The 72089-nt window shown below is 37.3% G+C and overlaps 1 pseudogene; it reads right to left on the reverse strand.

Annotated features, from left to right (window-relative positions):
* Nucleotides 1-12931: 12931 nt before the first annotated feature.
* Nucleotides 12932-56723, reverse strand: LOC130033639 (enhancer of rudimentary homolog; annotated as a pseudogene).
* Between the last annotated feature and the right edge of the window lie 15366 nt (nt 56724-72089).

Genomic DNA, 72089 nt, shown 5'->3' on the forward strand with positions numbered 1-72089 from the left:
AGTGATATAGTGATATTTGGTTCCTTTAGTGATATGGTTGACCCAGAGTCATCAACCCTAGAGATGTTCTGGGGCTTCCAGGGTGAATGTTCAGTTCTAAAATATCCTAGCAACATATTCGGTATTCCAAAGTTTAGTCATCTCTTCTACCTACCTGTACCCCACCTTTCTCAATAATTCCTAGTTTTTGAATAAATTTCTTTTAAAGTATACTTCCCCACTCTGATTTCAGTCCAGATTTTATATTCTTACTAATACAATCACTTGATCACTTAATATCCTGTTACACACCGATTTGCTCGAGCAGACACCAGTAATATCTCCATTTGTACCTGTCATGTGCTAGTGTATCCCAATGGCATCTGCTCGCTCCAGGAACATGAAGAGCCTCAAACCATTTGTTCAGGGCCTTGACGAAGAAGTCTGACCATCTTGTAGTGGGCTACCACGCGTTTGTTTGGCTTCACGTGGAATTCAGATGGTAATGGCTTTAGTCCAGCAGTTTTCTTCAAATCGCATTACATGTCCAGCCCATCTGATTTTCGATGCTTTGGCAAATGAGACAGCAACCCTGATTCTCGTCATTGACAGAGGTTGGAACTCTGGATTCCTTCTCTCACTTGAGTGAAGCATGATACTCCAAGCATAGCTCTTTCGAGTCCTTTTTGGGAGACCTGAATAGTGTTCTCATCCTGTTTTTGTAGGGCCCAAGACTCTGAGGCATATGTTAGTGCAGGGAGAAAAGAGGAGTCGAAGAGATGTACCTGGAGCCAGAGGTTCTTTGTCCTCTTAACTATTTCTTCAATGTTTTTGAGGCATTCCACGCTGCTCTCTGCCTCCTGCACAGTTCCAGGTACCAGGTCATACATCATGTTGAGCTCTCAACCTAGATACACATAATTGTTGCATTCGGAAATGGTCATTCCATTGAGAGCAAATGTAACGTCAGGAACTAGTGTGTTTTTCATAAAAATTGTCTTCGTGAGATTGAGCTGAAGTCTGACCTTTCCACTGACCTTGGCCAACTCACTGTTGAAGTCGGCCAGCATTTGTGCTGCTTGGCTAATGTTTGGTGTTATTAGAATGATGTCATCTATGAAGCAGAGGTGGTGTAGTTGCAGACTGTCTATCTTCACTCCCATTCCTTCTCATTTCAGTGGTCACATGACTTTCTACAGAGTGGCACTGAAGAGATTCGGCAAAATGATATTGCCCTGTCTCACCCCTCTCTTTATGTCAGTGATCACTTCCTTGTAAAATGGTGAGAGTCTGGTGGTGAATCCGTAATACAGCTCATGGAAGATCCTGATGTCTTGAGTTTGAATACCCTGTTTGGCTAAGGCTTCAATGACTACTTCAGTCTCAACTGAATCAAAGGCCTTCCTTGAATCGATGAACATTAAACAGAGCGGCATCTTGAAATTCTGAGAAACCTCAATGAGCTTGGTCACTTTGTGGATACGGTCAATAATGCTGAATCATTTTCGGAACCCAGCTTGCTCGCATGGTTTTCTTTCATCTAGTGTTCTGCTAATCTTATTCAGGATGACTCGAATGAACAGCTTGTAGACGACAAACAACAGGCATATCGGGCGATACTTACAAATGTCGTGGATGTCTTCTTTCTTGTACAGTAGAACGGTCCTGCTGGTTTTCCACTGGATCAGAACCTTGCATTCAGACAGCGTGTGAAGAGCTGATCCAATGTATTGATGAGTACTGATGGCAGGTTCTTAAGGTGTTCGGGTCTGACCTTGTCTGTTTGCTTTTTTACCAATGAAATGTCGTGTTGAATTTCAGAAGGGAGATTGTTGGGAAAGACTTATCCATCCTGCATAATTTGGTATGTGGGCAGGTGGACGTGGCTATTGAAGAGATCCGAGTAAAAGTCATGGATAATCTTCTACATTGCCCTTCTGGAAGATGTGAGAGATCCATCAGGACATCAGAGGACAGTCATCTTGGTCTAGCAGTTGGGGAAGGACAGGCGGGCGTTACAAATGCTTTTCCCAGCTTCTGCCTCATCATCCAGCATTGCTGCTCTTTGAGATCTTCTTTAATCGCTTCTGTTCACTGCTTTGTGAGCTCAGACATTAGCTTGTGGTTGCCTGAGGCTCTTGCTCAGCCACGTTGGTGAATGAGCTCGAGAGTTTTCGAAGACAGCCATCTTTTTGTGGCTTTCTCTCTCTCGGCGGTCCTTGCACAATCATGGAGGTGCTGAACCAGGAGCCTGTATTCCTCATCAATGTTGCCAATGATGGCTTCTTCTCATGTTGCTACAATATTGCCAAAGAGCTCCTAGTTGGTTGTCATTCTAGAAGTTCTCTTCTTAAACTTTGCAACGTTTTTCCCCCACTCCGTGAAGTAGAATTTTGCACAAAGGAGATGGTGGCCCGATCCCATTTGGAATTTTGGGATAACAATATCAGTCAGGCAAAACCATCGATTAAATATGATGTGGTCAGTTTCATTGTGGAACTATCCACCATGAGACTCCCATGTCTAATGTTTAGATTCAGCCTTTGGAACGCAAGTTACCATGGATTGTTTTGGTCGACATGATGAACTCAGACAGTCTCTCACCCTGTTCGTTCCAGTCTAGACCATGGGTCCTGATGTGGAGTTCTTTGGGCTGTCTTCTTGGTACTATCTTGACATTGAAATCATCAAAATGATCTTGCAGGAGGTGTGTTCTTCTTTATAGAACTTCTCCAGCTCCATGTATAACTTCTCAATTTCTTCTTCATTGTAGTTGGATGTTGGAGTATAGATGATGAAGAAAGAAACTGCCAGCAGCGAGCCACATCTATTCAAGCATAAGCATCTGATTTAGAATGTTAGGCATTCGAATGAATCAATACTCAGTGTCAAGTTCGAGTTGACAAGGACACCGACACCACAAACACATCTCTTGTTGTATGTTCCGAGGAACAGTTCTTCTCCAGCGTCAAAAGTGGTGTGATGTGGTTGATGCTTTCTCGTCTTGGTCAGACCAGTGATGTCATACTTGATCTGTGCTTGCACCATCAGATCCTCAGTGATGCTTCCAATGCCAGCATACGTGCATTGAAAGTACAGACAGCCATTTTAGTCCTTCTTCATTTTGGCAGCCTAGTTCGGCCCTGAGATTTTTATCAGCCGCTCCTTGCTCATCGTTCTTAATGCTGCCATGTTGGGGTCTCTTTCAGGGTCAGCCTAATAAGGCCCATTGTTTTAACTGTTTTTAGCATATCGAGTACACCATGGGTAGCTTGCCAGGCTCTACCATGTGGGCGAGATATTCTCAGTAGCTTGCCCAGCTCTCCGAGAGGGACGTAGACTTTTAGAGCGGTCTCTAATCACCCTTATAGGTGTTTCCATGGTTCACACCATATTTGAATTTCATCAAATATGGTGTGGTAATCTTGGAAAATGGGTATTAAGTGTCTTATGATGTGTCCATAAAGCAGCCTGGAGCATGGCGGTGGCTGGGTACTGGAAGTAGTGTACTCATATAATATATAGAATAAATGAGACAGTCCAGAATATGGTATATCTGGTTAAAAACATATGAAAATGCACGTATTACCATTAATATTTAAGTAAAACATGTATTAGTGACTATGTACATAATACTAAAATAATTTTACCTCTATAATGTTACAAGGTTTGGGCTTAGTTGAGGTACAGGAGATTCACAGACTTTCTATATAAAAATACTTAGGCATACTACATGGAAAGTATCATGTTAAGCGAAATGACTCAGAAAGAAAGGGATAGACATAGAAAGATTGCATTCATCTGGGGAACATAAAGTAACAAAATAGGAGACTAATACCCAAGAATTGCCGAGATTAGTACCAGGAATTTTACTCCATGGCGTGGAGGTCAGCCACACATGCTAGGTGGAAAGGGAGCTCAGATAGAGAAGGGAGCACCAAATAAAGGATGTTGGGAGGATACTCCCAGGATGGGAGAAGCATGCTAAAAGTAGACTATAGACCAAACATGATTGCCATTCAATGCCTCCTTTGCAAACCACAACACCCAGAAGGAGAGAGAGAACAAAAGGGAATGCCCTGCCACAGAGGCAGGGTGGGATGAGGGGGCGCAGGGTGGGATAGATACTGGGATCCGTGGTTGTGGAAAATAGGCACTTGTGGAGGGATGGGTATTTGATCATTGTATAATTGAAACCCAAGCACAAAAATTTGTAAGTCTACAGCTATACCTCATGGTGTCTCACTAATAAAAATTAAAAAAAAATACTTAGCATATGTAAATGGCTTTTTTTATGGGAAGGGCACACCCAGAAATATTCAAGGTATGCTCCCAGCTCTGTGCATTGTTCTCTGTCCCTGCTTTCCTCAAACATGTGGTTCTCGGATTGAAGCCAGGTCTCCTTCATGCAAATCTTTTGCTCAGCACATTGACCTATTTCTCTTGAACCAGTAAATATTTTTGTGGAGATACTTTATGGATTTTCTTAGATTCTCAGAGTATTTTTCTACAAAGAAATATTTAAGAAACACTAATGCCCTTTCTACTACTAAATAGGTAAAGAAAGAAAGTGATAGATGATTTCTGAGAACTCTTTGAGAAATAAGGTCATTGCAAAAGCAGAATCTATTTCATGAGAAAATATCCAACAATGATGGATGATATGGTTTTTGAACTCCCTGATATTTGAACTAAAAGTTTCAACTAAATAAACTAAGTGCTTTTCTTGGGGAAACTTTTTTCTTAAAATATAAAGAGTTTTATCTATTGCCTGCCTTTACTGTGAACAAACGATGAATAATATGAAACATTTGGGTAATTTACATAGCCAAGATATTTAAGAGCAAACAATCTCGGTTCCATAAAATAATTTAGGACTTCTGTAACCATTAATGTCTGAGTAGGTCATTCAGGCCAAATATCCCATTGGGGACAAGTAATAAATCTGGGGAAAATAGTTAATTAGATAGTGATTTTCCACCTGGGTAATGGAAGAGGGAAGAAACCCAATAGTCTGAGTCAGCTAGTGGAGCCATCGCACCAGAGGGAAAAGATATAAGGCACAAAATGAATCAGGTTGCACTTCCAGAACTACTGATGGTCTATGGCTTTAGAACATGGTACTATTACCTAATCTCTAACAATGAAATTAAAGCTCGGTTGCCAAGGAGTTCCAGAATGCAGTGCCCAAATTCGCTGACATTAAAAAAGTCTCAGGTAGAAAAAGTTTCTTCTTATAATTGTGCTTGGCATTCACTTAAGGTATAAAATGTAGGGATGAGTGAAAAATAAAAATTATGCTAAATATTTCTATATACTTTTTTAAATCAACGCAAAAATATCTTACTCATCAAAATATCAAAAGAAAATTTAAAAACAGGATCTAGGGTCGTCAAGACTACAAGTAGACAGGTATGAAACCTGAGTCACCACACTGAATTATCTTCTCAGAAAATTTTCCATAAATATCTCAAAATTTTGCTCTGTGATTCCCCCCCACCCCCTTTTGACCTGTTTTCTGTGGCCCTCTGTACTACCTAGTCTTCTTCCTGTGGATCCTCTGTACTACCAGTTGGTTCACTAGTCATTGCCCCAGGCCAATTTGCATTAATTACACCTGTGACCCCCCTTGTACAATTCTGCACTAAAGGATCACTCCTGCTGTGGATTTGGGGGACTATAATGTGTACTGAGGATTAAGTCCAGGTTAGCCATGATTAAGGCAAACATACTACCTATTCTCCTATTGCTCCAGATCTGAGTTCACTTTTGTATATGGTGTGAAACAAATTTTTTCATTTGTTTGTTTTGTTTTTACATGTGGCTCTCCGGTTTTCTCAAACCTTTAGTCCAGGTGAGTTCCCTGGCTTTTCTTTCTGCACCCAACTCCTTTGTCACAGTAATTGTCTATAGAACTCAGGCTTCATCTCTGAGTTCTCAAGTTTATTCAATTGTTCTGAGAGTCTATCTTTATTATAGTACTTTTACAGTGCTTATAATTACAGTTCTATAGTACAATTTAAAGTCAGGAAATGGAATAGCTCCCATGTTTTCACTCATAATAGCTTTGGCTATTCAGAAGAAAGAAGACAAACTTCAAATCAATCATCTCAGGGTCCAACTAAGAATTTTTTTCAAAGTGGAAGAAAGTGAACTCCCCCTAAAAGAAATAGTAAGAATAAAAGAAGAAATTGATTTAAAAATAGGTTCTTTGAAAAAAATCCATATAATTAACATCTAGCCTGACTAATGGAGGAAACAAATATCCAAAACCTAAAATATTGTAATTACATTGAAATTACTATAAGATTCTAGATAAATATTAAACAAATCTATTTTTCTATGTACTAGAAAATAATGTGGAATTTTAAAATAAGGTGAAAATATAAAATGATTATTGGGGCTGGAGTGATAGTATGTACACCAGGTAGGGTGTTTGCCTTGCACACGGTTGACCTGGGTTCGATTCTTCTGCTCCTCTCAGAGAGCCGGGCAAGCTACCTAGAGTATCTTGCTTGCACGGCAATGCCTGGCATGCTACTCATGACGTATTCGATATGCCAAGCACAGTAACAGCAAGTCTCACAATTTGTTGTGAGACGTTACTGGTGCTCACTTGAGCAAAATCGATGAACAACAGGACAGTACTACAGTGCTATTAAGTGAATTGAATTAATTAGAAATAACCAATAAAATCATTGTAATTTTTATGTGAAGTAAACTATAAACATCTGATAACATTAAAAAGTACTAAATAAATGTTGGGATATTTCTTTTCAGGAGTAGAAATAGTACACAATGTCGTTTCTTATTGATTTCATGCAATTTTCCATCAAAATCACAGATGGTATTTGGTAAATATTGACAATAGGATTTTCAAATTCACATAGAGAGACAAAAAACCTAAACTAGCTTACATAATACTGACAAGAAAGTTGGAGGTTTATCACTAAGCAATTTTAGGATTTGCTACATTGGGTCTGTGAAATGCTCAAATGGCTGGATTGCATGCTTGCGTGTGGGAAAGCCATGTATAATCCTGGTACCATTTAGTCCCTCAAAACTTGTCAGGGAGGAATTCATAAGTATTATACCCTAAATTCTTCTTGGCATGGAATGGAAACAAAGTAAACAAAAGACTTACAATAAAGCTATAGTACTCAAAGCAGTTTGATACTTTTCTTCCATTGTTCATCAATTTGCTCTAGCGGGCCCAGTAACATCTGCATTATGAGACCTCTTGTTACTGTGTTTGGATACTGATAAATAATAAATAAATAGATAAATAATAATAAATGCTGATAAATAATAAAGTAAATAAATAGATCAGGGAAAATAAATCAGAAATTGACCAAATATAATCAAGTTATCTTAGAAATTGCATAACAACTGAATAGCTGAAAAAGTAAGCGTACGTATTTATTTTTTACCCTTTAGAAAATTAAACTTAAAATAGATCACAGACAAAAATGTAAAAAGAGAAATTATAAAACTTTTAGGAAATATTACAAGAGAAAACTACATGATTTGGGCTTGGTTGAGAGGACATTTAATATGTAACATCAAAGGTAAATTTCAGGAAAGAAATAATTGATTATCAGAAATGTATTGAAATTAGTTGTATCTGAAAAAGCACCTTCAATGCTTTTGATTTGTTGCTAATGAAACAACAAGATAATGTTGAAAAAAATTTCAAAATATTTATCTGGCGAAGAACTATTATTCAATCTACAGAATGAACACATAAATCAATACTTAGCAATTCGGTAAAATACCTTAAGAGCATCTCACGAAAGAAGATACGTAGGTGACAGACCTATGTGAAATAAGAATATGAAATGATGCCTAATACTCTATTATTAAAACAAAAAATTAAAATGAAAGCAATTCTACATAGATTTATTTTACAGCCAAAATCCAAGCAATGACTATAGCAAATGAAGGGAGGACATAGAGGATAAGGAATTCTCACTTGCTGCTGATGGAAATGGAATGTGGTAGACAAGTTTAAAGTTAGTTTGGCTGTTATTTCTTACAAAATAAAACAAATTCTTATTATATAACCCAGCAAGATACCAACCAAAATAAGATAAAACTTAAATTTGCATACTCATAGACTTTTGAAACAGCTATATTCATAGTTGCCAAAACTTGGAAGAAACCAGATGTTCTAAATTGATAAATAAGTGAGATGAACCTATAATTTAATACTAAAATTAAATTTGTATTACTACAGCAAAGAAGTAATTCTAAAAGTGCTCTATTATTTCACCTATATACCATTCCAGAAAATATAAGGCTATGAAGATAGTAAAATGTATGTGCTTAACAGGGGGCTTGAGGTATAGATAAAATCCAGAGGATTATTCTGGGCAGTTAGACTACATTTGCTATAATAATGGTGAATATAAATCATTATCAATTTGTTCAAACCTATAGGATGTGCAATATCAAAATCTATGGACTTTGGATGTTAATGATGTGTGCATTGCTAGAGTCATTAATTGTAATAAATGTACTGGCATGGTAGAGGATGGAGGTTTATGTGGAGTAATAATATAAAAAGAGATTTTCAACACTGTAAGTTAAATTTTGCCAAGATCTTAAAAACCATATAATTTATTAAAATAAAGTTTTATTAAAATAAAATAGAAACTTTATTAAGTAAAATAAAACTTCGAATTTTGTGAAAGTCAGAATCATACAAAGCTGGAATTTTGGTGGAGTGTGATGAATGATGAAAGCTCAAGGTAAGATCTTTCTTTTTTTCCTTTTGTTTTAAATTTAATCAGCATGAGATACACAGTTACAAAACTGTTCACGATCAGGTTTCAGTTATACAATGTTACAACATCCATCCCTTCATCAGTGTCCCAAGTATCTGTCTGCTATCCACCCCATAGCCTACCTCCATGGTAGGTACTTTTCAGCTTTCTCTTTCTCTGTTTTTGCACATTTTGGTTTGCCCTACAGATACTGAGAGGCCACCATGTTTTGGTCCTTTACCCACTTTCAGCACACATCTCCCATCCAAAGTGATCCCTTCCAACCATTATTGTCATAGTGTTTTTTTCTCTATTCCATCTGCTCTCTCTCCCACCACTTGAAGCAGTTTTCCAACCATGGACCAATTCCCCTGATCCTTGTTTCTACTGTACTTGGAAATTAGTCTTACACTATGTTTTATTACATCTAACAAATGGGTGCAATCATTCTATGTCTGTCCCTCTCCTTTTGACTCAGCATAATACTCTCCATGCCCATCCATATATAAACAAATTTCATGACTTCAGTCTTCCTAACAGTTATACAGTATCACATTGTGTGGTTTTACCATAGTTTCTTTAACCTTCTCAGCCACTCAAGTTGTTTCTTTCTTGTATAAGTTGAATTTACAAGCATTTAGTGATAAATGTCTACTGAGAAGAAATGCATAGTTTCTGTTCTAGATCAGAATATGCAAGGAACAGACATGGCTGTGGAATGTGAAAATATGGATGTAGTTGAGGAGACAGAGACTGGTGATAGGGAAGATGTTTTATATCATTTGTGAACAAACACATAGTATTGAAGTACACCAGGTATTGGTTATATTAAAAAAAAACAATACCACAAAAGAGAAAAGTGTTTTCTTCAATAAATATGGAGTATCTGCTGTATGTCAGGCATTATTTTTCATGTTTGTGATACCTAGATAAACAAAAACAAGTTTAAAACACAGATCGACTGGAAATAAAAAATGGGTAATGGGTCCCGTACTGTTAGTAAGGTAAAATGGATAATATTCATACATTAACCACTCATAAGATAGCTAAATTAATAAAGGGACACATGTTTAGGGAAGGAGTAGAAGTGAGAAAAAAGGCATAGGTGCTTCATGCCATGGCCAAGAACATTCCAGTAGCATTTCAAAGATATGTCCAGAGGGACAGTTTGTTTTAATTGTGTGCTTGCAGGTATAAAGGGCTACCAACACTTCTAGGGAACTGATGATGCAGAGGACTAGGGAGAAGAAAGAATAAAATCATTCTGGCAGTCATTTTAATGAACCTTTGGCTTCATTTTTACTATTAGACTCAATACTTGGTACTAATGAGGCATGCTAAGATGCCTGTATGTGATGACCCTTCCTTATCTCCCAATGCTATGAAAGTAGCGTTACCAAACCCTCCCAGGGAGATGTACTATTTTACAAGCACTAGCTCAGCCTTTCATTTCTTCAGTCATTGAAAACGCACTTTTTCTGCTCTAAATTTCTTCCAGCCTTGAATAATTTTGTGTGCTCAGGGAAAGAAGCAAATTCCAAGGGAGAATCCAGTAACAAAAGCAATAATGTAGCTAGACTAAAGGTCTCTGTGGTGTTGGTTAATCAATAAATGCATGTTGATCCTCCCCTTTTTGAATAATTCTGTGCTAGTCAGCAGAGATGATAGAAATGAAGTTTTACTTCCAAGAAATCAAATAATTATAGCATGCTACTTCAGAGAACAGTCTCTTTAGTCAGACTTCTTGACTTTCCTCTCAGTAATGCCACTTACCAGCTATGTGCAGCTATGTCTAATTTCTTATTAACTTATGAGAATAAGATGATCTGATCCATGGGATATGTTTAGACAAGGATAGCTCATAAATAAAAACTTCATAAATGTTAGCTTCTATCGTTGCTACCAGACAAATTTCAGCACCATATATTTTAGCAAGAAACACTGGTTTTCAGTGTACTGATAAATTTTCTCTTAAAACTAATAAACAAAAACACCCTCTGACTAGCAGCATTTAAGCTGCAGAATACATTTGCATGTATGCACATGCATTCTGATCATATGTTTGAATATAGAGGTAAGTTAAAAACACTGACAATTTAACTATGAGAAAACTAGAACTTCTAAGAATAAACAATTTTGTAAGTTAAGGTCTCCATAGAACCTAGCACAAAGCAGTACTAGGTGCATAAAATATGCATTAATGCATTTTTTTCAATTGTTTCTTTAAGTAAAACACATGCTTAACTTATTAGTGCTATATAATGTGACTAAGATGTCATTTGAGTTACCTGGATAATAGAGTTAGAAATAATTTAGCTTGAAAATAAAGTTTTAAAGCTAATAAGATATAAAAAGTTTTTATTAAAAGAATCCCCCCAAATAATAAACTTTCAGTATGTCTTTCACTTAGTGACATGAGTTATGACAATTTCTTGGTTTTTGTATTGTTTTAGTTTGTTTTTTGCCCTACCCCCCCAAGGGTTCTCCTCATCCTATGTTCAGAGAGCATTCCTGGCAGGACTTCAGGGACCATATGTGGTGCTGGGTTCAAATACTGAATGGCCAGATGCAAGATAGGTGTCCTACTCATTGTACTATCTCTCCAGTCCCATGTTATGATCATTTCTATAAATAACTACATTTGTGCATACCTAAAATCAATTTTTATAAACCAGTTGGGAAATGAACTATTGCATTATAAAGTAATGACATTATGAACCTTACTCAAAAATTGATGTATCCATTTGCATTAAAATGTGTAAGCAAACTTGATTTTATTAAACAGGAAATCGTCCAAATTGATTAAACTGAGATTTCCCGCATCAACAAATGTTTTCCTGTTTTAGCATACCCCTTAGTTTTAGATGCTAGATTTAATTTTTTTTCATTTTTAATTTTTTTCCACGGTAAGGCCATAGATGTGAAACAAAAAATTTGATAAAGCTGAGAGAAACCCCATTCATATAATAAAAGCACATTATTCACTAATATTCTGAATAATATTATGTAAAATATCTTAGGGTTAGTGCAGATCTAACCCCTTGTCTAAGAGTTAACAACATAGCAATAAATTCAGCTCCTCTTTCATTTAGGAATCTCCTTGAATTGTGCATTTTCTCTATCAAAATTATTTTCAATAAAAAATTTAAAAAATGATCTGACCATTGGAAGAAACAAACAGGAAAAAAATATTATTTTATCTGCTACTTAATGCCTTTCTACTTTTGAGTTAAATTTTCCTTGGATCTTTTGACTTGTAGTCTATCTGATTTTTACTATATTTTTGTCCTTGTCTATATTCTATTGTGTATTTTGTAATTTAATTTTCTTATCTGTAAATATGTTCCTTTTCTCAACTTCCTTTTCTGTTTGTAGGTTCCATTCCCTATGTGCCTAGAAATTATACAATGCATTCTAGTATTTGAAATTCCAGTTTCTTGGGTTCCAAATCTTCAATTACATTTTACTCTCATTAAAATAGAGCATGGGCTAGAGCGATAACACAGCGGGTAGAGCATTTGCCTTGCACGCGACCGACCCAGGTTCTATTCCTCTGTCCCTCTCAGAGAGTCCGAGAATGTCCCGCTGTCACAGCAGAGTCTGGCAAGTTACCCATGGCATATTTGACATGCCAAAAAAACAGTAGCAACAGGTCTCACAATGGAGACGTTACTGGTACCCGCTCAGGCAAATCAAGGAACAACAGGAGGACAGTGCTCGAGCAGGCCTAGTAACGTTTCCATTGTGAGACTTGTTACTGTGTTTGGCATATCAAATACGTCACGGGGAACTTGCCAGACTTTGCCGTGTGGGCGAGATACTCTCGGTAGCTTGCTGGGCTCTCTGAGAGGGGCAGAGAAACTGAACCTGGGTTGGCTGGGTCTACCACCTGCAAGGCAAACGCCTTACCACTGTGCTATCGCTCCAGCCCAGGAGGACAGTGCTATGGTGCTAAAATAGAGCATGAAAATTATTTCTAATTAATATTTTTAAAAGGTGTCTTGCAAAATTATAATTTAGACCTGTTTCTAAATTTTATCTTATAGCATTTTAGAACTCTGCTATCTTTGCAATCCTGCTTCACTATTCTTTTTTTTTTTTAACTAAAAAACATTTATTTGTCTTTCACTAAGATTTTATCTTGAGGACATAATTTTGTAATCACACACGCCCCACCCGATCCTGAAGAATGGTTAGTATAGTACGTACTATTAAAGTGGAAACAAATAGTTGGAAGGGTTGAAACCAACAATAACTGACAAAGAACATTTTCCATCTAAAACATCGTAAATATGTTTTAAGTAAAAAAAAAGGGGGGGGGGAGGAGGTAGGGAGAGGGAAGGAGGCAATGGAGGTTTTCAGATTCAACAAGATTGTCATATTTCATTCAGTACATTCAATCCTGGCTAGATTGTACCAAATAGAAACAGAATTATTAGAATACAAAACATCCACTAGAGTTTGCTGTACACACCTGTATTCCAAGCTTACCCCATCCCCCTAATTCTTCAAGCTCAATTATCTCCAGGCCTGCTGGGCCTGCTGCTGAAGAAGCACGTAGATCTCTTCAATCAGTCTTTGTTGTAAGGCTGGTATGTCTGGGTATCAGCTCGGTAAACAAGGCTGCTGAAGTCTTCCAGATCGTTAATAAAATCACCCAAAATTGACTGATATCATATGTGATCGAGAGGCTGTTGGGGTTCATGCTCTTCAGATGTTCTTAGTACATTTTACAAACAGCTTCCATGCATTCATTCACAGATTCATAGTCATCATAATTTCTGCCTTGTGGCCTCTTGGTGGGCTGGACTAGAAAATGGTATGAGACGTGGCTCCAAACACGTTCGATGCCTGCCCTGTCGACACCTCCACCACACGCGAGCTGAGAAGCAACCCCTGCTTCACCATTCTTGTCTCCACACAATTCCTGCACTAATTTGTTTGATATTGGGTCTACTGTAATGATGTTCTATGCTATACACATTTACATGCAACTTTTATTTTGTAGTCTTATCTCTAATAATGCTTTAAATGATTATACAAGTAATTTTAATTTTTTACTTTAGATGTACTTGCACCCTATCCACCACACCATGGCTCCGGTTCATGCTATGGCTCTGGTCGGAGCAATAGCACAGCCGGTAGGGCCTTTGCCTTGCATGCGGCTGACCTAGGTTTGATTCCTCAGCCCCTCTCGAAGATCCTGGCAAGCTACCAAGAGTATCCCGCCTGCATGGCAGGGCTGGCAAGCCACCCATGATGTATTCCATATGCCCAAAACAGTAACAACAAGTCTCACAATGGAGACATTACTGGTGCCCGCTGGAGCAATTCTATGAACAACAGGAGGACAGCGCTCCAGTGCTACAATGCAGGTTCATTTGCAATGAAAACTATATAAAATATTTATTTTTATACATTTGTTTTTATCCACTGTCATTAGGAAAGGAAAATAAGAATATTATAAATTATTTTTAGCCTTCCACCAAAATTTTTCTTAGACTTTAATGGTTTTATCTGCCTACTAATTCATTTGTTTATTTATTTATTTCGAATACCCATCCCTCCACCAGTGCCCATTTCCCACCACCACAGATCCCAGTATCCCTCTCACTCCCCATCCCCCCATCCCACCCTGCCTCTGTGGCAAGGCATTCCCCTCTGTTCTGTCTCTCTTTTTTGGGTGTTGTGGTTTGCAAAAGAGTTGAGTCTGATTTTCAGGGATAAACGTTGGATGATTTACTTTCCATTGATCACTTTGTATATAAGGAGATGTCAGGTTTGGAAAAAATGTCCTGGTACCCGCTTGCAGGCTCATGGTCACCAGGGTTCCATCTGGAGAAGGTGGGATGCAGCACCTACCCCATCTGGGACCTCCCAGTGATATCGGCTCTGTTTGGGACCTGGAGCATTCTCCTGGAGCTGTGGGGCTCTCCAGCCGGTTTTTTTCTTTGCTGCTGTGTGCTGTAAGATGTCGCTGGGGGGAGGGTTGTGGGTGTGACTTCCGAAATCAGAGGTTGCCTGGACCTGGGGCGGCCCCAGCAACAAAGAATACTAATACATTTTTTAATTAGTTAAACATGGCTAAATAACTTGTAATTATCATTTCATTTCTATTCTATTAATGCATTTTGAAGTGAAATTGTTTTAGCAAACCTGATATTATAAACTGCATAGGTAAGCAATAACCATAGGATTTAGTGAATTTTGTAAGCAATAGTATTTCTTTCTAATGTATTCCTCAGCTTCCATCACTTGTTACACTTTTTCTTACAGTGTGAAAAATTACAAATTATATATTTTATGTACATATGTCCATCTTTGTAGATATTTATGTTCATATATAATTTATTTTAACAGTATATATTTTCAAGGACGCTTGATTTCCCACTACCATCTGTGTGGGGACTTTTCTGCTCATAATCACAGTAAAAATTGGCATAGAAAATAGCAATTTTCCACAACTGTAATAGGAGATACAAAAAATGTTATTTGTGATGAGATAAAGATAGTTTATCTCCTCCAAATAAAAAGTTCACTTTAATTCCATAGAATGATATTTTATTGCTTTTGTCACTGTGAGATATTTTATTACTTTGAATAATTCACACACTATTAAATGTTTCCCAGTTTTGCAAATTTAAAGTAATTAATCACCCAGTGGTAAAACTGTAGTAAATGAGTCAAATTTTTAATCTATTTAGTACATTTTAACTATTATTCTCATGCAAGTCTTATAGTTAATATTAGGCTCAATATGCAATTAAATAAAAATACATTTTAAATTAAATATAATATTACTGTGTAAGAAATGCCTCTGTTACAGGATCACTGAATTTCAAATACAACAAGGTATACTTCTTTGTACAAGTAATTTACAGGAAACCAACTTACTACTACTGTAAGGTAAAGGTAAAGGTAAAGACCCTCCTGTTGTTCATCGATTTGCTCAAGCGGGCCCAGTAACGTCTCCATTGGAGATTTTGTTGTTACTGTGTTTGGCATATCTACTACTACTACTTGTACACCCTAGCAATATATTAATGCACACACAAAAAAACTGTACATTCAAGAGAAACTTATGATTTTTTTCACAAATTTGAAGACAATTAGAACTTTGTTGTAATAAATGAATCATTTTTATTAAAACTTTGACAAAATCAGGATAGAATATCTCTCAAGGACAAGGGTGTAAAATAAGAAATCTATGTATGCAGCCTTTTATAAAAGAAAAAATAATAAATGAAAAAATTATCAGTATGTTCTGTTTTAAATAATTATAGAATCAAGTTTATAATATGTCTTTTATGTGTCTACCACTGTTCTAGAATTAATAGGAGATGAAAAAATTATCATACAATATATATCACTGTGGGCTGGAGCAATTGCACCGTGGTAGGGCGTTTGCACAGCCAGCCCCGCTGAGTGAGGTTCGATTCTTCTACCCCTCTCGGAGAGCCGGGCAAGCTACTGAGAGTATCTCACCCACCTGGCAAGCTACCCGTGGCATATTCGATATGCCAAAGAAGTCTCACAATGGAGACGTTACTAGCCCTGCTCGAGCAAATCAATGAACAACAGGAGTTCAGTGCTACAGTGCTACAGTGCTATATTACTGTGGGTAGTACAAGCATCTGAAGAATTAAATCATACAGCTACAACAGTTATGTGTAAAACATAAATCATAGCAACTTTTTTATGTATAATGTACTCAAATGTTAACATACTACAAAGTAAAGGGGTAATTGAAAGTCTGACTTATTAGAGTTCAGGAAAAAATTAGAAGCAGAAAATTCAAAAAAGTCAGTTTCTAAAAGAGATTATAATTCATAGCAATTGGCTAGCTCTGGTTAGCCTAGGTTGGTGTCAGTTTTTAGCTAAAAGAAATTTCTTTCAATATATCACCAATGGGGTGAGGTTTTATTTAAGAAAATAAAATTAAACACACTGTTGTGTGGATAATACAGAAAAGCAAATTTGTTTTAATGGAACAAACATTTCTAACATTACTAGCAAAAAATACAATTGAAAGAGAAAATAAACAAAATAGAAAAATATATATATACCAAACACCAAGATTGTATAGAAAGTTTCAAAATGATGCAAGGTTTCCTACACTGCTGTAGTAGATAATGTCTGACATAAATTAATACTGGTTGCTACTGCCTTAGATAAAAAAACCTTGAGATAAAGTAAATAACACATATATTAAAATTAATATTTTAATAATTCATAAATAATCAAAATAACATGACTATATAAGAGAAAAAAGTAGCATTATTTCAAAACCATCTATTCTAGCATTGGTTTCCTAGATTTAAATGTGACATTGTGTTTCTGTTATGTAATTTGTAGATACAACCTGAGGTCATTAGATGACTTTTATTCCAAGTTAAGAGATCAGTTCCTAGCTATTTTCCATCATGCTTATCATTACTAATGTGTGGTATATCACTCACCTATTTTAATCGCAATAAGTAGCTTATCGCATTTGGAAAAAGAGAGTGGGAAAAAAATCCTAATTTTTCTTTTCTTTCCCCTTTCCTTGTTTTTGCATTGACCTGGGGTCACACACTTGGTTGTGGGACAGGGAGATTGACACTTTTTATTATGGCGCCAGGAAGGACAAATGGATGTCCTTCAGCAATGTGATGGTGCCAAAGAAACAAATTTCAAGTGAATTTTCTGGAAGCCTTGTTTCCACTGCCATTTATTGCAGAAGTAGCAGATATTTTATTTGTATTCTTTCCTTGTCCTTAATCTCTAAAATAATCACACAAAATAACCTTAAATTCATAATTGTCGTTAATCCTACTCATACTCAAAATTATTTGAAATCTTAGCATTTGCATTTGCTCTGTGACTATGATATACTTTAAGAAAATAGGAACATGTAGAAATATCTCTTAAGGAAAATTTTGCAATGAAATAAATAACGTCTTTATGCATAAACTACCCAAAGATGAATTTACTTCAGTTGTATATAACAAAATTTAAACTCCTTCACTTTTGTTTTCTATCCCATGAGAAATAGATACTAAATAATTTAAGGAACATACTTGCCAAAATAACAAATAGAACCTGAATTGATTATAAATAACTTATGACTTGTTTATCAGATCTTACTTACAGAGGCTTACTCTCTCAAAGTTATCATCTCTCAAAATTACTGTCTCCAAGCAACTTTGCTGCTAAGTATCTTAGATAGTGTGTAAAATGCAAGCCTGTACTTACTAAGATAAAAGTCACAAGAATACTTAGTAAAAACAATTAGTGTTTAATGCCATCCCCTCCCATTATGAGGAATATCAGTATTGGCAATCGTTTAATTTTTATTGTGGACACAGAAAAAAAGCTCTACAAACTAGATGACTTATACAACAAAATGTATTGTCATAGTTCTGGAAGTTACAAAATTTCATATCAAGATGTCAGTTAGATTGGTTCCTTCTGAAGGTTACAGTGAAGAATTTGTTTCTTTTCTAACAACTGGCAGATTTCTGACAATCTTTAGCATTTTGAAGAATAGCTCTGATAACTGAGTTCAGTTGTACATGGCATTCTCATTTATATGTCTGTCTCTGAAAGTAAGTTCCTCTTTTATTTGGCCTGCCTTACTAAAAATCTCAAATGTCTCCAATATCATAATTTTTAAAAGCAGTCACAATTCATATCACATGGGTTAGAACTTGAGTTTGGAGAAGCAGTCACCTCCTAAATAGGAAAAGTAGATGTAAATATAATTTTCACCAAACACTGTCAATCTTTGTCAACCAGCAATGTATGCATTTCTAACTTTTAAAAATCATTTCAAATTTCAAACACTTAATGTTTTCATATATTAAATTTAGTATCTAGTAGACTTGTATGGGTAAGTTCTTTTTATTTATTTTGTATTTATTTGATGACGGGTATATATGAATACCATGTGCTCAGGATAACTAGAAGATGTTTAACCTATCTAAATTTTGGTTTATTCTTGTTATTGAATTGTAAAGGTCATTTTTTTGTTTCTTTCTTGATAATTTAATTTCTGAAGAAATTCCCTGTGAATATTTTCTCCAAGTTGTTTTGATCTCTTATTTACTTAATGGTATATTTGAAAGAATAAAAGGGCTTTGTATTATTATTTTATTTTTATATTACCAAATTTCTTTTTTTAGAAAGTTTCTGTTCGTGTCTTATACAGAATCATTGGTCTATCTAAATTTCATAAATGTTTTATGTTTTATTCCTTTTTAGATTTTTTTTCTTTTTCTAGTTCAGCACTTTTTTTTTTTTTTTAATTGTAGCCACACTTGACTGTTCTCAGCACCTACTCTGGGTTCTCTCGGCTCAGAGATCCCTGCTGGCATTGTTCAGGGAATCATAAGTGGTACCAGGTATATAACCGGTTTTGACTGCGTACAAAACAAGTGCCTTAATCACTGTAGTGTATTACTGGTCCCTTTATTGTTTGTTTTGAGGTCACAACTGGTGATGCTCAGGGGTTTCCCCTGACTTTGCACTCAGAAATTACTCCTGAGGGTGCTCAGGGGACCATATGGAATGCCAAGAATCTAACCCGAGTTGGTTGCAGCATGCAAGGCAAATGCCCTGCCCACTATACTATTTCACTGGCCCTGAGGTTTTTTATGTTTAAGACTATGATCTATTTCAAGATATAGTGTCAGATAACAATCACATACATATTTATATTCCATTTTTAATACACATACATTTTATGTTTGTATTAATGTCTCAATAAAATTAATAATAATAAAATACGGTTATATATAATGCAATATGTACATATGTATCACACACTAAAATATACTCACATTATACTTACACTTCACATATTTGATCCTGGCCATTCTAGCCTCTTTTATGTAAACAACATTTTTCCTTGTTGATTTAATTACCCTTACACCTTTGTTGGAAGTAAATTCTCCAAATAATATGGTTCTATTTCTAAATTTCAATAAAGTTCATTTAATATATGTTTATATTTATGTTCACCTGAATATTGTATAAAAATTTTAAATCATGAAGTACAGGACCTTAATTATGTTGCTTTTGAAATTTTTTTTGAATGTTATGTTTTTTCACTTAAGCAGTTTAATTTACATTACTGTTAATGGTAGGGATTTATGCATACTGCATTCCGAAATTTTTAACAACTCCTCCAGCAGTGTTCAAGTCCTTCCACTATTGTCCCTGTTTTCTCTCTCCACTTCTCAATCCCGCTACTGTGACAATTTCAGTTCTGCATACCAATTCTCAGGTTCTTTTGTTTGTAGCCATTTTAATCTCCATACTATATTTATATTCCACATGTGAGAAAGATTATTCTCTATCTATCCCTCTCCTTTTTTCACAGATATTAATATCGTGCAATTAATTTTTTATTATGTATTTATACACAAAAGTCCTATGATTCTTAACCAATGAGTTATTTTTTTATGGAGGAATTAACATCTTAAAATTAGTGTATCTTCTAATCCATGAAAATTGAATATCTCTCCATTCTCCATTCAAAGTAGTTTTCACTTTTGCTCAGCTGTTTTATCATCAGTCTACATTTTGCACATACCTTGTGAATATATCCCTAATTGTTTTTATTTTGATGATACTCTTTTCAATATTAAAATTTCAAGTTATAACAGTAAAAATATATGCATTGTTATTAACAGGAATCTCGGAGAGCCCGGCAAGCTACCGAGAGTATTCGATATGCCAGACACAGTAACAACAAAGTCTCCAATGGAGATGTTACTGGGCCCGCTCGAGCAAATCGACGATCAACGGGAGGGCCTTTACCTTTATTAACAGGAACGTCAAAATTCCCAAAGCTTCACTCTGGTTGCAATCTATCAACCGGAGAAAAGAAAATATATTGTTTATTGTAGCAATAAAGGTAAAGGTAAAGGCCCTCCCGTTGATCGTCGATTTGCTCGAGCGGGCCCAGTAACATCTCCATTGGAGACTTTATTGTTACTGTGTCTGGCATATCAAATACTCTCGGTAGCTTGCCGGGCTCTCCAAGAGGGGCGGAGGAATCAAACTCGGGTCGGCCATGTTGGACGCTTGTAAGGCGAACGCCCTACCCGCTGTGCTATCGCTCCAGCCCATTGTAGCAATAGCAGTGATAAAAATAATATCATTATACTCATTCCCTGAGCACAGTTCTGACCTACCACGTTCATTTTCATAGGTAAATGTTTTTCTTCTTACTGTTGAATTAAAAATCTGCTTCTAGGAACGAGGCTTATTCTCATGTATTTTTAGCAATCTACTCTAATTTATAATACTGTTAATGACAGTTTCATGCTTATACATTTCCATCACCACACACCACTAGAGTGTCAGTTTCCTAGAACCACTGTCCCAAAGGCCTTGTCTCCTGCCCTAGTAAGGTTAGTTCAGGAATGACATTTTCATATCTAAGACTGCTTACTATTCTTCGAAAAATATTTTGGATAAAGTTTGATATAAATGTCTTTGACGATAAAAAGAAATGTGAAACATGGAAAATGGTCCTACATGTGCATGCAAATATCTCCCAAGGAACCAGGTATGTTTTGCATATATAATACAATAATTATATGGTTAATATAATTATATAATTAATATATAATACATTAAATATATAATTATATAATACATTAATTCAAATATTTGAAAAGCAATTTTTCAAACAGTGCAATTTTGTGTGCAAAGCATATGCCCTACCCACTGATTATCACTCTCTCCTTCAACTGCCAATAAGTTTTAGGAATACATTTTGCCATAGATTCTTTTTATCTTTTGTGGTTTTTATTTGTTTTGGTTGCAAGAGAAATGTATTCCTTGATATGTCTTTCAACAGAGAATGTTGAAATGATAGATAGATATCAACAAATGCAATTGTTTTTTATTATATATTGTAATTTAATATAAATTTAAATATAATTAATTATAATTTTATTTTGATACTATAATTAAATATATTTTTCTTTAATATTTATAGCCTTCTTTCAAAAGAAGGTTAAGCTGACCTAGTAGTGAGTCCGACCTTGAAGTTTTCTGTACAGTCAATTCCCTGACACAAAGCAAATCAATTTTATGTCGGTAGATGCTGGCACCACATTATTAGCATATTTGTTTAACTTGGAGATAACTGTGTCCCACTGAATAATGTGTTTAATAGCTTGTTCCATTTCTGGATCTGAGCAAGTTAATGTTTCAGGCAGCTATTGGAGAGACTCCCATATAACAGTTCATAAGGACTTCATTTAAGCTTTCCTTTGGGTCCTATTCTTAGTCTGGTCAGGGCTAGTGATACTAATTTCAACTGATTCTCTTGAGTCTCCTGATTCAATTTAGCTAAGATCTGTTTCAAAGTTTGTTTGCATGCTGTTTTTCCAGAGCATGTGTTTAAGTTCACATTGGTTTCCACTCTCAAATATATGAGGCTTCCATAACATAGAACTCTAGGCTTTGAGGTTATTGTGTGTTTTTGTTTTGAAGTCACACCCAATGGTGTGTCAGAGACTACACCAGCTTGGTGCTAGGTGGTCACCCTTGAAAGTGTTCTGGGGCTCTGTATTGTCAGAGATCAAACTTGAACCCCTGCAGTAAACATGTGCTCCAGCCTTTTGAACTATCGCCTCAGCTTTGTCCTTGATTTGTATGTGCTATTATCTCAGCCTCCTGATTCCCTATCACCAATATTGGGATGGCTAAAGAAACCATCAATTTCCTCTTGATTTTTTTAAAAGTTTCACTTAATATTTCGTTCTTACTACTAAACCTAAAAGCTTCTTCATTATCACTTTGGCGATTCTGGGAAGAGCAAACCTAGAGCTAATTTCTTAAACAAAACTTGTATTACCTCATATCTCTACATATGAAAGCCTCCTCAAAATTGGTGATGATATACATAAGCACAAAAAATATTTATATCTGCTTGGCACTTGTCCTAAGGATATTTGTGATCTCAGCTTCCCAGTCTTTCCTTGGCATGGTTCCTTCAGGCTAACTACTTTTTGAAAAGGGGGCACTAGAGGTCCAGTATGCACATTGCTTCTTGATATAATGTATTTTTCTACAAGTGGCATCATTTATTTTCTCATCTAAAATGTCATCACTGTTTTAATTAATCATTCACATAAAGCCTCTTATTTATAATAAGTGAAACCATGTTGTGCTGCCTTGGTAAGAGCCCATGCTCACTATTTGGATACTGTGCTTTTTAATTTTATATTTCTCTATGTACTAGTCAATGGGCTGGAGAGACAGCACAGTGGGTAGGGCTTTTGCCTTGCACGCAGCCAACATGACCGACCCAAGTTCGATTCCTCTGCCCCTTTCAGAGAGCCCAGCAGCTACCGAGAGTATCGCACCCGCACGGCAAAGCCTGGAAAGCTACCCGTGATGTATTCGATATGCCAAACACGGTAACAAGTGTCACAATGGAGACTTTACTGGGCCTGCTTGAGAAAATCGATGAACAATGTGAGTACAGTGACAGTGGCCAGTCAATGGTAAAGTACTTAGGGAAAAAGTACCCCGTTAATGAAAAATATGGATGCAGTTTACTATTCAAAATGACGAACAACAGGGTGACAGGGATACTGTAGCAGCACTGTAGCACAGTCCTCCCATTGTTCATCAATTTGCTCCAGCGGGCCCAGTAACATCTCCATTCTGAGACTTGTTGTTACTGTATTTGGCATATCGAATATGTCAGAGGTAGCTTTCAGGGTTTACCGTGCAGGCGGAATACTCTCAGTAGCTTGCCGGGGCTTGTCGAGAGGGGTGGAGGAATCCAACCCAGGTAGGCTGCGTGCAAGGCAAACACCTTACCCGCTATGCTATTGCTCAGGCCTGACAGTGTGTCTTCTTTAAGGAAGATTCTGTTCATTTTTTCTCCCATCTAAAAAGTGCTCATTCATATTTTATTATTTGAGCCACCATTATTTATAAGACTGTTAGTGACAGGGTGTCATGATTGTAACCCTATAACCTCCATCAGAATGTCCATTTTGGGGGGCCAGAGTGATATAGTACAGCGGGTAGAGTGTTTACCTTGCATGAAGCTGACCTGGGTCAACATCCCATGTGGTCCCCTAAGCACTGCCAAGAGTTAATTCCTGAGTGCCAAGCCAGGAGTACCACCTGACCATTGCTGGATGAGACCCAAGAGGCAAAAAAAAAAAAAAAAAAAAAAAAGAAAAGAAAAGAAAAGAAAAGAAAAGAAAGAAAAAAGACTGTCCACTTTTCTCCACCAAATTTATCAGTGTCCTCTCCCATACATATCCTGGTCTCTACCCAAGCTCATCTCCATAGACAGATTTTCAGGTTCTGATGTCTATGACTATTTGCTATTTTCATATTATGTTCCTTGCAACTTCTTATTGCTGTTAGTGCCACAGGCTTATCTACAGTCAGGCATATTTTATCTGACATTTGCTTTAAGTCTTCTAAATCCCAGTTTGTGTGTTGATTGTGCACTGTGTTCATAGGTCATCAGAAATTATTTATATGTGGCAAAGAAGTATGGACATATATGTGGTATGCATTTCCTCTGCTCATGTAATCGAATTAAAAGAAGACAGTTTCCCTATTTCCTTAATTATAATGGGTATTGAAAGTTATAGTCTTTTTATCTAGTTATTTCTGTTAATTAGTTAACACATGCCAAGCAGGAACCCCTTGACTTATATTATAAAACGTTGACCCATAAGAGAGTCATATAAAGGAGCTCATGCATGATGTTTGACCACAAGTTACCTGCCAATTTTCTATAACCAGTATTGCCAGATAAATGGAGAACTATTGAAATAGGAAAGGAAAATAATTTTCGCTAGAAAAAATGTTGTGCAATAGTCTTCTATATTTTTGAGAGAATTCCAAAACACTGATTCTTAAAGGATATAGTAACCTACTTCAAAATCCAACATAGCCCACTAGTTGTATATTTTGTCACTGGAAATTGGTGAGAAGACTTTTACCAAATAAGAGTTACTTTATGTATTTTTCAATGTAGCAAGAAATCAATATCAGGTGAGAAAATATAAGTAGGAAATGAGAATTCAAATAGTTTTACTTTCTGCAATTCTATCTTTCTGCAAATTGGGATAAATAGGAGTTAAAATTTTGAGAAGATTCCAACAAAACGTGTCTAATCTTCTACTATCTCTACTCTTGGTCCTGTTCTCCATTCTCCTTGTCCTTCTTCTCCAAATCTGCCTTCTTACATAGATACCCTATTTTATCCTCTGAGGACTTAGAAGTTTTCTATCTCTTTGACAACCCTCAGAGTGCTCTGAGTCCTCTTGACTTTCCCTTGTCAGTGTTCCGTTCTGGAAGACTATCTGCACTTTTTCTATTTGCTCTCTTTAGCAGGTTTCTAGAAGAGAGGGTGGCTTAAATGAAATGCTTTGGAGTATGTGTTTAGTCCACTGAACATTCTCCTTGGTCCTAGATACACATTTCCCCCCACAGAAATAAATATAAAAAATGTTCAGCTGATTCTGTGTAACATTTCTTCTACTTTGGAAAGAAGAGTGTACATACATATGTAAGCCATAAAGGGGGGATTTTGTCATTTAGAAAACTCTGCACATAAGTTCACTGCTCTTTTTATTTGCATTTAAAACGGGGATGGCATGACTCAAAAGCAAATGATAAAATTCATACAGACAGTATAAAATTTTAATCTTATATACTCAGAACAATATTAAACACCAAATTAAAAATACATGCTGGAGATTGAAAGAAACAATGAAAGGAAAAAGCATTATATTTTAGTCCTTTTAACAGTGCATTCTTTTTTTCTTTTTAAATCAGGACTTGCATTTTCATCCTGCTCTTTCTACATCTTGCAAATTCTGCATTTGGCTCTAGAAGAGCAAGCATCCCATCCATTGTGAATGAGGATATGAAAGGAGACTCTGTAAGTTTGAGAAAAGAGAAACTATAAAATAGTTCTCTGAGTGGAAGTGTAAATAAGTATAGCAAAATAAAATATGATTACTGGGCAGCATTAAGAAGCCACTTGAGGTTAACGATCACAATTAAAAATAGTGTCCAGTCAGCATGATTTTGTGTGTTTTTTCTCCAGACATCCATTTGCATATGGTTGAGTGCATATGAAAGGAAGCAGAATGATTATAATAATTGACTAGGAAATTTAATCTGAAGAAAGAGGAAAGAAAATTAAAGGGGCTGACAAACATTGAAAAGTCATAAAATCAGATATGTCCTTGCTTTGGGAAGAGAGTTGAAGTTGAAATACTAGAAGTAAGTCAGGAATAGAGGAAATGGAAGGTAGGGTATTGCTATTACAGAAATGAGAGAAAGAACGAGAAAGAGAGAAATGTTTCTGAAAACAGTGAATGCTAGAAGTATTTTCATAAACAGTTATATATCAAATATAGTAGAATTATTGAAAAGGACAGTGGGAAATTCAATTATATCATATAAAATACAAAATAGTGACTTTAGAATTGATAGTGTTCTGCAAAACAGAAGAAATCACTACAAGAGGTCACTACAAGAAAAAAAGAGATAAGAATCCTCTTCAGTAGAATGATGTGGGAAGCAGGCAGACACAAAGCATATTCCCATCTGAAATGACCGATAGAAAGAAGCCCAGAAAGAAATCAGGATTAAATTTAGATAAAAAGATGAGGAGACAATTTATGGTGGCTGGTCGGGATATACATATATAACTGTTATTGATATTGAGTTTCAGAAGCACCCTCTCCCCAAATTCAGAATGAATCTAGAAATTAGCTCAGTGGCTTAAAGCACTCACTGGGCAATTAAAAGTTTATGGGGTCATGTCCCAAGGCCTCCTGAAAGAACCCAGGGAATTCAGATGGTTCTTCTGTTAGGAAACCCCTGTAAGAAAAGACTTGAAGATTTCTCAGTGGATTAGAGAGCAAATAGGAAAATCTTGAAGTCTTGAGTTTGCTCCCACGTACGAAGTATAACCCCCTGCAATCCTGACAGCCCCACAGTCTAGAAGTAAAGAAACTTGATGTCAGAGAAAGTTATTATTTAAATATAAAAGAATCAAAGTTCTAAAGGATGATAGGAAAAAGTATAGAATAGGATTTCTACAGAAGTAACACTAAAAAGATTAAAGAACATGGTGTAATATTCTTGACATTACTTCTCTCCTGAAATAGTGGTGATAGAATTGTGCATACTTTGGTGGTTGCAGAGCTCTGTGGCTCACTCTTAAGCACTACCTATCATTCTTCACCCCTTTAATATCAAGAAGTGGAGCATGTGCAAATTTATTTAAATTGGTAAGGTAAAGGTAAAGGCCCTCCCGTTGATCGTCGATTTGCTCGAGCGGGCCCAGTAACGTCTCCATTGGAGACTTTGTTGTTACTGTGTCTGGCATATCGAATACTCTCGGTAGCTTGCCGGACTCTCCGAGAGGGGCGGAGGAATCGAACTCGGGTCGGCCATGTTGGCCGCTTGTAAGGCGAACGCCCTACCGCTGTGCTATCGCTCCAGCATTTAAATTTATAAAAAAACCACCTTTGAGGGCTATGACTTTTAATGACTCAAAGAGGATATATATGAAAAATAAAGATTATATTTATTACATATAATTGCATAGTAATTTGTGTAGTTTAGACGGGGAGATCTATCCAATGCAATTTTTTAGAGAATGGATGTATTCAGAAGGAAATGGCCTTTAGTGAGGATAGAATTTTGAGAATTGTCGGCTTTTAGATACTTGGAAATGAAAATGCTTTAAGTGTACTACATGATGGGTTGTTGAAGTGAAATTGATATTCAGCTCCTATAGAACTAAATGATGATAAACCAGGAAACCTAAGATTTTAATGCAAACACCAGTCTTGTGAAAATAGGGTTAGGATAGCTTAGCGGAAACTTGTCAATCAGCTGCAAAATTAAAAAAAAAGGTTTAGGGATCCAGAGTTTTATATTCTGTTATATCATTTGTCTTCATCACTCTCTGTGTCATTGGCCATTATACAAAAGGGAGTGATGTGGGAGAGGGAGAGAAGCTTTAAGAATGTGATACTCAGGTTCTCTGGTTTGCAAGTGAGGCTAAGACATAACCCAATGCCTCTCCTGCCTCTTAGTCAAGTCTAGAATGCTGTCCTAATTGCCTTTTGAGATTGTAATGTATAAGCAGTTTTTAAAATCTATATGGAAATTCTAACTCTACTGGGATAATGTGTATTCTCTTTTGTTCGGTTTGTAAGACAGGTGTAACGCAGTTGTGATTTATAGGTTTACTATATATACATAAAGTATCTAAACAGCTGTATGAACAACCATCTCCGAATGCAACAGTTATGTGTACCTAGGTTGAGAAGTCAACATGATGAATGACCTGGCACCTGCGTTGCACAGGAGGAAGAGAGTGGCTTGGAATGCCTTCAAGAGCATAGAAGAAATAGCTAGGAGAACAAAGAACCTCCAGCTCTGGCCACATCTCTTCAATTCCACTGTTCTTCCTGCATTAACATACACCTCAGAGACCTGGGTCCTCTGAAAATAGAATAAGAATGTTATTCGGGTCTCCCAAAGAGAAATTAAAAGAGCTATGCTTGGAGCATCATGGAGTTCCGACCACTGTCAAAGGTCAAGAATCAGGGATGCTGTCTCATTTGCCAAGGCAAATCAGATGGACTGGACACGTAATGAGATTTGGAAATGACCGCTGGACTAGAGCTGTCAAAAGACCGTGGGATGACTGCCCACCTACAAGATGGTCAAACTTCTTCGTAAAGACCCTCAATGATTGGTTTGAGGCTCTTCGTATTCCTAGAACGAACAGATGCCATTGGGCTACACTAGTACACGACAGGGACAAATGTAGATGTTACTGGCACCTGCTGAAGCAAATCGATGATTAACGGGAAGTCAAGTGATCAAGTGATCAAACAGCTGTGTGGATATATTCACAAGCAAATACACATAAGTCTGTTGATAAACTATCCTCACAGGACACATGCTATCACCCAAACAACATTGAGAATGTTCTTTCTTATAATAAATAGTAATTTTCAAACTACTAGTCTTAATTTTACACTTTAGTGTGATCAGAACAATGTTGCATTTCTTATCTAAGAAGAAATGAAAGTGACAGGAAGAGGGAGGCAAAAATTATGTTGACATTAAAAAGACTGAAACAAAAATGAATTGCGGGGCATTTAACACATGTGAAAGTATGCTATCCCATCTCAAATTAATTCAAGTGCATTTGAAAGCTTTCCCAACTGTGAAAGTTTCTATAAGTAGTTCTCTCAATAGGTTCACCTAAGGAAATTAACACACCCCAGGACCAATTGAAGTTCTCATCAATTAAGCTAATTGACACAGCAGGCTTAACCTATTTCCCATTGGTAGAATACAAAGCATTTGTTCAACAAACAAAGCCTCTTAAATCTTTTAAAAGCTTATCCTAATCAACTACTTGAGCACTATATATATATATGTACATATATATATATATATGATAAGTTTTAACTCTCCAATTTCAGCCCTAATGTTGGCATGAGGGAACCCAACTGAACGTACACATTTATGTTTAAAGTATTTAAACATTCAAGTTTCCATGCTTACTGTAAGGAAATAAATATTCTGTTGAAATTCTTTAGTCTTTAAAAATAGCCTTTATTAATTTCATTACAAGTAAAACTCAATGCAATCCATTACTCCAAGTCTTGTGAAGTAAACACGAAGAATTTTCAAAATAGAAAAGTAATTACCAAAGATTTTTAATAATGTCTTTTTTATTTCATTGCATTTTTTTTAAACCAATATCTTGCCTGCACCACAAATCCTGGCAAGCTACTCGTGACATATTCGATATGCCAAACACAGTAACAAGTCTCACAATGTTACTGGGCCTGCTCGAGCAAATCCATGAACAAAGGGAGGACAGTGACAGTGATGGTGATTCTGCTGATATAAAATTAAGAAAGCTAAAAGTAGAATCTGCAGAGAGACCGCAAAAGGCTAAACACATACTTTGCATGTTGAAGGCCCAGGTATGGTACCCTGGTCCTCTGAATGCTACAGGGAGTGACACCCAAGCACAGAATCAGGAGTAGCCTCTGAAAACCACCAATTGTGGCCAATATTTCAAACTTCCCTCTCCTCAAAAAAGAAAACCAAAGGGAAAATGACAGACAGAGGATAGGAACATTTTTGTAATATTTATGTAATTTATAAGATGATTATTTTAGAAATCACCTGGTGACACTCCTTTTATCTCTCATTAGTTTCGTATGCTAATTCCATTAGAATATATGTTTTCTCTCATTTCCCCATTTTGCTATTAAGCTATTTGTCTGATGTTGGAAAGTTATTAAACCTTTCTGTGCTTCAGTTTTTATTTTCATAAAATAATCCAAATTTGACAGGTTTGTAATGAGAATTAAAATAAAAGGAGAAAGGAGAAAGAGTACAGGGGCTAGTGTTAGTATTTGCCTTGCAGTAAGCAATTGCAGTCAGATCCCAAGAGCACAGGTTTTCCTGATCCCACTAAGAGTGATCCTTTAGTTTAGGGCCAGGAGTCAACTCTGAGCAATTTCAGATGTAGCCCCCAAACAAAACAAATAACAATAACAACAACAAACCCCCCCCACAGTAGTAAGAGTTTTAGTGTATTTTCTGGTATATATAAGTGAGCATAAACTTAATAGATGTTATTAGAAGTAGTGTTCAAAAAAAGGCAAACCACAATATTTTTCTTCTTTTAATTTTAATTATTTAAATTAGCTATACCAAGACATCTTTTAGGAAGATTTACCTGAGCAATATATGTAAAAGTTTTAAAAAAAAAAAAGACAAGAATCCCCAGTGGATTGTGCCCAGCCAGATTCAACAAATAGATATAATTACAGTTTTGACTTTACAACAAATGGAACCAGTCAACTAGGAATTACCTGATCATTACTAGTTAGAAAAACTACTTGATAGAATCCTGTTGTCCTTCCTTTGAAAAAAAGTAACTGCAATAACCAGCACAGGTTTGTTTGTTTGTTTTTTTGTTTGTGAACTTGTGTCCTGCTATATATGTTTTTTATTTTGACTATAAAAATTTTCCTTTGGTAGAGATTCTTTTTTTCTCTTTTTTATTTTTTGCATGATGCCTGATTTAGGATTCATTGGAAAAAGCTAATAATAAAATCTTTAAAATGCACTCAATTGAATTCTGTTTTTTAACATGAAATGTGCAGGCTAGAAACCACTCGGGAAAATTACTGTAAGAGTTTGGAAAGAGGTTAATGATATATATTGATTCATACAGTAAGATGAGTAGAAGTCATTTACAGATAATTTGGTGGGTTTTTTCCTCTCTATCCCTTATGTTTCATATAAGAGGAAATTAAAGTATAAAACAAACCATCAATATATCAGATAACATGACTATTTCTTTGACATCATGGAGCATAACTTTTTTGTTCTCTGGTCCATACATTTCCATATCACTATGCTGTCTTAATTTCTCAGGTATTGATATTTAAAAAATACTATGTACAGGATACTTCAAGAGTGCGAATGGTAATAGAGAGGACTTCAGCTGAAAATAGCATGATTTAGACTGTTATGCCCTCATTTTTTTGAAGTATCATGATTCAGCTTCCTTCCAGTTCCTTCATTGTTGTGTGGACTGGAGGTCACATATTTGGATGCAGTGCATGTATATCATTTTATCATTTTATGTTGCAGGAGTATTAACAGTGGGTCTCTATTCATTTACAGTTTCCAGGTTCTCCCATATTTTCAAGAATGAAAATATTAAGTAATAAAGATCCTTAGACTCAGAGTTAGAAAATAAAAGAGTTAATTAGAGAGTAAGTAGAAGAAAAAGAAACTCCTTAGCAGGGGAGGGAATTAGTATAGAACTAAGTTAAGTATGGTTCATACTTCTGTCTGTTTATTATAGGCTAATTTGATCCTTGTGTTACGTATCAAAATAAGGCTAATTCCCAACATAAGGATACAATTAGGCTATCTGGAACCATAGTAAAATGTGTGACCTCTGGCAAAACTTATCTCTGGTTACTTGAGGAGATGACTTCAAGGAATGATAGTTCTCTTTGTCTTACAAAACAGCCTGGGTAATTTAAGGCCTTTGTGCTGCTAAAATAAGGCTAACTCCCTACAGTATTTTCACTTAGGATGTTGGGGCTGTCTCTTTAGTTGTTGTTAGGCGATCTATTAGGCCCCCTACATGGGTCTTGTCCCTTTTCTCCAGTTCTCTTGTGAGCACAAGGGCTGAGACAGAATTTATGATCTTGAAAAAAGTGTAAACTGTTAGTCTCAGAGAAAGTACAGAAATCTGCAAGAATGTCTAAAATGTAGACTTAAGTCATATAAAATGGAGCCACAAACAACAGCAGGCAAAGGGGAAACAGAGTTGCTCTTTCACCTTTTACGAAAAGCGATCTAGAAAGGTATTTCCTGTGTCAATTTAATTTTTTTTTTGGGGGGGTCACTCTCAGCAATGCTCAGGGGTTACTCCTGGCTCTGCACTCAGGAATTACTCCTGGCGATGCTTGGGGGACCATATGGTATGCCGGGAATTGAACCCCGGGTTGGCTGGGTGCAAGGCAAATCTACTATCGTACATTGTAGGATACAATGTTCCAGCCAGTCTCAATTTAATTTTTAATGAGTCATAACAGCAGGTAAAACTAGAACTTCCTCCATAAAACTGCAAAGTTAGAGAGTATTAATGTTCTACATAACATTCTACAACAGAGTTCCAAAATTCTTTTTCTTTTCTTTTTTTTTTTCAATTTTTATTAGTGAAACACCATGAGGTACAGTTGTAGACTTACAAATTTTTGTGCTTGGGTTTCGATTATACAATGATCAAATACCCATCCCTCCACCAGTGTCCATTTTCCACTACCATGGATCCCAGTATCCCTCCCACCCCCATCCCCCCCATCTCACCCTGCCTCTGTGGCAGGGCATTCCCTTTTGTTCTCTCTCTCCTTTTGGGTGTTGTGGTCTGCAAAAGAGGCATTGAGTGGCAATCATGTTCGGACCATAGTCTACTTTCAACATGCATCTCCCATCCTGGGAGGAACTATGTATCTCTTGGAAAAGTCTCCTTTCTCCCTCTCCTAGCTGACTGGCAATAACTTTCTGTGATTGTGAGTTTGACACTTTAGATACTGACTTCAGTGCCATCATGCAGATTTTGTCCTTGTATAAGCAACTTTATTAGCCTAGACAATATTTTTAAGTGTTTCGCCATTGAAGTGTGACAATCTAAATATCCATTGACAGATTAAAGGATAAAAATGAATATATATAGAGATAAGTAATGGAATATGAAAGTAGAAATGTGCAGTAATCTATATTCAAACTTGCAATGACTGCATAAATTTTTTATCTTGAGTTATAGCTGTCAGAGATTTACAGGAATTTGTAAATATAGTAGTCAAGCCATATGTATTCTGATTATATAATATGAAACTATAATATGATCACAGAAACAATGCATATGCACTTACACATAATTTTATAACACATGTAAGTTTGTGTAACCACCATTATACAAATATTTTAAGATAAACTATTTTCCACAAAAATATTCTTTATAGTCATAACACCCTGTTTTTCCCATCTCTAATCTCAAACTTCATTCAGCTATTACCATATCATGTAAAGGTTATATAAACAGTATCATACAACAATTGATATTTTTTATTTGCATTTTAAGCTCAATATTATTTTCTGACTACTGTTCTGTAATGTATATATGAAGATTTTCCTTTTCTAATGATGAGTAGTTCTTTATGTTATGGCTCTAAATACTAATAATTTATCTTCAAAATATTAAAGGAAATTTGATTATTTGCTCTTTGGGGCCAATATGAATAAAGTATGGTGAAAAAATGCACCTTTTTTGTGTAAATATAACTATTTCTTTCCCTGGTCAAAAAGAAAAGTCAATAAATACTATTAAATAGTAGGAATCATACATTTCCTTTAATAGGTAAACTACTATACCATTCTAGGTGATACAATTCTGCATTTCTATAGAAAAGTGTAAGAATTCTAATTCTTCCACATCCACACTGGTATTTGGCATTGTCATTTTGTTAAATTTAAGTATGTAGTAATATTTCATTTTGATCTTAATTTTAACTTCCCTGATAAGCACTGGTGCTGAAAATTGTTTGATGTTGCATATCATTTCTTGAATTTATCTGCTATTCATTTATTCTTTTTAGTGAAGTGTCATTATGCATCTCTAACTGAAAGATTATTGCTCATTTTCTAACTGAAAGATTTGTTTATTTTGATCATCTTTTATATATGTTATATATAAATTTTTTGTAAAATAGTTGACTTACAAATATATTATTCCAATATTCAGCTTATCTTTTTATTCACATAATAAGTCTTATCAGAGAACAAAAAGTTTTTAATTATCATGAAACTAAACTAGGCCATTTTTCTTTTTAGGGGTTCTTGGTATCATTCTTGGTAGAATTCTTGGTAGCATTCTTGGTATCATGTCTCAGATTGTTTTCCTGTGTTTTCTAGTTTTATACTGTTAATAATTGCAAACTTTGTGATATTTTGTGCTTTTGTTTGAAACAGTATGATTTTAATTTAAATTTCAGTATTTTGGTTTGGTTTTTGCATAGACATTCAACTGAACAATTAGTTTTAAATATTATTTTTTCTTCATTTGGTTTTTTTAACCTTTGTCAGAATTCTGCTTCACAATGAAGCAAACATCAGCCAAGCGGCACAAATGCTGGCCGACTTTGACCATGAGTGTGGAAAGGTAGGACTACAGCTGAATCTTACGAAGACAATGTTTATGAGAAACAGCCTCGTTCCTGACGCCCCATTCGCTCTCAACGGAACAACTATCTCTGAATGCAACAGCTATGTGTACCTAGGTCGAGAGGTCAACATGACAAATGACCTGGCACCCAAGCTGCGCAGGAGGAAGAGAGCGGCTTGGAACACCTTCAAGAACGTCGAAGAAATAGCTAAGAGGACGAAGAACCTCCGACTCTGGGCACATCTCTTTGATTCCACTGTTCTTCCTGCATTAACATATGCCTCAGAGACCTGGGCCCTACGCAAACAAGATGAGAACTCTATTCAGGTCTCCCAAAGAAGAATAGAAAGAGCTTTGCTTGGAATATCACGTTTCACTCAAATGAGAGAAAAAATCCGGAGTTCTGACATCCGTCAACGATCAAGAATCAGGGACGCTGTCTCATTTGCCAAGGTGTCGAAAATCAGATGGGCTGGTCACATAATGAGATTTAAAGACGACCGCTGGACTAGAGCTGTTACCGACTGGATTCCACGGGATGTCAAAAGACCACGTGGTCGCCCACCTACCAGATGGTCAGACTTCTTCGTCAAGATCATGAACGATCGGTTTGAGGCCCTTCATGTTCCCGGAGCGAACAGATGCCATTGGGCTACACTAGCATGCGACAGGGACAAATGGAGACATTACTGGCGCCCGCTCGAGCAAATCGACGACTAACAGGAAGTTAAGTGATTAAGTGATTGTCAGAATTGGCTTATTGTGCTTATATTCCATATGTTCTGACTATTTCAAGCTTATTCTGTTCATATACATATTTGTTTACCTTTCTACAAAAAAACAACAAAGATTGGTCTGTATTACTGTAACTGTGCAATGGACTTAAAATTCTGTATATGAGTCCCGAATGCCAGAGCACTTACTTTGCAAATGTGAGACTAAGAGTTTGATTACTGTCACCACCCCACATGTTCAGAGTAGCACCTAGTGTATTTTCTCTTTCAGATCTCAGGTGCTACATCTAAATGTGAAATCTCTAACATGAAATCTCCTACCAGATATGTGTAAGTACTGCAGTTTCACTGTTAAGACTAACATATCATATTGTTTCTATAAAGCTTCAACATTTTTAGCTACTTTAATTCTATTGCCGTTTTTGGTGAAAATTTTAAATTATTTCATTATGTCTATACAAAATCCAACTGAGATTTTTGGTAAGAATTGCAGTTACCTTTATATCAATTTAAGAAGAAGGGAGATCTTGACTCTTCATATACATGGACACATTTGTCTTCATTTATTTAGAATTTCCTTAATGTCTTTCATGAGCGCTGTAGTTTTTAGCATATAATTACTGTACATTTTATTAGATTTACTTTTCAGAATTTCACTTTAAGTGACTATAAATGATACCGATTTTTACTCATTCATCTTGTATCTAATAACATAACTGCACTAACTTGTTAGTACTGGAGAATTTTTGCAGTTACTTGGAAATTTATTATGTAAAACACTATGTCATCTTAAAATAGGGACAGTTTTTTCTTTCTTATCTATGTTTCATTGATTTTGTTATCATGCTGTAAAATCTAGACTATAAATTCCAGCATTGTTTTGGAAAGAGTAATCAAGCAGTCAGCAATGTCTTATTTTCTATCTTAATATGGGAAGCTTATAGTCATACACTACTAAATGATGTAGCTGTGCATTTATAGATAGTGTTTCAGATTTTAAAATTTTTTTCTATAATTCCTGTATTTCCTGGGATATTATGCTGACCTGTTTCAAGTGCTTTTCAGATATATGAGTAATTAATTCTTTTCCTTCTTAGCTTCTTAATATATTCTATTATAGTTAATGTTTTTTGAACTAGTCCCAAACCACAGTTGGTCGTGGTACATATTTTCTTATGTAGCACACACATTTATTTTCTAATATACTATTAGACTTTCCATTCGCTCTCAACAGAACAAACATCTCTGAATGCTACAGTTATGTTTACCTAGGTCGAGAAGTCAACATGATGAATGACCTGGCACTTGAGTTGCACAGGAGTAAGAGAGCGACTTGGAACGCCTTCAAGAGCATCGAAGAAATAGCTAAGAGGAGGAAGAATCTCTGGCTCCGAGCACATCTCTTTGATTCCACTGTTCTTCCTGAATTAACATATGCCTCAGAGACCTGGATCCTATGAAAACAGGATAAGAACGCTATTCAGGTCTCCCAAAGAGGAATCAAAAGAGCTATGCTTAGAGCATCACACTTCACCCAAGTGAGAGAAAGAATCCAGAGTTCTGACCTCCGTCAATGATCGAGAATCAGGGATGCTGTCTTGTTTGCCAAGGTGTTGAAAATGAGATGGGCTGGACATGTAATGCGATTTGGAGATGACTGCTGGACTAGAGTCATTACTGACTGGATTCCATGGGACGTCAAAAGATTATGTGACTGCCCACCTATGCGATGGTCAGACTTCTCCATCAAGACTCTGAAGAAATGGGGGTATTGTGCTGCCAGCAGGTCAATCTGTACCTGTGAGGCAAGTGCATCAGCAGCCTACTGGTGCCTTCAGACTTCCAGATACCCCCAAATTGCTGCTGTGCCTTTGGTTAGACCCCAAAAACTTGGGGCAAAGTTTACCAAGAAAGTAAGTGGCCGAAAATTAGATATGTGGGAGACACACCCACAAACCACCTTAGGCTCAGCTAAATAATTGGAGGCATGGCTTTTCAGGTTCCTGATCGAACTGCTTAATGGCCATGATCCCAGAGACTCAGAAACAAATCTTGAAACCCAATGACTTTTGACAGAAATGCATCCGATCCCCACAGTAAGTTACCAGAGCCAGGCCACCCCAGCTGGGAATAGGTTTCATGCCTTGGCCTGTTCCTCCTGGCAGCCAGGTGGCCGCCATCCTTCAGAGACCCCTGGACAATCAGGTTTGGGCCTGCAGTGATGAGACACGTGGGGACCATGGAATGGGGATGGAGCTGGCCATTTCCTCCCCGTCCCAACAAGACCCTGAGTCGCTGCCCACAAACAGCCTCTCTGGCTCCTGATCAAGCTGCTTAAAGGCCATGATCCCAGAGACTCAGAAACAAATCTTGAAACCCAGCAACTTTTGGCAGAAATACATCCGGACTGCTCAGAAGGTTATTGTCACCAGGCCACCCCGGGGGGGGGGGGGGGAAGGGTGCTGTCCCTCCACCTGCTCCCCCTTGGTGGCTCAGTGGCCGCCATCCACCAGAGGCCAGTCAGGTTTGGGCCCTCAGTGCCAGTCAGGTTTGGGCCCTCAGTGATGAGACACGTGGGGCCTCACGTGATGGAGTTGGAGCCAGCCCTTTTCTCTCCACCCCAATGAGATCCCGAGTTGCCACCCATTAACGGTCTTTCTGGTTCCTGATCAAGCTGCTTAATGGCCATGATCCAAGAGCCTCAGGAACAAATCTTGGAACACAGCAGGTTTTGGCAGAAATTCCTCCAGAATTAATTGTTAAAATTTTGGAATTTCAAAATCGTGCGGCCACTACTACAGCCACACGACATCATATGTTATTCATAACCAGCAATAGAAAACAAATTGTCTACTGTTGCTGTTTCAGCAGATCTGAGTGTGGAGTAAAATCCCAAATAATAATGGTGGGTCTGTTGTCAAAATATTGAATGCAATCAAAGTAGAGAGAGAGTAATGTGGAAATCATCTGCCCCACAGGTAGGGGGAGGGTGTAGAATGGGGGTATACGGGGTTTTTGGTCATGAAGAATGGGCGCTGGTGAAGGGATGAATGTTTCATTATATGACTGAGACTTAAAGCTGAAATCTTTGTAACTGCTCTCACAGTGATTCAATAAATAAAATTATAAAAAATGGGGAAAAAATACGCTAGAAAATGCTAAAGGTTTGATGGTCAGAAGGGTTGGTTTTAAAACCACATTACTTGAATGTATAGAATTGTTATCTCAGTATATATATAATAGATGAATTTTTTTTGTAAAATGAATGAGGTAACAGTATATAATAGATGACTTTTATTTTTTGTAAAATGATTGATGTAACAGTATTTTGTTGCTTTAAAGACAAAAAGATGAGTGAGCCCAAGCCCCAGCGCGCGTCCAGAGCTGGAGCAGCGTGCGGCAGCACACCGGCCCCTCCCATCCAGGTGGGTTGGAGGACCCGAGCGGAGCCCCGCCCCTGAACCCGGACGCGCGGCCCGCGGAGCGAGCCCAGCAGGAGAAGGGAGGGAGGAGAGCGAGGACCCCCAGCGAGCCCAAGCCCCAGCGCGCGTCCAGAGCCGGAGCAGCGCGCGGCAGCACACCGGCCCCTCCCATCCAGGTGGGTTGGAGGACCCGAGCGGAGCCCCGCCCCTGAACCCGGACGCGCGGCCCGGGGAGCGAGGCCAGCCGGAGAACAGCGCGTATCCCAGGATCCTGGGAGGGAGTAGCCTGGGATTGTCTGGGGGCGTGGCCTCTAAGAAGGGGGCGTGGCCTAAAAGTGGGCGTGGCCTACTTCCGGGCGGGCGGCCGCATACGCGGCCGCAGGTATATCGCTTGCTTCAATCAACTTGGACCTGCATCCTTTCATCCTTTACATCAACTTGTTACCTAATACCAAACAAAATTTCTCACCTCTTCCACTACAATTCAACAAAATCCCACTCGCCTACTCCATTTCCAACAAAAGTTCAGTTCGAAAACAGCTATACAAGTTCAGTAATAAATAGTAACGCCTCCAAAAGTTTCACTCAATGTCAGTTATAAAACAAAGAATAACGCCTGATTGAGAAGAAGGTCAGACTCAGAAAGGTAAAGAGGCGCATCTAGCAGCAACAAAGCTGGACGGCTCCTGGCAGCCTCTCCTCACTCAACTAGAACAGTAGCAGCGAGTGTGACGGACCAAACCACACTGGTCACAATGGTAAAGCAACGCAAAAAAGCCCACCAAACTTTATTATTCACGAGGCTAGCCCAGACGACACCAACAGTACTATAGCGATAGACAACCTCTCTGACAAGGAATTCAGAATGGAGCTACTCAGGATGCTTAGGGAACTAAAAGAAACAATGGAAACCAATGCCAATAAAAGACAAGAGGATTTGAAGGCAGAAATGAGGAAAATGCAATCGGAAATGTCGGACCTGAAAAACCTGGTAGCCGAATTGAAAACCTCAGTGGAAGGCCTCAGCAGCAGAGTAACAGCGGCTGAGAACAGAATCAGTGAGCTCGAAGATCAAGTTCAGAGTCTTGTCAGAAAAGAGCAGAAAATGGAAAAGAGACTCACAGTTCGAGAACAGATGGCAAGAGAAGATCGAGATGAAGCCAAGAGGGGTAACATAAGAATTATTGGAGTCCCAGAGGGACGGGAAGAAAACCTTGATGAAGAAGAAACTGTCAAAGAAATCATTGCTACAGCGTTTCCAGAGCTGAAGAAAACTTGTGATCACATCCAGGAGGCCCGAAGGGTACCGGCTAGAAGAAATCCGAATAAAAATACCCCAAGACACATCCTGATCAAAATGACCAAAACTTTAGACAGAGACAAAATTCTGAAAGCAGCAAGATCGAAGAAAGAAATCTCTTACAAAGGAGCATCCTTAAAATTCACTGCTGATTTTTCTGATGAAAACCTCAGGGCCCGAAAACAGTGGTGGGACATAGTGAAAAAACTCAATGAAATAAATGCTTCTCCAAAAATACTTTACCCAGCGAGACTCTCATTCATAATAGAAGGAACAACACACAGTTTCACGGACAAACAACAGCTCAGGAACTTCATAGACTCAAAACCATGGTTACAAGTACAACTAAATGGGCTACTTTAAGGCAAGACAGACCTCTCAAATACACCAAATTTCAACAGAACAATGGGACAAAATCCCATAACAATAATCTCGCTCAATGTCAATGGGCTAAACGCACCAATTAAAAGACATAGAGTGGCAGGATGGATTAGAAAATTGAACCCAACATTCTGCTGCCTGCAAGAAACGCATCTCAATAGTCAAAGCAAACACAGACTCAGAGTCAAAGGCTGGAAAACAATCCTACAGGCAAACAGCTCCCAGAAAAAAGCTGGGGTAGCTATCCTAATATCAGACCACATCGATTTCAGAGTGAAGAAGGTCATAAGAGACAGTGAAGGCCATTTCCTATTGACCAAAGGATCTGTACAACAGGAAGAACTTACAATAATAAATGTATATGCACCTAATGAGAGACCAGCAAAGTACTTAAAACAATTACTCATAGATTTGGAAAAAGACATCGATAGCAACACAATACTAGTGGGAGACCTCAACACCGCTTTGTCACCTCTTGATAGATCAACCAGACTCAAGCTTAGCAAGGACATACTTCATCTGAGGGAAACAATGGAAGAAAGGGGCTTAGTAGATATATACAGGACACTTCATCCACAAAAAGCTCAATACACATTCTTTTCAAGCGTACATGGAACGTTCTCCAAGATAGACCACATGCTGAGCCACAAAACATGCCTCCATAAAATTAAGAAGGTAGAGATTGTATCAACAATCTTCTCAGACCATAATGCGCTGAAATTAGAAGTAAATCACACACAAAAACAGAAAACTAAATTAAACACATGGAAATTAAACAGTGCGCTATTAAACAACGAGTGGCTTAGACAGGAAATTAAAGAGGAAATCAAAAGATTCCTAGAAACGAATGAAAATGAGGACACGAGTTACCAAAACCTATGGGACACAGCAAAAGCAGTCTTAAGAGGAAAGTTTATAGCTCTACAAGCATTCCTCAGGAAGGAGGAGCGAGCCCACATAAATAAACTAACCTCACAGCTTAAGAACTTGGAGAAGGACCAACAAAAGGAGCACAACCCTAACAGGAGGAAGAAATAATAAAACTCAGAGCAGAGATTAACGAGATGGAAACCCAGAAAACAATCCGAAAGATCAATGAAACCAAGAGCTGGTTCTTTGAGAAAATTAACAAAATCGATAAGCCCCTAGCAAAACTCACAAAGAAAGGGAGAGAGAAAACCCTAATAAACCGAATCAGAAATGAAAAGGGGGTCATTACAACAAAAACTACAGAAATTCAAAGGATCCTCAGGGAGTACTTTGAAAAGCTTTATGCCACAGAACATCAAAACCTCGAGGAAATGGATAAATTCCTAGACTCCTACAGACTCCCAAGGCTGAACCAAGAAGACCTGGAATACCTGAACAGACCTATCACCATCAAGGAAATTGAAATGGTAATAAAAAGTCTCCCCAAGCACAAAAGCCCTGGCCCGGATGGATTCACCAGTGAATTCTTCCAAATCTTTAAAGAAGACTTACTCCCAATCCTCTTTAAGCTTTTCCATGAAATTGAAATATCAAACACACTTCCGAACAGTTTCTATGAAGCAAATATCACACTGATACCAAAAGCAGACAGAGATAACACAAAGAAAGAGAACTACAGGCTGATATCCCTGATGAATACAGATGCAAAGATCCTCAACAAACTACTAGCAAATAGAATCCAACTACTCATCAAAAAGATCATACACCATGACCAAGTAGGATTCATCCCAGGGATGCAAGGATGGTTCAACATTCGGAAATCAATCAACATAATCCATCATATCAACAAAAGAAAAGATAAAAAGCATATGATCATATCAATAGATGCAGAGAAAGCATTTGACAAGATCCAGCACCCCTTTATGATGAAAACCCTAGCCAAAATGGGCATAGAGGGGACTTTCCTCAACATAGTTAAAGCCATCTACCACAAGCCTACAGCAAGCATCATCCTCAATGGGGAAAAACTGAGAGCCTTCCCTCTAAGATCAGGGACGAGACAAGGATGCCCACTCTCTCCACTGCTGTTCAATATAGTACTGGAAGTACTTGCAATAGCAATTAGGCAAGAAAAAGACATTAAGGGCATTCAGGTAGGAAAGGAAGAAATAAAGCTCTCACTATTCGCAGATGATATGATACTATACTTAGAGAACCCAATAACCTCCACCAAAAAACTCCTAGAAACAATAGACTTGTATAGTAAAGTTGCAGGTTATAAAATCAATACCCAAAAGTCCATGGCTTTCCTATATGCAAACAGTGAGAGAGAGGAAAGCTACATGAAAAAATCAATCCCGTTCACAATTGTGCCCCAGAAAATCAAGTACCTAGGAATCAGCCTAACTAAGGAAGTAAAGGACCTGTACAAAGAAAACTACAAAACGCTACTTCAGGAAATAAAAAAGGACATGAGGAAATGGAAAGACATCCCCTGCTCATGGGTCGGAAGATTGAACATTGTCAAAATGGCAATACTACCGAAAGCACTGTACAAATTCAATGCAATCCCTATAAGGATACCCATGACGTTCTTCAAAGAAATGGAGAAAACACTCCTGAAATTTATATGGAACAATAAACCCCCACGAATAGCTAAAGCAATTCTGGGGAAAAAGAAAATGGGAGGAATCAACCTCCCGAACTTCAAACTTTACTACAAAGCGGTAATAATCAAAACAGCATGGTACTGGAACAAAGGCAGAACTGCAGACCAATGGAACAGAGTTGAATACACTGACATCACCCCCCAATCATATGATCATCTAATCTTTGATAAAGGTGCAAGAAATGTGAAGTGGAGTAAGGAAAGCCTCTTTAACAAATTGTGATGGCATCACTGGACGGCTACATGCAAAAAAATGGGCTCAGAACTCTGCCTAACACCATGTACAAAGGTAAGATCAAAATGGATTAAAGACCTCAACATCAGACCAGAAACCATAAGATACATTGAAGACAACGTTGGCAAAACCCTCCATGACATTGAGGCTAATGGTATGTTCAAAGATGACACGCCACTGGCTGAGCAAGTGAAAACAGAGATAGATAAATGGGACTATCTTAAACTAAGAAGCTTCTGTACCTCCAAAGAAACAGTGACCAAAATACAAAGATGGCCTACAGAATGGGAAAGAATATTCGCCGAATACACATCTGACAAGGGATTGATATCAAGGATATACAAAATACTGGTTGAACTCCACAAGAAGAAAACATCCAACCCCATCCAAAAATGGGGCAATGAAATGAACAGAAACTTTCTCAAAGAAGAAATCCGAATGGCAAAAAAGCACATGAGAAAATGCTCTACATCATTAATCATCAGGGAGATGCAGATCAAAACCACAATGAGATACCATCTCACACCTCAGAGACTGGCCCACATTCAAAAGAACAAAAGCAACCGTTGCTGGCGCGGATGTGGCGAGAAAGGGACACTCCTTCACTGTTGGTGGGAATGTCCACTGGTTCAGCCCTTCTGGAAAACAGTATGGACATTCCTCAAAAAATTAGAAATTGAGCTCCCATTTGACCCAGCGATACCACTCCTGGGAATATATCCCAGAGAGGCAAAAACGTGTAGCCGAAGTGACATCTGCACTTGTTTGTTCATTGCAGCACTCTTTACAGTAGCCAGAAACTGGAAGAGACCTGAGTGCCCAAGAACAGATGACTGGTTAAAGAAACTTTGGTACATCTACACAATGGAGTACTATGTGGCTCTTAGAAAAAATGAAGTCATGAACTTTACATACAAGTGGTACAATATGGAAAGTATCATGCTAAGCGAAATGAGTCAGAAAGAGAGGGATAGACATAGAAAGATAGCATTCATCTGGGGGATATAAAATAATAAAATATGAGATTAATACCCAAGAATAGCTGAGAGCAACACCAGGAGAATTACTCCATAACTTAGAGGCCAGCTGGGTATTCTAGGGGAAAGGACAACGCAGATAGAAAGGGGAACACCAAGTGGAGGGTGTTTGGAGGATCCTCCCAGGAGGGGAGATGCAGGTTGAAAGTAGACTGGACTGAACATGTTCGCCACTCAATGCCTCTTTGGCTGATCACAGCGCCCAGGAGGAGAGAGAGAACAGGGGGGAATGCCCTGCCACAGTGGCAGGGGGGGATGGGGGGATGGGAGGATGGGGGGGGAGGGATATTATCCTGGTGGTGGAAAATGGGCACTGGTGGAGGGATGGGTATTTGATTGGGGTATGACCGAGATCCAAGCACAAAAATTTGTAAATCTACAACTGTACCTCATGTCGTTTCACTAATAAAAAAGAAAAATAAAAAATAAAAAAATAAAAAAATAAAAAAAAAATAAAAAAGACAAAAAGATAAGTATACAATATTGGGAATCAAAGAATTCATTGACTATGCAAGTCAGATTAAATTTGTGTTACCTATTATATTTTTATGAAAAATATAGAAATTTATATTCTCAAAAAAGACCCTGAATTATTGTTTTAAGGCTCTTTGTGTTCTTGGAGTGAGCAGATACCATTGGACTACACAAGCACTTGAAAGGAACGAATAGAGATGTTACTGGAGCCCGCTCGAGCAAATTGATGAGTAATGGGATGTCAAGTGATGAAGTGATACTATTAGTAAGTGCTTTTACTTAATAAAGGATTTTCTGTAGGTTTTCAGAAGTTGTCTGTTTGATGTCAGTATAATTCTACGTTATAAAATAAAATGAGAAGTGCTTCTCTTTACTTCTTAAACAGATGATATGAATTTCATTACTAATTATTCTTTAAACCTTTGGAAAATTTCTCTAGAAAGAGATTTTCCAAAGGTTTAAAGAATAATTAGTAATGAAATTATACTCTTAGAGATCTTACTTTTAGGAAAATTTTAATTTATGAAATAATATCTACTTTGTTCAGACTTTAGTGACACAAATATTAAATTTTTTATTATAATACTACAGGTCTCTGAATATTATTTAGTCTGTTTTCTCATCATGGTTCATATTGCGGTTGTTTCTATCTTCTATCTTAAATTTTCCCATTCTTACTTCTATTTGCTGCATTCTTCTTTTGAGTTCAAAGTGAGTTTTAATGGTAATTTGTTTTTAATTAAAAGTTTATTTGGGGGCTGGAGCAATAGTACAGTGTGTAGGGCATTTGCCTTGCACATGGCTGACCCCAGCATCCCATATGGTCTCCCAAGCACTGCCAGGAGTAATTTCTGAGCACAGAGCCAGGAGTAACCCCTGAGCATCTGTGGGTGTAACCCAAAAAGAAAAAAAAGTTTATTTGGTTCTTTATATCTGCTCCCTTTGCTGAGAGTTTTATTTCTTATTTATTTTAAACAAGTTGATATGTGTTCAAGTGATTTTAACCTCTGACTCATCTAACTGTTAGCTTCTATATATTGATAGACATTCTTCATTTTTGTTGAAACTTTAGGGAGTTGTTTTGTTTTGTTTTGTTTTTGGTGTTATGCCCAGCATTTCTGAGGGCTTGCTTACTCCTGACTCTGAGCTCAGTGTTCACACCTGGTGAAACTCAGTACATGCCAGATGTTGTGTCAGGGAGTGAACTGTGTAAACTATGTTCAATGGCTTTCCATTGAAATGTATATTTGGGTTATTATATATGAGATTATGCATTTGATTTAAATATTCTATTTGAACAGGTCTTTTCTGCTATTAAGGCTGCTGAAGAAGTGAAGAAGACCAGATTATCAATTTTATCTTCAGTACAATCCGAAGAATTGTAAAAATGGTGTTCCTGCTGGCCTGGGGCAGAAGTTCAAGTTAGACTACACCTCCATGGACACAGCAGTGGCCAGGAGGAATTAGGATGCCTTGTCATTACTCCTGTTTCTCATGTGTTTGGCAGTTTCTTTTCTTTTTATTTAATCATAATGAATAACTTTAAGGATGACCTGTAAGACATGATTATTACCATAATGAGATTCAAGTATAAAATAAAATTTAATGCAATATACTTTGTATTCCAAAGTTGAAATATTCCTTATGTAAATGAGAATAGGGATGGAGGGAGAGAAAGAGAGACAGACAGACAGACAGACAGACAGACAGACAGAGACAGAGACGGAGAGATAAAGAGAGGGAGAGAGAGAAAGAGAGAGAGAGAGAGCGAGAAAGAGAGTCAGTCTGCCAATATGTTAGGTTGTGCAGGTTTCAGATTTGATTCAGGTGGACTGGTGAGAGGGAAACTGGGGCTTTAGTGAGTGGGAAATGTAAACTGGTCTGGGGATGATCTCCGGAACACTATATGACTGAAACTCAATCATGAACAACATCACAATCTAATTATGATTCAATAATTTTTTTAAATACAGGAGAATCTCCAAATTTGAAAATTGAACAACAGACTGTATAATAGTTTTGGATCAAAAAGAACAGCAAAGTGGAAAGAAAATATTCTTCATAATGAATTAGAATAAGGACACAATCTGTCTGAACTTTTGGGACAAAACAAAAAGAGAACTAGGAGGAACTTCAAAGTATTACAGGATTACACTAGGAAACAAGAAAAGCACAATTGAACAGTTAACTTCACAGCTCAACAAATTTGAAAAGAAGAACAGAATATCAAAGTAAGTGGAAGAATGGAAATAATAAAAATTAGAGCATAAATAACTAAAATAGACATTATGAAATAATTTAAACAAAAAATGAAATTATGAGCAATTTTTGAAAGAGTAAACAATATTTACATAGCCTTATTTAGCTAGACTCATGATGGGAAAAAAAAGAGGAGCCCCAAATAAAATGGATCAAAGATAAAAATGGGAGAAATTACAATAGAGCTCAGAAATAAAAGAGACCTTAACAGGTTGCTATAACTTTATGCCACTGAGCTGGAGAACATGGAGATCAGAACAGAAATTAATGCAGTTTTAGAATTATATAGACCCAAGAGTTAAACAGGAGGAACTAGAAAACCTGAACAGATCAATTTTGGTTAAGGAAATTGAAACTATATTGAAAATCATTCCACGAAGAAAAGTTTAGATTTAGATGGATTCATCAGTGAATTCTAACAAAATTCAAAAACTACTCATTACCTATACACCTCAAGGTCTTCAACAAAAAGTAATCCTAACAGCTTCTATGAGACCAACATAACACTATTAAAGTTGACTGAGATATTACTAAAAAAATCAATTTTCAGGCTGATGTTCCTATAAGTATTCATGAAATGTCATTAGCAAAGTCATAGCATACCAAATCCACAACATATCAAAAGGTTTGTATGCCATGATGAATTGGGAGTCTTCCCAGGGATGACTTGTGGCACAAATGAATTAATGTAATGTATCATATCCGTAGAGATAAAGATGAAAAACATGATCATATCAATTGATACAGAGAATTCTTTTGACAAGATTCATCATCAATTCAAGGTAACAACTTTCAACAAAATAGGGTAGGAGGAAACATAACTCAAGCTAGTGATGGCTATATGTAAGGATCCCACAATTACCATTTTATTTAATGACAAAACATCTTAGAAGATCCCATCCCCAAGGAAAAGGAAGAAGACGGGAAAGGGAAGTAATAGGGGAACAAGTGTTGCAGCTTCAGTGATACTTGTGATGTGGAAATCACAGATTCAGCAACACTAAAAACATGAGATCTAAGCTGCCACTACTGAACTTTGTCATGTATCTGTCAAGGTGCCAGGCAAGGGGTGAGGTGGGGAGTGTGGGGAATAGAGTACGGGAATGCTAGTGGAGGGACATTGATACAGATGGTGCGATTGGTGTTGAAATATTATATGCCTAAAACTCGACTGGAGCGATAGCACAGCGGGTAGGGTGTTCGCCTTACAAGCGGCCAACATGGCCGACCCGAGTTCGATTCCTCCGCCCCTCTCGAAGAGCCCGGCAAGCTACCGAGAGTATTCAATATGCCAGACACAGTAACAACAAAGTCTCCAATGGAGACGTTACTGGGCCCGCTCGAGCAAATCGAGCAAAACTCGACTATCAATAACTCTATAAATCACAATTCTTTAATTACACACAAAATTATTTTTGAAAGATTCTCACCTGAGATTAAGCAAAGTATACAACAAGGATGTCCAGTTTCTCCATTATTATTACATATGCTTTTGGAAGGCCTAACCACAGCAAGCAGCTAAGAAAAAAAGAAACCAAAGCATTGATATTAGAAAATAACTTAAACTATCATTTTTCTTCTTCTTTTTTTTTTTTTTTTGCTTTTTTGCGTCACATTCAGTGAAGCTCAAGGGTTACTCCTGACTCTGCACTCGGGAATCACTCTCGGTGGTTTTCAGGGGATCATATGGGGATGCCAGGGATTGAACTCGGTTAGCCATGTGGAAAGCAAATGCCCTCCCTGTTGTTCTGCCCCCAACTTAAACTATCATTATCTGAAGATGATAATATACCATGTTCATTTAAGATAAAAAACTTTAAGGACTTCACTAAGAAACTCTTGGAAACAACATACCAATAGTAGCAAAGTAATAGACCCCAAAACGAATATGCAAAAATCTGTTCAATCTCTATGTGCAAATAACAAAACAGAAGAGAAATATAGATAAACATATTTTCTCAGAACAATTGAACGGAAATAAGAGTCTATAGAATTTATAGTGGCTTTTATTCCACTTTGGAGAATGGAGAAGCCCACCCTCTTTCTTGAACATCTCTGTCTCTTCTCTCTCTCTTTTTCTCTCTCTCTCTCCTCCCCTCTATCTCTTGCTGTCCCTCATCCCTCTCTTTCTCCTCTCATCTCTCTAAATTGCTTTCAATAAAACATTTTGCTTCACTAAAATAAAGGTATTTCTGAAAAGAGTATCTATGACAAATGAACTGGCTACATGTAGAAGAGCAAGAAAAGACTCTTTTACAAATTGTGTTGACAATGGAATAGTATGCAGATAAAAAAGAAGACAAAATCATGCAGCTTCAAAGCAACTTGAATGGAACATAAGTGTATCCAATGAGTGAAATATATCAGAGGAGTAAGGATAATAACTACATGATATCATTACTGTCTGGTGTAGAGGGAAACAAAATGTGAATATCAATAACAAACTCTGGGCACTGGAGTTCACAGAACAGAAGATGGGGGGGGCACTAAATGAACAGTAGGTCTCATGGAGTCATCAGTAGGGAAGACTTCAGCACATTAGTGATGGAGAGAGTGAGGTATCTCTGTACACTAAGACTATAAATGTCAAGATTATTATAAATATAGCCTAAGGTATGATAAATTAAATTAGAATATTTTAAAAATCTTGACAAACACTTGGTGCTGGGTTAAGGAACTGAGAATGCCAAGAGACAGAAGAGAGGTAGAGGTATCAGAATATTTTTGATTGAGAGACTTGTACACTTTAGAGGTGTAGAGGTGAGGTAATTATGTGTAGCAAAACAGTAAGAGAGAAGAGTATTGTAAGCATGTACCACAACCTATAATAATTAGTTTTCAAATGGGTTTGTTAAGGAGGTGGAGTAGCAGCTTATGAGGGGAACTTATGACGTTGGTAGAGGGAGGCATATGCTAGTGATAGATTTGGAGTTGGAAACTTATGTGCTTGAAACTATAAATAAGTTTTTATAAATCATGGTGCCTAAAAAGTTAGAAAGAAAACCAAACCAAATGGTGTTGATTTAACTCAATAATAGAAGGTTGGGCAAGAGGATACAGGGCATATATGACCATATTCAAACAATTCAAAATGACTGAGAGATGTTCTTTAGATCAGACCAGACTGTAAAAATTCATTCAGAAAAATATGTTGGCAGAACTCTCCAAAATGTATACCTCATATGTGTCTTCAATTATTTGCCTCCATTGTCCCAGACAACAAAAACAAAAATGAACAAACAGAATTTCATACTATAAAGTTGTCTTGCATGACAAGGGACACTCAAGCAAAAATCAAGATGCCTTATTGAATGGGAGGAAACACCTGTGTGCCACACATCAGAAGAAAGGCTAAAATATAATATATATAAAAAGCTCACAAAACTCAGCAACAGTAACAACAATAAAGCCTATAACCAACCCCAGCAAAAATGAGCAAAAAAAAAACTTTAATGAAGAGGATGTATGGTCAACTAGTAGGTATATCAAAAAGTTTTCACTGTCACTTGTTATTTGGAGAAATGCAAATCAAAATGACCATGGGAGATCAGGTCATTACAGCAATAATGGCATATGCATATATATACACACATATACATATATACATACACACATATATAGATAGATAGATATATAGATGATAGATAGATATAGATATAGATATATATACACACACAAAAGACTGAAAACACAGTGTTGGTATAGTATAGTCAAGAAGGAACTCTCGTTGGTCGGAATTACAGTATGGGGGTTCATGTGTTTGCCTTGCATGTGACCTGCAGGTGTGAATCCACAGCATCATGTATGGCCCTCCAAGCACCATCAGCAGACTCCTGAGCACAGAGCAAGGAATTGTCTCTTAGCACTGAGCGTGGCTCAACCCTAACTCCATGCCACTGACAACCCTACCCAAAACTATATGTGGTAGCAGATTGAATCCATGTCACCCACAAGCAAGGTAAATGTCTTAACCACTGCACTGTCTCTTCAGCAACTGAGTCACATAATTGCATGCTTAAACAAAGAAAATTATTTTGTCTTTATATTTCTATTATTTTTTTAAAAATTACATTTACTAGATTAAACTTTTAGATACTCATCACAGTTCAGCATTTTCCCCAATAGATAAATCTATTTATAGTATTTGTCAAGTCATCTAGGAAGGGTTTCAGTTTCATATTTTTAAGCTTCATTGCTTCTGTACTGGGGACATCTATCCATATTTTTTTTGGTTTGTTTTATACACATTTCTGACAAGTCATTTGTACTACTTTGGTTATGAATTAGTGAGGCCACAAAATCGTCACCATGCACCCAGCCAGATTCCATGATCTTGGGACGACCCTCACCCAGAAATTAATCTGCTTAAAAAAATTAGTATGCAGATTTTGTGACTGACATCTCCAGGCTTTTCTCAGAGTCATGTCCTGCACTTTCATAATGGGTTTGTGGTAGTTTCGTCAAGTAAGGGAAAGCCTATTTACTTCCTCTAGTGGTGAAAATCCAAATTCTCCAGGATATGACCTCTGATACAACCCCAGCACGAAAACTTAAGGTTGCTTTCTTATACTAAGTGGGAGTAGATGTCCAAGCACTGAGTTTCATCTATAATGATAAAGTAACAAAGGACATCATTACTCTCTTGTGGTAAGAACACTCAGTGATATTCATTTGACCTTCTTTGATGCAACATGGGCAAGGTAGAGTGAATAAAGAGAATAACTCAATATATTCTGATGAATGTTCCAGACTCAGCTACTATCAGTGGGAATGGAAATTAGGTCATGTATTTTTCTTGGTTTCTTGGTTTATATGTAACACTTTACTAGACCACTCTGGTTATTTTATAAACATCTTCTGTCCTACGGGGTTGCACTTTTTATGACCCTTTCATAAAAACCTTTCTCAGCACTTTCGTCCCTATTGATATTACTGGTTGCTGTTTTCTCCAGAATAAAACCTGGCATCTATGAAGAAAAAGGAATCCCAGGGTACTCATCACTATACCATTCCTACTTTCTGTCCCCTTTTCAAAACCATCTTCATTTTTCATTGCATATAACATCAAAATATTTTAACAGCCTTTACTTAGTATAAGAAATAAGAAAGAATATATTTCAAACACAACATTCTATCCTTTTTAAACTAGTTTTACATTGGGATATAGGTAATACTAAAAATTTCTATACCATTTTTATTGTAAAGCGTCTTGTTTTATAATTTTTAAGAAAGCAGTGCACTATCTGTGCATTTTAATTATTTCATCTCAGATAAAGTTAAAAACCATTATCAGGTACTTGGAATATTTATAATTTTTACTCATTAGAGGGAGAATAATTGAGTGTAATTAAATAATAAATCTAATTTTTCTGATTCTAGTACTGGATTATATAAAGAAATATATTCCTGAAAGACAATATGATTAAAGGGAAACACTAAATGCTACCAGTAGGAATCAGAAATATTTGTTTAACTATTGTCTTTGTGTTTAAGTGCTTCATTTCTTTATTTTTTTTTCTTTTTGGGTCACAGTCGGCGATGCATGGGGGTTACTCCTGGATCATGCACTTAAGAATTACTCCCAGCGGTGCTTGGGGGAACATATGGGACCATATGGGACCATATGGGATGCTGGAATTGAACCCGGGTTTGATTCAAATGCCCTACCCACTATGCTATCACTCCAATCCCCACTCCTTCATTTTTTAAGTTGAGATGATATTAGTTTATGAAACTCTATACACTTTAGGTATGCAGTCTTTCTTCAGCATCAGTATATATATTTCACCCCAACCAAAGGACCACTCACCATGCTCCACCAACAAATTGCCCTTCCTATCTGTTCCATATTTTCTTGAAAGATCAGTTAATTGAGACTAGAGAGATGGTAGAGCAGGAGAAGTGTTTACCTTGCAAGCTACCAACCTTGGTTCAATCTCCTGTACCACGTATGTTCCCCTGAGAAATGCCAGGACCGAACCCTGAGTACAACACTAGGAATAAGTCCTGAGTATCACTGGGTATGGACAACTGCAAAAGCAGAAAAAGAACAGTGAATTGAGCAATTTAACCAAGTGACAATTGTATAACAATCTATTCAGTAAAGTTCTCTTAACAGTCAATTGAATAATCCAGTCAATTGAGTTATCAAAAATATATATTATATTCAAACATTTCCTTAAAACATTGAACTGCTCATGTAACTCCTTAAGATGGGAAATTTTCATAAATCCACACTGATAGTTTCATGAAAACAGGCTTGACATTTTCCTCAGCATACTTGAGTATATCTGGAAGATAATAGGAATATACTTACAATAGCATTCATATTTTGGGAAGAGGGTTGGATAATAACTGCCAGTGCTGATTGTTACTTCATGCTGGGTGCTCAGGAGTTGCTCTCAGTGGTATTGATACAGCAACGGCTGAGGTGTCACTTTAAGTCTCCACTCATGGTACAGGTAGCCAATAAGAATGTAGAAATGGATGTCTAAAGTAAGATTTGGCAGAAGATAAAAGGAGTCTTCCTTCTCTCTCTGGACACACTCTTCTCTCAGGTAGGGTTGTGAGCCCAGAAACCTGACCCAGTACAAGCAGGCCAGAGCGGACCAAAAAAGGGGCAAAATACAAGGCGCAGTGGTCTCTCGTAGATTGTGGCCACAGACTGGGGAATGTTTATGCGGGATAGAGAGTGAGGAGCTGGGATAAGACGGAAGGTAGTTCATGGGACAAGCAAGGGAGCATGGAAAAAAACACTGTCGTCATTCGCATGCAAGGCAAAGGCCCTACCCCTGTGCTATTGCTCCAGCCCAGATATTTAATATACATATTAAATATATGGTGTGCCTAGCATGCATAAATATTAAAGATTTCTGTATGGCAATTGCCTTTTGTTTTTGTTTTTGTTTTTGTTTTTGGGTCACACCCAGTGATGCACAGTGGTTACTCCTGTCTCATGCACTCAGAAATTACTCCTGGTGGTACTCGGAGGACCATATGGTATGCTGGGAATCGAAACCAGGTTGGCTGCATACAAGGCAAAGGCCCTACCTGCTGTGCTATTGCTCTGGCCCCAGCAATTGCCTTTAAAGTGTACTTATAATCTGTAATCATTGACATTTATATCTTTTGTGGGACTGATATTTGGATATTTGGTGGACGTTTGATTTTTAGCGGCTTCTTAGCATTTTCCACAGTTTATATGAATTCCGAGTCACAGAGTAGCTATAAAAACAAAAGCAAAAATAGTCTTATCTCTATCTGTGATTTAACATATTTTTTTATACCTTGTAACACACCATTTAGTCTTCTTTAATCACTTGGACTATGATTGAAGCAAACTCCTCCAACTTCCTGGAAAGTAGGAATCACTCTGGCAAGGCCACATGCACCACAGAATTCTCCAGACCCCTAGTAAAGTAAAGAACATATATTTAACTTCATTGCATGTTTCCTTCTCATAGGATGATTAAAATAAAATACTTTGTATCCGGTTTTCTCCTTACTCCACTGTTAGTTCTCCAAAGGCCTCTTTGTGAGCATTTTATCATAAAATCCAATTGTATTGTATAATTACTCTATATACTAATTAATAAAAATATTATTAAATATTTATCTCAATGGTTGGAAGATCACTTAATCACTTAATCCCCGTTATTCATCGATTTATTCGAGCGGGTGCCAGTAACGTCTCCATTCATCCCGGTTGCGTGTTAGTGTAGCCCAATGGTATCTGTTCATTTTAGGAACATGCAGAGCCTCAAACTGATCATTTAGGGTCTTGACGAAGAAGTCTGACCATCTTGTAGGTGGGCATCCACGTGATCTTTTGATGTTCCGTGGAATCCAATCAGTAATGGCTCTAGTCCAGCGGTTGTCTGTAAACCTCATTACATGTCCAGCCCATCTGATTTTTTGATGTCTTGGCAAATGAGACAGTGTCCCTGATTCTTGAGCGTTGACGAAGATCAGAACTCCGGATTCTATCTCTCATTTGAGTGAATCGTGATATTCCAAGCATAGTTCTTTCAATTCCTCTTTGAGAGACCCAAATAGCGTTCTCATCCTGTTTTTGTAGGGTCCAGGTCTCTGAGGCATATGTTAATGCAGGAAGAACAGTGGAATCAAAGAGATGTGCTCTTAGCTGGAGGTTCTTTGTCCTTTTAGTTATTTCTTCAATGCTCTTGAAGGCATTCCAAGCTGCTCTCTTCCTCCTGCACAACTCAGGTGCCAGGTCATTCATCATGTTGATTTCTGGACCTAGGTATATATAACTGTTGCATTCGGAGATGGTGGTTCCGTTGAGAGCGAATGGAGCGTCAGGAACAAGGCTGTTTCTTATAAACATTGTCTTCGTAAGATTCAGCTATAGTCCGACCTTTCCACATTCACGGTCAAAGTCATTCAGCATTTGTGCTGCTTGGCTGATGTTTGGTGTTATTAGAACGATGTCATCAGCAAAGCGGAGGTGGTGTAGTTGCCGACCATCTATCTTCACTCCCATGCTTTCCCATTCCAGTCGTCGCATGATGTTCTCGAGGGTGGCACTGAAGAGTTTTGGTGAAATGGTATCACCCTGCCGAACCCCTCTCTTGATATGGATGATTACTTCTTTGTAGAATGGTGAGATCTTGGTAGTGAATCTGCAATAGAGCTCACGAAGGATCCTGATGTATTGAGTTTGTACACCCTGATTGGCTAGGGCTTCCATGACCGCTTCCGTCTCAACAGAATCAAAGGCCTTCTTTAAATCAATGAACGTTAGACAGAGCGGCATCTTGAACTCCCGAGAAACCTCAATGAGTTTAGTAATCTATTGTAATCTAGTGGCACAATCGGTTAGCGTGCGGTACTTATATGGCAGTGCGGTTGGAAGATAGTGCCTACAAATACTATATATTATCAAAGTGATTCTAATATTTTATTATTTTCTTAAATAGGAAGTTAAAGAGCAAGGAGGAAGCCCTGAGCACAGCTTGATGTACCCACGCCCTCCCAAAAAGAAGTGAAAGTTTATTTTATAGTTTAAGTAGATGGGTCTTTAATATTTTCTGATAAACTTTAGAAAAAGTATAACTTTTTGATTATGAATAAAAGTAACATTTTAGCAAACTGATAAAAGAAAAATGCTGTGAAACACTGATACTGCATACTAAGCAATTATTCATATCACTTTTATTTTTTTAATTAAAAATTTATTAATTCACCATGAGGTACAGTAACAAAAATTTCATGTTTGAACTTTGATCATACAGTCATCAAACACCCATTTCTTCACCAGTGCACGTTTTCTACCACCAAAATCCCCAGTATTCCCCCACCCTCATACCAGACCTCCCTCTGCCTGTGTGGCAGACAATTTGCAGGATATTCTTTCTCTACTTTAGTTACCTTTGATATTTCCAGACCAGTCCTACTACTCTTCATACCTGCCGAAGATGCAATGCTAGACAATGTGTTTTGTTTTTTGTTTATGGTTATTATGGATATAACTTAATGTCTTGCTTGTTATGGATATAATACTTGCAGCTGCGCGTTCTAAGAGCCCTAAGATTATAATAATTAAGGTCTGAAGAAGTTGCTGCCACAAGTTTCTGGGTTCCGAGATCTGTTTATGTGTCTCTGGATCGTGGCCATGTGGGATCTTAAGTAGACAGTGGGCGGATGTGGCATCATCTTGCCATCTCATCAGGAAGAAAGAGTTCCCACTCCTCTCCTGTTAAGCGAGACTTGGGATTTACCGTCACCATGACTCGTACCTGGAGTTTTTTCCTGACTTCGAGAAAATGGTGACCCCCGGGGCTCCTAAAGGGCAGGCAGAGGATGACACCTGTCCCTGTCTGGCGCAGCCCAGTGGAAAAGGCCTATTGCAAAGTCCCAGGCCATCTCTGCCTCAAGCTGCTCAGGCCCAAGATTTGTTTGTGTGTCCTCATCTCACTTTTAAGCAGTGTATATTTTTTTAATTTTTAAAATATTTTGTGTATTCCTGGTTTCACTAATAAATTTGATTATCAAAATAATAAATACAAATACTAGACCAATTAGGATTTAAATTTTATTTCCTCTTCATTTATTCTTTAATTTTTGTGTGTGTTTATCTGGGCATGTCACTTCCTTTCTGTACTCAGGGATAACTCCCACCAGAACTGAGCAACTATGTTGTTGTGTCATGGATCAAAACCCAGATTGATCTCACTCAAGCAAAGCAACCTACCCACCGCACTATCACTCAGGTCATCTTCACTGAGTTTTGAAGACATCAGACCTCAATTCTTTGAGCTCTCTGGAGCTGAAAGGATGTACACAGTTCATCTACGCAGTAACCATTCTCAACTTGAACAGACCTGTGTTCTGTTCGCCTAAGGCAATGTGGAGATGGCTTATGATACCCCACACTCTGCTAGAGGAGATGTTGTTAAAGGTGAACCAAAGAATCTCTACAGGAAAAAGAACTGCTTAGCTGAAATTAAATTGACGCTTATGGTACCAACCTTCTAAGCGCTCAAACACTAATTTCCCTTTCTTTGTGATTAATGACAGTGACACGATATCCAAATAGAATATCTTCACATAGTAAGAAAGATGTATTATTCATAAACATTTTGAAGTCTTGAAAATACCCAACAATACAATGTTCAATTTTTAAATATATCAAAATAGTTACATCATAAACTATTGTGACCTAAGAGTGTGCTGTAATCTAATTCACATAGATTCTGAAATATTTTCTTAAACAACTATGGATTTTCATATTTATCTTGACTACGGCAATGTCATTGAAAATACTTTTAATGTTTATAATGATAAATGTTTTAATCATTTTTATAGAGTATTCATAATCATTCTGTGTCAAATATTTCTTAGTGATAATCATCTAAAATAACATACCATAACACTATCGAAAACTTAACCCCAACTAGGCTGATTACATAAAATTAAAGTTTGTGTACTATTAAAACTATTCTGATTCTCAGGGAATTCATAGTCTTGAAACCAGTTCTGCAAGAAGCATTAAAAAAAATCTCCTTTAAAAGAAAGGAAAAACTTCCTTTCATGTGATATTGAATACGGCACTGACTAATGGTGTATATTCTTATTCTCCACTAGGTTAAGAAAGGTTTTTAAAAAAAAGGGTGAAAGCCCTCCCTTGCCCGAGGAACCCAGCTCCAGCAGCTGAAAACCTCCAGAACCCAACCACCAACATACTCAAGACTGCTCCCCACATGCTTGGGCCAAATCTCACAAACTAGTGAAGTCCGACGAAACCCAGGTAATGCAGAACTTTGTGACCTTGGACTCTGGGTTCAACGGGACTGGGAACAGAGATCCTTTGCCCATTTCCCCCTGTCTCTAGTGACCTAAGGATCACACCCATAGGCCACCTCTCACCGGAGCCAGATAACCTCATCATCAGCCACCACCCACATCATATGTCTGTCCTCTCCCAGAAGGGAGCAACATGGGATGCTCACCATAGCCAGGCCACCGGACTCCACAGCAGGCTGTTTCACTCAGGGTGTCCCAGAGAAGGGTGGAAGAGAGCATTCCCCTGCACCAAGGGACCACAACCTCCACAAAACCTCCACAACCCAACTGCTGCCATGCACACAAGGCTGCTCCCCACATGTTCAGGCCAAGCCTCACACTTGAGTGAACTATTTCTGGACTGCGTAGCCTCAAAAGCATAAGATACTCCCTACCCATTCTCCAAGAATACCACACCACATTTGACAGGGTTCAAATAGTAGGCAGCAGTGATGGAAAATGTGGCAGAAGCCAGGAAAAGCATTCGCAATGCCCACCTGTCCTTTGCCAACTACAAGACCAAGATGACTGCCTTCTGATATCCTGGTGGATCTATCACATCTTCCAGAAGAGCAATGGAGAAGATTATTCATGACTTCTACTCATATCTCTTCAATAGCCATGTCAATCTGCCCACAAACCAAATTCTGCAAGATGTATATTTCGTTCCCAGTGTTCTCCCTTCCGAAATCCAACATGCCATTTTGTCGGTAAAGAAGCAAAGAGCACCAGGCCCAGACAAGGTCAGACCCGAACACCTAAAGAATCTGACGTCCGTACTCATCAATACACTGGCTCAGCTCTTCACACGCTACCTGTCTGAATGCAATGTTCCGTCCCAATGGAAAACCAGCAGAACTGTACTATTGTACAAGAAAGGAGACATCCACGACATTGGCAATTATCGCCCAATCTGCCTATTTTCTGTCATTTACAAGCTGTTCAACTCGAGTCATCCTGAATAGGATTGGCAGAACACTAGATGAATGACAACCAGGAGAGCAAGCTGGGTCCCACAAAGGATTCAGCATGATCGACCATATCCACGCAATAACCAAGCTCATTGAGGTTTCTTGGGAGTTCAAGATAAACTCCAGCTCTGGGCACATCTTTTCAATTCCACTGTTCTTCCTGAATTAACTTACGCCTCAGAGACCTGGGCCCTACAAAAACAGGATGAGAACGCTGTCCAGGTCTCCCAAAGAGGAATCGAAAGAGCTATGCTTGGAGTACCCACTTCACTCAAATGAGAGAAAGAATCCTGAGTTCCGACCTCTGTCAATGATCAAGAATCAGGAACGCTATCTCATTTGCCAAGGTGTCGAAAATCAGGTGGACTGGACACATAATGAGATTTGGAGATGACCGCTGGACTAGAGCTATTATAGACTGGATTCCATGGGATGTCAAAAAACCATGTGGCCGCCCACCTACGAGATGGTCAGACTTCTTCATCAAGGCCCTGAATGATCGGTTTGAGACTCTTTGTGTTCCTAGAACGAGCAGATGCCATTGGGCTACACTAGCACGAAACAGGGATGAATGGAGACGTTACTGGTGCCTGCTTGAGCAAATTGATGAGTAATGGGTTGTCAAGTGATCAAGTAATCAAATAGTAGGCAACCAATCATAGAGGAAAATATATATATGTACATAGTTACAGATATATATGTAATAGTTCACCATGCTCAACTTTTAACAGCATGTTAGTGATATCTTAAAGAATGTCTTAATGTCCCCTGCCAAAATAGAACAATCTTCACACTGATTCCTCTATTCATACCTTTTTTGTAGCATTTTCAGCTGGTTTTCATAAAAAACAATACAAAATATATTATTTCAGTTCTGCTTTGGGCTTGGGATAGAAACATCCCAAATATGGTAGTGGGAAGGTGTAATAGTGGTAGAATTGGTATTCAAATATTGTGAACTACCGTATAAAATAAAAAAATAAAAATATAGCAGAAATCATCACAAATAGACTTTTATTAGTTTATTTTCTAATAATTCTATTTGTCATATTTTAAGTTTGTTGAATTAAGTAGTATAAAATAAATTTGTTAAATGCCTGCCAAGGGGTAAAAAAAGAAAAAGAAGCCTTGTTTTTGATAGAAAGATATGATGATCACCAAAATGAAGTTTAAGTACAAAGTAAAATTTAGTGCACTATGTTTTAAATGCTAAAGTTGAAAACTTAGTTATGTAAATGAGAACAGGAAGTATGCTAAATTGTATTAATTGAGTGTAATTTCCTTATTTACACAGGTTAAAATTATATAGCAATTAATCAATACAAACTTGGTTTGTCTTATGATAATTCCATTTGCCATTTTTAAGTTTTGTTGGAGCAAGCAATACGAAATAAGTTTGTCATGTCCCTGAAAAAATAAAATTAAATTAATCCAATTTCATGATTATACTTCCTTTTTCACAAAGTTATTTATTCTATCATCATTGCTTCCTTTCTCCCACAAGATTGTGTGGATAAATTTGAGAGAACAACAAAATCATATCTAGTTGACCAACAACAAAAATATGGACACTATGCTCAGTACTACTACTAGTACAGATTATTAGAAGAGGAGCTGTAGTTATATAACTCCTATTTATAACACCAAACTATATTAACTAGTTTACTTACTTATCCAATAATTAACAATATTATTAGATAAGTAAAACATATAGAAATATAAAAGTTTCCTGAATGACATATAATCAAATACCATATCCTTGATGTCAGATGTGAATAGAAAAAGAAAAAAATTGCATTGCATATAAATTCAAAGCACCACTCTGTGGATGGCCCTTTATGGTACTACGTATTATTGATTTCCTCATTTCTAAATTCTTCCTTAACTTTCTCAATTCTGTAACCTTGGTGCTAATACTCCTGTCTTTGCCTCTTATAAATTATGAAAAAGTACATGGGAGAACAGTAGGAGACCTTCAAGGTCAAAAGTTTGTTTGGGGGGCTGGAGCACTAGCACAGTGGGTAGGGCGTTTGCCTTGCACGCTGCCAACGTGGGTTTGATTCCCAGCATCCCATATGGGCCTCTGACCACCACCTGGTGTAATTCCTGAGTGCCTAGCCAGGAGTAACCCCTGTGCATTGCCAGGTGTGACCCAAAAAGTGAAAAAAAAAGTTTGTTTGGAAAAAAGCCAATTAAAAGCATTCCCTGCATGTGAAAAGGTCCAAAGTAGGAAATCTGAGCCAGTTCTACCACAGGCATTACAAGAAACACTTTCTTATTTTCCTTATCCTTATCCTTATCCTTTTTTCCTTTTCCTTTTCCTTTTCCTTTTCCTTTTCCTTTTCCTTTTCCTTATCCTTATTCTTATCCTTATCCTGTCCTCCTTCTCTTTCTCCTGCTTCTCTTTCTCTTTCACTTCCACCTTCTTGTCATTCTCTTTTGTAAATAGTTGTTTATACTTGACCTTATTTCTAATGAGTTGGAAAATTGGCTTTGGATTTGTTGGGCTAACAGTTTGTATAAATTGTATTTGGTCTACTTTATTTGGGCCCAGTTGGATTTACCTAGTTTACAGATTACCTTCTGTATACTTGGCCAGTCTATCATGAAGTTACAGATAATTCTAGGTCAAACTCTACCCATGATAAAAATAATAATCTTGCTTTAACTGGATAAGAGCACTATGGACACAAATGGCAAATCCTAGATTATTTTTCTATCTAGCTTCTTATTCAAAATAAACCAACTATAATATTCTATGCCATAGTGTACCTGGACTTGGTTGCTAGCTACTACCATATCTTCATAAATTATAGAGATAAAATATTGTTTTCATCTACCTTGACTGGTTTTACACTATTATCTTTAATTCATTCTGAACTCAGTTTTTTATAATTAATCTAATAAAATAAAATAGAGCAATAAGTCAGCACTTGGACTCCTAGATAGTCATGCTTTTTTGAAAATGGTCTTTTGTTTTAAAGTTTGATTTGAGGGCTTTTGAGTCAAGTAGGTTATTTGATAGTGTTAAAGGAGTCATGCTGTGTTAAACTACCCATTTGACTCTAATTGACCTTATAAAAATCTAATTGTTGCAGTATATGTGCGTATCAAATACCCATTACCCCTGACCCTTTCAACATGTTTGAAACTATAGCCCCATGAAGAACCAGACTTCAAATGTTTAAAGTGCTTAAATTAGATTTGTCTTCTCTAGCATGTCTGGATTTTCTCCTCTCTTAGCTAGAGTACTTACCTATAACATATTTCTTATTATGAAGAAAGCACTCTTTGTGTATAAAACATCAACATTGCAAAGACTCTTTCAAGATGACTTAATGTGCCAATAAAGTTTTTTTTATCCAACCAATATTTACAATTGCAGAAATCAATTGCCTGCTTTATCGACAGAGCATTTCATGAATACATCATATTCTTTTCAGTTCTTGCCAAAAGATCAATATGAGCTTTTAGTTGAATTAAGGCATATATTTTAGAATGTACTAAAAAAGATAATCAGTCAGTGTCCTTGAAGTAATTTCAGTCTCTTTAGTAGGGGACAAAAGTAATGTTTTAATTTTCCTGAGCAACGTATATTAACATGCTCTAAAATTTACTGTTAATTTTAGAACCATATATACTTTCTTTTTTTCTTTGTTTTTGTTTTTGCTAACCCTGGAAATGCTCAGGAATTACTCCTGGCTCTGTATTCAGCAATTACTCTGTCAGGACTAAAGTGACCTTATGGGATGCCATTGATTGAACCTGGGTCTGCTGTGTGCAAGCAAATGTACCAGCCACTGTACTATTGCTCCAGCCCCTAGAATCATATATACTTTCAATAAATAAAGACATTGACACATGAAAACTATAATTTATAATTAATATTTGTTATGTAATCAAAGTAAGTCAGGTTTTGTAGTTGAGGCTGAACTTTACAATTTCCTAACTTTGGGAGATTTAACAAATAATTTCAGTTCTCTGAATTTTATTTTCCTCATCTTCACAAGAGTTTATACAGAGTTTTTGGAAAAAAAATATTTGGTGTCTTGGGTCACACCCAGAAGTACTCCTAGATCTTTGCTAAGGAATCATTCCAGGTGGGGCTCAGGAGATCATTGGAGTACCAAGGATCAAATCCAAAAAGACTGCATGCAAGAAAAGCACCCTTATGTCTGTTTAATAGACAATTTAATAAAAATAAAGCATTTAAATAGCACAGTTTATTCCTATATTTTTCATACTTCTATATAATAATTAATTTTTCTTTGAGGTTTTATGATATTAACACCCATCACATCATCAAATTTAGAATCAGCAATAATCATAGGTATCAAAGGTGTTATTTTGTTGTGTAATTTAGAATGAGAAAGCAAGCCTACATGCCTACATGTATAATTATTATAAATAAGGGGCTTGGAGTCAGATATCTACAGCTTGAGTGTCCACCCCATTTCCTCACCCCTAACTTGCAACTGCTTCCCCCAACCACACAGACACACACTCATGCTACACAAGTTATATGCCTTTAGAAAAGATTTATATACAAATAATAAGTAGTAGGAAAAGATAATTTCTGCTAACGATTTTTAAAATTTAAGTTCAAGTTTTCTGTTCTGTCTTTGCCATTGGAATTTAAAATTCTTAAATAATGCACATGAATCACAAAATTCTTAAATAATATATAATTACTTGAGGGTCTAATTGCTTGATGGCACCTTACCCATTTCTCTTATCATAACAATGTTCTTTGAGGACCTTTAATAACACAAATTTTTCTACTAGCATTTTGCTTTTATGGGTTTAGCTGTTCTTGCACCTGAACTGTCTATTGAAATGCCAATATTCCTGTAGCAATGTAAACAAATTTAATTCCAATATTCTTGAATGATAGGCACTGAGATGATAAGACAGGATATTATTAAGTCTAGGTTCTCCAAACTTAGAATCCATCAGAATCATCTGAAGGACAATACCACATTTCAAGAGTTGCTGTTTCACTAGGGTTATAGTGTAGACTGAGAATATACATTTTTAAAGGCTTTCCAGGCAATGCTGATGCTACTGATCATAGTACTATAATTTGAACACAATTGATTTAGAGTGGTATAAAATGAAAAATGGAAACTTCTAAAATAGAGCATTTCATAACCTAATCAAGCATTTCTAACAGTAGTGTTATAAAATTCATTATAGTCGTTTTAATACACCTCTCCAACAATAGAAAGGAGACAAATCCATAGTGATATGCATCATTGCTGAATTCTAGCAAGGTAGAATGAGAATCATATGACTCAACTTCATATCTTGGGCTTGAATAGACCCTTCAAATTTAAAGGTCATAAAACTCCACTGAGAAAAGTGTGAAATCATGGCATACTGGATGAATTCTGGATCCAGGACTCAGACAATTTTAACAAATTATCACAGTCACTCTAATTCAGAGAAATGCAATACTTTAAGAGTCAAGGCCAATACAACTACATTTTCAGGACTTCCAAACATCAGTAGATAATAATAATGTGGAGTCAGGTACAAGCTATGGGGTTTGAGAAGAACTAAGTTAGATTGGAAAGTAATGAAGACATTTGCTAGTGTGCAAATCAGTAACACTCTTCTATACTTGTCAAAACACCCACCTTCTTTACATAGAAGAATCCTAGAAGTTTGAATTTCTAGGAAAGGCAAACAAATACCCATGTCTAACCTTTACTGGAAAGAAGACAGCATGATTATGTTGGAATTCTTAAAGAAATCACCTGGGAGAATAATTTTCAAACTACATAGGCAGTCTGAGTGTTTTCCCATAAGGACTTCAAAACTTTGCCCTATTAAGTCAAATGAATGATCCAGCAGAAGGAAAATAAAGTTTATTTAGCTTTAGCCTTAGATTTTCATTTTCCTCAAATAAGTAATTGTACTCTTATTTATAATTAAGACAAGTATTTCCATTAGTAGATAATATTTTTAATTACTTTCTGTGTATCTATCCTTATGTCTGGAAGTCTAATACTGAAAGCAATTTCTGTATGAAAAAAGCACATCATGTAATCCTTTTGTGTGTCATACGCTAGTTTGTTGAGTAGGTCATTAGAATAAAATCACATTTAAAGAAAATAAAAATTACTCACTTATTTTGGTTTTTATTTTTTATTTTAAGGTCATGAAAATGAAATATTTATTTTTGCTATCACTAAAGATAGATGTTGAAATCGTACAATAAGTCATCTTACTATATATAGCACTCAGACTGCAGTGGAGGTCAAATCTATTCCCATATGAATACATATTCCAATATAGCTCCAAGAAAAATGATGTATCTCTGCAGATTATTTTCTGTAGGCTAGGTATTACAATAAAATAAGTCCTGAAGTACAAGAATTGCTTCTACAAACTCCTTGAAAATTTCTTCGAAGAATAATGCCAAAAGATCTTAGAAGACTTTTAAAGAATCCTATGATTACTCCCATTTTTATCTATTTTCAATTTTATCTTACAGAACCTCTTTCTTTTCTTTCCTGTTATCCTCACCTCCTGTTTCTCTGCACACGCAGCCTTAAAATTCCAAATAGCATTGAGATTTACTTTGCATCTGTTTCATTTGATGGACTAGTATTCTAAGTTCACACAAGCTCTTTGTTATAAATTGCTGGGAACTTTATAGAGTTCTAAGGACAAGAAATCCAGGTGCAATCAGGTGGTATTTCTATGAAAGTAATTCTGATTAATTTCTTAAAGAGATATTACTTTTTAAAAAAATCTACATTTTTCCTGTTTTTACAAGATTTTACTTGTAAATTATTTTAAAGGATACACGCGGCTAACATGGCCGACCCGAGTTCGATTCCTCCGCCCCTCTCAGAGAGCCCGGCAAGCTACCGAGAGTATTCGATATGCCAGACACAGTAACAACAAAGTCTCCAATGGAGACGTTACTGGGCCCGCTCGAGCAAATCGACGATCAACGGGAGGGCCTTTACCTTTACCTTTACTTTTGTTTCTAATTTTAATTCTCAAAAGTATTCTTTACATTGAAGGTGGTCATAAATTATATGTTTCATGGCTCAAATACCTGGAATACCTCACTTCGATACATTTTGCTTTTATTAAATTTTGGTCTTTGATAACAATATTTTCATTCTATCCATCCATTCTACAAGGACTGCTTCCTTTCCATGTTTCTTTGTATTAAACTTCTATCCATCCTTAATTCAAATGCTATGGCATCATGAACTGTCTATTCTCCGGAGCCTGATTAATATGGTCCTTGTTTTAATTGATCACTTGATCACTTGACTTCCCATTAATCATCGATTTGCTCTAGCAGGCACCTGTAATGTCTCCATTTGTCCCTGTCATGTGCTTGTGTTGCCCAATGGCGTCTGTTCCTTCTAAAAACACAAAGAGCTCCAAACCAATCGTTCAGGGTCTTGATGAAGAAGTCTCACCATCTTGTAGGTGGGTGGCGATGTGGTCTTTTGACGTCCATGGAATTCAGTTGGTAACAGCTCTAGTCCAGCGGTCATCTCCAAATCTTGTTATGTATCCAGCTCATCTGATTTTCGACACCTTGGCAAATGAGACAGAGTCCCTGATTCTTGACCTTCGACAGAGGTCAGAACTCCTGATTCTTTCTCTCATTTGAGTGAAACGTGATACTCCAAGCACAGCTCTTTTGATTCCTCTTTGGGAGACATCAATAGCATTCTCATCCAGTTTTCATAGGGTCCAGGTCTCTGAGGTGTATGTTAATGCAGGAAGAATAGTGGAATTGAAGAGATGAGCCTAGAGCCGGAGGTTCTTCGTCTTCTTAGCTATTTCTTCAACGCTCTTGAAGGTGTTCCAAGTCGCTCTCTTTCTCCTGCCTAACTCAGATGCCAGGTCATTCGTAATATTGACTTCTCGACCTAGGTACACATAACTGTTGCATTTGGTGATGGTTGTTCCATTGAGAGCGAATGGAAATCAGGAATGAGACTGTTTCTCATGATCATGTTTTTGTGAGATTCAGCTGGAGTCCGACCTTTCCACGCTCACGGTCAAAGTCGGCCAGCATTTGTGCCGCTTGGCTAATGTTTAGTGTTATTAGAACAATGTCATCAGCAAAGAGGAAGTGGTGTAGTTGCCGACCATCTATCTTCACTCTCATTCCTTCACATTCCATTTGTCGCATGACATTCTCAAGGGTGGCACTGAAGAGTTTTGGTGAAATGGTATCACCCTGCTGAACCCCTCTCTTAACATCAATGATCACTTCTTTGTAGAATGGTGAGATCCTGGTAGTGAATCCATAATACAGTTCATGGAGGATCCTGATGTATTTGAGTTTCAATACATTTGATTGGCTAGGGCTTCAATGACCACTTCTATCTCAACAGAATCAAAGGCCTTCTTTAAATCAATGAACTTCAGACAGAGCAGCATCTTGAACTCCGGAGAAACCTCGATGAGCTTGGTTATCATGTGGATAAGGTCAATCATGCTGAATCCTTTTTGGAAACCAGCTTGCTCGCATTGTTTTCCTTTATCTAGTGTTCTGCCAATCCTGTTTAGGATGACTCGAGTGAACAGCTTGTAGATGACAGACAATAGGCTGATGGGGAAATAGTTGCCAATGTCGTGGATGTCTCCCTTCTGGTACAGTAGTACAGTCCTGCCGATTTTCCATTGGGATGGAAACTTGCATTCAGACAGGTAGTGTGTGAAGAGCCGAGCCAGTGTATTGATGAGTACTGATGGCAGGTTCTTCAGGTGTTCATGTCTGACATTGTCTGTGCCAGGTGCTGTTTGTTTCTTTATTGACGAAATGGCATGTCAGATTTTGGAAGGGAGAACATTGGGAATGACATATCCATCCTGCGGAATTTGGTATGTGGGCAGGTGGATGTGGCTATCAAAGAGATCTGAGTAGAAGTCATGAATAATCTTCTCCATTCCCCTTCTGGAAGATGTGATAGATCCATTAGGACATCGGAGGGCAGTCATCTTTGTCTTGTAGTTGGCGAAGTAAAGGCAGGCGTTACAAATGCTTTTCCCGGCTTCTGCTGCATCTACCATCACTTCTGCTCTTCTCTCTTTGAGGTCTTCCTTGTTTTAATTAAGTTCAAACAAAAGACAATAAATTAAATAAATAAATAAATATGAAATTGTGTGCTATTAATATACTTTATAGAACATGATGCTCCTTTATTTTAGAAAGAACTAGAAATGGGATATTCTTACAACTGAGGCACCTGTCTGGGAAGGTAACATTAAGAATAGTGCTAAAGAGAAGAAACACTGGAAGATAAAAGTTTTCTAAACTTTTTTAATGACATGACCAACCTAATTAACAATTTTTTTTTAAAATATACCTCCCAGGGCCTGGAGCACAGCAGGTAGGGCGTTTGACTTGCAAGTGGTCAACCCGGGTTTGATTTTCAGCATCCCATATGGGTCCCAGAGCACTACCAGGAGTAATTCCTGAGTGCAGAAACAGGAGTAACCTTTGTGCATTGCCAGGTGAGACCCAAAACAACCTAAATAAATAAATAAATAAATAAATAAAATATACCTCCCAATGCACCTTGAACACATTTCAGTTTGCTTTAAACACTACAGTCAGGGCAATGATACTAGACTTTAAAACAAAAATGCTATTGTCCCAGTTAAATACACTTTGTTAACTCCCAGTGTCAATATTTAGTACTGCTTATAGATGAGTTCATGGTTTATACTTAATTCAAGTCGCAACATATGTCAATCATCTCTTCTGCACTCTCCCACAAATAATGAAGTACTAGTTGTTTTCCCCTGAACATATTTTACTCAAAATATTTCTGATAGGAACAAAGAAGATAGGCAGAACTAGTTAAGTTATGTGGTCCTGGGAGAAGAATTAGGTTATACACCCAACAACCTGAATAACCTGGATGGCCAGACATCAGACGATATTCTTCTCAACACCTCACTGCCTTTTTAACAGCACACCTATTTTAAACTCAATAAAAAATATTCTTATGCTCTTTCCACATTTTGTTAAAATATATAAAATTGTGAAGAAGTTTCAGCTTTATCCTGGAACCCTCCATAATTTGCATTTTTATTTTTTGTTTGTCTTTGTTTGGGGAGCATATCTAGTGGTGGTCCAGGCTTATTACTGACATGGAACTTAGGTGTCACTCCTAGTGGTGCTAAATGAATCACATGGTGCATCACTGATCAAATCGAGGAAGGCTTCAAGGAAGGTAAGTGCACTGTCTGTTGTACTATCTCTACAGACCCTTACCTGCCTTCTTTTTCTTTCCTTACGCTTCTTCTTAATAAAATATTTTCTGAATCAGGCTATCTCTGGCTTCCTGTTTCAATTTTTACTGCTTAAGGACAAGAAACAGAGAACCTTAATTTGTTATAACATTCCCCATGTCTTCATAAATTTTGCTCTCATAAGTTAGAGTGTCATTCATTATACCCCTACTCTTGCTTCCAGCCTGTAAATTGTAATAAGATGTGTTGTGTCTTTTGCACAATTTTTTTCTTGTATTTGAAAACACAGGAAGAATTATTTTAATTGAAGTTAACAAAAGTAGAATCTAACTAGAATTATTTCAGACAGAGAGAAAGACTATACATGTACAGCAGTAGTTAAAAAAAAGTCCATTGTAAACTAGACTTAATAAAAGAATAGATTTTATTTAAAAGGCAGAATACAGAGCACCTATATTTATCTCCTAAGATAACAACGAATCTGGGATCAATTTAGACAGAAACCAACCTGAAACCAACCAACCAAACAATGTCAAAAGAGGAAACAGACATACACATATACACACGCGCACACACACACACACACACACACACACACACGGCAACAAGGACAGCATCCAAATGGGTTAGAGAAAGAGAAAAGGACTTACAAATAATAACCCTCACTGCATAGCAATGAAATGCTAATGTGAAGAGATTTGTAAGATGTAAATATATACCTTGTGTAGCAGCAAGAGTTATGCTGAACCCCCAAATTGGAACTGAAGACAAGGAACTATTTGGTATAGACAGGGCTCAGAATCACTAATAGGTGACATCCAAGTGACCTTGTATAGCTTCACTGATGGCAGTGGTATTGGAAACAACATTTTTGATCTCATGTTATGAACCCTGAAAGCAAATTCCCGAGGATAGCACTACTCACCCCTATTGAAGAACTGAACTAGTTGGGGGAGGAGAGACAGCTTACTTCTGTCAAACATACCCAAACTCTGCTCATCCATTCCAACCTCTATCAAAAAAAGCAGAATGATGTAGTTAGAAAGCACACTACAGATCTTTGGAAACTTTTTAATGAGGCCCCACTAATTCATATGTGGGTATTATCTATTACGCCAGCAGGTATTATCTAATACGCCAGCAGACTCAGCAAGTCAGCCACAGTGCTGTCAGCCCGAGTGTGTGCTATATCACCAGCTGAGACTTCTCCAAACCCTCATAAACATGCCCTTGCATGAGGTGTCCACCCACCATCCAGGTCTCTGCAACAACAGTGGCTCAGTGCTTCTAACAACCTCAACCTCGAAACTCAAAGTCATGAATTCAGCACACTGCCCTCTCATGTGAAGCACCTACAGGATACCTTAAAATTTGGTCATTATTTTTTTAATATTATCTGTATTTATGAATTTTTATGCCTGTTACTATAACTCATAGAGTTACTGGTTCTTAAATTTCTTTCTGTGTATTTAAGACTTGATGGCATTCAACCTTTGAATCATCAAGGATATATCCCTAAGACAAACCCCATTAGGAATCCACAGAAAAGGTATTATCTAACATTAAAGCTTTTACTTACTACATTTAAAATGATGATAATGGTGACCCACTGAAGAGTTTAAAACTGACCAAAGAAGATCTAGATCTATCGCTTGATCGCTTGACATCCTGTTACTCATCAATTTGCTCAAGCGGGAGCCAGTACTGTCTCCATTCATCCTTGTCACGTGCTAGTGTAGCCCAATGGCATCTGCTCATTCTAAGAACACAAAGAGCCTCAAACCGATCATTAAGGGTCTTGACAAATAAGTCTGACCATCTCATAGGTGGGCAGCCACACGATCTTTTGACATCCCATGGAATCCAGTTGGTAATGGCTCTATCTAGTCCAGCAGTCATTTCCAAATCTCATTTTGTGTCCAGTCCATTTGATATTCGATGCCTTAGCAAACGAGACAGTGTCCCTTATTCTTGATTGTCGACGGAGGTCGGAACTCCAGATTCTTTCTCTCACTTGAGTGAAGCATGATACTCCAAGCATAGCTCTTTCAATTCCTCAATAATCCTGGGAAATGATCTACACTGTCTACACTGTCCTCCCATTGTTCATTGATTTTGCTCGAGCGGGCCCAGTAACGTCTCCATTGTGAGACTTCTTGTTAATGTGTTTGGCATATCGAATACTCTCGATAGTTTTCCAGGCTCTCCGAGAGGGGCGGAGGAATCAATCTCGGCTCTGCTGGGCTGGCTGCGTGCAAGGCAAATGCCCTACTGCTGTGCTACCACTCCAGCCCCTGGGAAATGATCAGTTGGTATAATATGAGAGGAACTGCTCAAAAATGTTACTACTATTGAGTAAAGCAAGCCTTAGCACACTTTGTATTTCCAGCTAGAAAGTAAAATGGCTCTAAGTTTAAGAATCAAAAGAGCTAAAGTTGATAATATCAGTTATGTTGATCTTGCCACCCAAAATAAATACTCAAATAACACTATTCATTCTTTGAATTCAGTCACAGCAATTACCATGATATGACAAGTTTAAAGTCAATGTGTCTTATTCACTGTCACTGACGCAGAGCTGCTTCTCTTCTCTTC

The sequence above is a fragment of the Sorex fumeus genome, unplaced genomic scaffold, assembly GCF_029834395.1.
Source record: "Sorex fumeus unplaced genomic scaffold, SorFum_2.1 ptg000054l, whole genome shotgun sequence".
Taxonomy (NCBI): domain Eukaryota; kingdom Metazoa; phylum Chordata; class Mammalia; order Eulipotyphla; family Soricidae; genus Sorex; species Sorex fumeus.